Source organism: Prosopis cineraria, unplaced genomic scaffold (assembly GCF_029017545.1).
Source record: "Prosopis cineraria cultivar Desert tree isolate PC_DT_omini unplaced genomic scaffold, ASM2901754v1 PC5, whole genome shotgun sequence".
NCBI lineage: Eukaryota > Viridiplantae > Streptophyta > Magnoliopsida > Fabales > Fabaceae > Prosopis > Prosopis cineraria.
This window is the reverse complement of record NW_026555336.1, coordinates 26,842,242-26,914,330: the sequence shown is the minus strand read 5'-3', so window position 1 is coordinate 26,914,330 and position 72,089 is coordinate 26,842,242. Positions and strand designations below refer to the sequence as shown.

The 72,089-nt window shown below is 31.2% G+C and overlaps 1 long non-coding RNA gene across 5 annotated transcripts; it reads left to right on the top strand.

Moving 5' to 3' along the window:
• The first annotated feature begins 44,549 nt into the window (after positions 1 to 44,549).
• Positions 44,550 to 60,887, top strand: LOC129311570 (uncharacterized). 5 transcript variants are annotated; one of them, XR_008593318.1, is made up of 4 exons: positions 44,550 to 44,765; positions 44,887 to 48,221; positions 59,850 to 59,936; positions 60,522 to 60,886. It is a non-coding gene; the product is annotated as an uncharacterized LOC129311570 (long non-coding RNA). The 5 variants fall into 5 exon arrangements; XR_008593320.1 differs by lacking the exon at positions 59,850 to 59,936 and adding an exon at positions 57,845 to 57,935; XR_008593316.1 differs by having other exon boundaries at positions 59,850 to 60,887.
• The last annotated feature ends 11,202 nt before the right edge of the window (positions 60,888 to 72,089 follow it).

Here is a 72,089-nt window from a genome sequence, read left to right as displayed (position 1 = left end):
TGCATAATTAAACTGAAGTTATGACCAATTATTTTTTTTTTAAATCAAAAAAGGGGCAAAGCCCAAACTCTTATTTAACTGAAAAGTAAACCAAGATCATTATGATCACTATTATCTCGATTCAACTGCCCAATGAGACCCCTAGGTTTAGAAATAATTCTACACTTAGTACATTGGTTCAAGCTAGATTTTGCAATCTAATTAGCAAACTTGTTTTCCTTGCACGCATAATTCACCTTTATTTGCCAATCCTCAGTTAGAAGCTTAACTTCATGCCATCCTTGCCATTGATGACTATCATTACCCTCAATTGCCTCTTGGACTTCATGAACTATAGAAATGGTGTCACTTTCAACAATAAGTTTAGTAAAATTAAGACTATGAGCCACCTGTACACCATGACAAAAGCTCCTAAATTCATCTTCTTTAGCTATCCAAATTCCCAAATTGCAAACGAAACCCCTCATCCATTGACCTCTAGCATTGCAAAAGACACCAACCACCACAGCTAGCTCCACCTTGATTGCCTCTTGCAGCACCATCAATATTAAGCTTGATCCAATGATTTATGGGAGGCTCCCAATTACTTTGGTCTATCTTAAAGCTCTTATAAATCTCATTCATAGAGCTTGACTGCACCTCTCTAGCAAGGTTGTAGATTCTTTCTTTGAGTCCTAATGATGAGGTGAAGACCTTATTGAGATTCTCTCAGTTCTTGATTTCCAAAGGTTCTAGATTGCGATTGCAAATAGAATGCCCAATCTAATCCATTATGTCACCCCCTGTGCAAGTTCCAAGCGAACCAATCTTTCTTGTTTAAAGAGAAAGAAAATACCTTCTTCATCAGATGAAAGGAAATCATTCCAGATGCTCCCAGCTTCTGTACAATTTTGAGCGATATGTAAACATCTTCCACTTCATTATGACAAATATCACAGCTATTAGGAGCCCCCAAAAAGCAAGTTTCTTCTTTGTGCCATCATAATTCTCTCATGTAAAGCCAACCACATAAAGGTTTGGATTCTTCTAAGACCTTTTCATTGCCAAATTAATTTCCAAATCGAATCATAGGTAACAATAGGCACTTCACTCAAAACATTATATATAGAGGAGATTGTAAATGTTTTGTTAGTTTTGAGTTCCCAACCAATCTTGTCATGGCCGTCATTTTTCCTTGGTGGGTGGTGACCTACAATTAACCTGATCTCATTATCATTAAGGTAATTGGACATCATAGGAAAATTCCACTCCCCTTGGTCATTCACTGCTTCTAAACTTTCATATCAATCATCTCCATAGGAATTCGCTACATGCAATGATCTATTAGTATACCGTTAAACCTAGCCATTTATCTTTCCAGAACAAAACCGCTTCTCCATCTTTTATATCTCATTGGAGAAATTTAATGACACTAGTCCACAAATAAACTAAATTCCTCCAAAACGTAGAATCATTCAATTTTGCAATAGCACCTTTAGTTAAATAAACTTTTCTCATATATTTACCTCACAGAATGGAAGCATACAAAGTGTCAAGCTTTGCTAAGATATTCCATACTACTTTGCAGAGAAGAGCTTCATTCCTAGTACTCATTCTTTTCATGCCATAGCCCCCATTCTCCTTAGGATCACAGAGTGTCTTCCAACTGAGTGCATGAACTCTTCTGTAGTCTTGGCTTGAATTCTAGATGAAGTTTCTTTGGTCTTTTTCAAATAGCAACCAGCACTTTACTATGCATCATGTTGTAATTTGGAATCTAAGAGAGTTAGTCTTCCTAAACTTAAGTTTTATTAATACCTAAACTTAAGTTCTAATCACTAAGCTTGAGGTGTTAATATAAAAAGCATACTTGTTATTAATTATGCTTCATAAACTAATAACTTTACAATCACTTTCGTTATTAATAATTTTAATTTAAATTTTAACAATTGTGCTACTTACTATCTTGCTTAGATAAGTTTTATTTTGTTATACTCTTTCTTCGATGAAATTTATTTATCATTCTCCCATTTGTTTTAAAAAATATATTTCTTTACAAAAGAAAATTGGAGTGGCATACTATGATTCGTACCAAACAAGTTTTTTTTTTAAATAAAACTAGTCAATCACAACTATTTGCAAGCAAATGATCCAAGAAAAATGGATTCAACAAGATTCTTTTTGTCTAGATTCTAAAAATTAAAAATGGAGATGCCAAATTCAATTCAATTTAAATTTTATAATTTTTTTTTATTTTGAAAGAGATAGATTAAAAAAATAGTCTATTCACTAAACCTGAAAAATAAAAAAATTAAACATAAATTAGACATCTAAATCTCATATCAAGATATTATGGTCCGCTATGAAATCAGAATCAAAACAAAACCCATGACATGGACGTATAGAGGGTAGAAGAAGAAGAAAAAAAAGGCTTACTTGGTGTCTTAAAAGCTTCAAGATACTCCTAAAAGCTTTAATGGCGAAACCCTAACTTGTCATCTCTCTCTCTCTCTCTCTCTCTCTCTATGCCAAACCACTCCAAAACCCTCAAAATATGAAAAATGATCGCGTCCTACAATCTTAAAAATTCTGGCACACTCACCATGTGAGTTGCCCTTGTTTGTCACGGCAAACAACCCAAAATGGGCAGCTTAACTTAAGGCCCAATTCACTTCAAAAGTCTCTAAAGCCCTAATCTAAGCCCTCCAGGGGGTCCAATCGGCCTCGATATGGCCATCCTAACCCAACAATTAACTCCTAATTAACCCAATTAAGTAATTAATTTAAATTTTTAAATTAAATTTAGGATGTTACAATGTCAAAAACCCAATAAGCCTACTAGCTACCTCTAACTATCCTCTAATCAATTAACATGTGAATTTTACATAAATAACCTCTATTAACTTGTTGATGTAAAACAAGAAGGGGGGAGGGAACAAAGAGAAGAGGAGGAGGGAGGGAGAGAGAAAGGACGGGGAAAGTCAAAACTCTCATAAACTCTTATTCAATAATACTTAAAAGTTACATATAAATGAAAAATCTAACTCTATTTATAGAGCTCTAATAATAAAAGTAATTTAAATTCAAATCCTAAATCTAAATATAACCTTAAAGATACTAATATCTAAGATAACAATAAAACAAATAATGGATTTTGATTCTAATGAATAAATATTCTTATTTAAATATCCCTAATGGATAATTTTAATATCTTAGATAAATTCTAATTATCCTAACTAACCACTATCTCATATTCCATCATTTCTCTCCCGCTTGAAGAACTTGTCTCCCGACAAGTTAAAATTGAGGCACAATTTAGTTAGGGGGGATGGATGGGATAAAATCTTAGCCAGGTGCACTGATCTAGAAATCCCAAGGTTTGCAAAATCACACTGGACCGGTCGGTCAAACTAAAAAATCAATGAACTAGCTGCGTGTTCGATCTGAGTTAGTAGTTTTTCTAGTTCCAACCAACTAAGGTTAACTTGGGTGACTCAAAATTAACCCGAATTAATCTGCCCAACCCCATAGGTTAGGGGGTTAGGTGAGCTACTTTAAAAAAAAATTCTAAACCATAAAAAAAGAGGAAGAAGCAGATGAAAAAAGAAGACAACCAAAGTAGATGAAGAATGAATAGTATGAGGCCAGATTTAGGATCACATATGATTTCATCCTTATAGGAAGCCATCAAAATAACTCTTCCTGAGATAGACCTTCAACCCTGATGAGACTACCGTAATGAGATTTGACGATGCTGTCAACGAATACTCTCTAGGCTCAAACAGCTTGTCCACCAAAAAAAATGAAGAAAGAAGAAGATAGAACATGAAGAAAGAAGGAAGAAAGATAAAGAGTTGAAGACCCAATGCATAAAAACTAAATCATGAAGAGTGAAGAGCCAATGTATGAAGGAAGGTTTAAAAGTTGAGGTGATTGATGTAGATGTCTGTTATACATTAAACAAGGCAAAAAGATGATCTTTGCTCTTAGGTCACAATGCCTAACTAGACTAGATAGCTTCTTTTTTTTTTTCTGTTTGCTATAAATGCACCTCTCATTCTTGACTTTCTTTTTTTTTTAGTTAATATTTCTCTCTCAAAATACTAATGCTAGCAAGTGTATTTCTTTGCTAAACAATATTTTACAGGCTACAAATAGATAGGCACATGTTAGTACTGGAGATAGGTACATGTTTAAGTAAAATTGAGTATTAATATATATATATATATATATATATATAAATTCAATATATTTGCATTACTTTTTAAAAAAATATTTATTATTTACTATATAATGAAAAAATATATTATTTTACTATAATTGGTTTGATTCCAATTTGACTTCCTATTCAACCCCGGCTGAACCCTTAACCTTTAACCCCTAACCTAGGACGGTTCATTGGCCGGTTTGGTTTTCAATACTTTAGGAAATCCTTTTTAGCAAGTGAGACAGCAACAGAGTAAGTCATATGAAAGATGACCTTGATTATAAGAAACTTCTAGGAACCCTTTCTAAATGACAAGATACTATTGAAGCTTCTCATTAAATTCCAGGACATTAATGATAGTGCAGCTTGTCAATGAAGTGATTTTGTATCAAGGCGAGATTGTTTTTGGCTGATCACAAATTGGAAAGGTGCCATTTGCACAGGAAGTAGATGAACTTTGAATGTAGCCTGTGGAGGTAAAGGTGCTAGGCTAGACAAACCATTTTCATAATTAGGCTTCATAAGAGTTATAGCAGACCCCTTTGATTCTAGTGTAGGAATTTCAACATCTATATTCTCCCTAGATAGATTTTGGTTACTTAGTGACTCCATAATCTATTGGAAACTCTTCTTTATTTTCTCAGTTAAACTCTTCTTTACTTTCTTAGTTAGACGTATAACTTCTTGAATTTAATGTTTCAATTCAGTGTTGGATTTAGCATTATGAAGTTTGACCTCAGCTATTCACTTTCTAATTTAGCATCAAAACTTTCATCCTCAACAATTTGTCATGCATATTTAACCCTACGACGTGCTTCATAACCATACCATTGGTCATATGCATGTCAATATTGTTGTAGTTCCTTAATTATTTTCCTCTGGTAGCTTTCATTATATTGTGGATGCCCAACACATCAAGGTGGGGTACTATAACAATTTTGGCACTTCCAACATGGGCATTCATGATAATATCCCATATAAAATTACTGGTGGAGCAAGAATCTTAAGTTAGGGGTGCGAAGTAATTTAATAAATTTTTTTAAAAAATAATAATAATTATGATGCGATTAAAATTATAATAATATAAATAAATTTATCATCATTTTTATTTTAAAAAATTATATTGAACAAGTTGATATGGTCTTTTATTATAAATATACTCTTCATATCTTATTTAACTTATTAAAATATTATATCTCTAATAATTTTTTGAACATAAATATTTTTTATTTAGTTCAAAGGAGGAAAAGTATCAAAAGTAGGAGGTGTAAAGTTGTAAACTTTACATGCCTCACTTGTAAGTTTTCCCGATGCACCCCCTCATCCAACATGGCTCCGCCATTGCACATAATCATGAATATATAGATTGAAAATTATCTTTCAAATATTTTACATGATGATATGTGGCTTTAGGGAAGGTTTGATTTATTTTGTGAATCTCAACTAGAAAAGCAACACAGGAAAGGAAGTAAAACTAGGCTCTGATACCAAATTGATATAAAATAAGAAGGGAAAAGGGAGCAAAGAGAAGAGGAGGGGGAGGGAGAAAGAAGGAGGAGGAAGGTCAAAACTCTTAGAAACTATTTCAATAATACTCAAAAACTGTATACAAATATAAAATCTAACTCTATTTATAGAGCTCTAATAATAAAATAATAATAATAATTTAAATTCAAATCTCAAATTTTAAGTCTAAATATAATCTTAAAGATGCTAATATATAAGACAACAATAAAATAAATAATAAATTCTGATTTTAATGGATCAATATCCTTGTTTAAATATCCCTAATGGATAATCCTAATATTTTAGATAAGTTTTAATTACCCTAACTAACCATTATCCCATATCCCATATTCTATCACTTGTTTAATTTGAAATTAAAAACTCAGGATATTAAATAAGATAGTAGCATTAATCATCTAATGCTAGACACTACCTTGGGTAAATCTCTTTATAACAAAGTCTTCACTTGATAACTTGATTTCCCATTTTCTCTTCAACTTGAGTTCCCTTCACCTTCAAAAACAATCTTTAAATTTTGGAATAATCAGAACTAGAAATATCAACTCACATATTTAAATTATATATTTATAATTTTTTGAATAAATTATACAAAATTCTTCAAATTTCTTAACCACAAGCAAACTTCATTGATTTATAAACTTTGACAAGGAACCTTCTAAAATTTTAAATTTTGTGTAGAAAGTCTTATTATCATTAGTTATTCTATTATTTTACTAATAGAGTATAATAAAATGTTATAAACCACATATCCCCCTTAAAGTTTAACTTTAAAACATGTTTAGATAAAGCCCCTATTATATTTTATTCTTTTAAAGAAATAATAGACAAATTAATGATAAAAAATTATTTGTATAAATGTAAAATTTAGAGGGTTTCTTCCTTACTTTAAAAAAAAATTAGATGAGTTGGATTTTAAAGCCTATTAGAACTAAGACAAAGCCCCAAAGTCTAAAAAAGAATATTTGCCAATGTATTTATAAATTATCCATAACAAGATTATGTCATTAATTAGAAATGGAATTTGAACTCACGTCCTTATTAAGTGGCATGAGTATGAGTTGCATTTTTTTTTGGTCCGTGAGACTAATTTTCATGATTGGCAAACATGGGGTAATTTCATTGTAAAGTTTTAATAGTAAGGGACTATTTGCACCTAATATAGATTCAAGGAATTACTCCATCCGTTAAAAAATGTAAAGCATTTTTTGAAGAATTGAATGTTCAAAAATGTAAGGCATTTTTAGTCTTTCAAAGTGTAATCATTACCTTTTTTTGTCAAAAGTATCCCTATTGATAATGACTTTATATTTATTGTAGGGTGTTTAATAGGGGTAACTATAGAAAGATAGGGTTAGTTGGAAAGTAGATAATAACTTTATTAAGGGGTAAAATTTAATTAAAAATATCTTATATTTTAAACAGATGGAGTATATTTTAGCCAAAAACATTTCATCTATCTTCAGCATTTTATTCAAAAAGCATCAAATAAGCTTAAGGCATGTAGCCAAGTTCACCGAGGTTGGAGAATAAGACACGTAGCCAAGTTACATCATTTTAAAAAAAAAAACAATGACAAAGCCATGCAAGGATTACAAGAGTCAGGATATGTTATAATCTATGATGGTCCTACATCTCATAGGTTGTTCATTATAGATAGGGAAGTCGTAGTTTTCATGAGAAGTTTCCCATGCGAGTAAGTCAGCACATTTATTTGCCTCTCTAAAAACATGATCAAAAGACTAAAAATGTATTGTATTTTTAAATATTCAATTCCATTGATGGAGGGAGTATTTATTAATTTCATTGACTTTGCTTCTTCAAGCAGATTTCTAGTCTCATTCCACCCAGGCTAATTAATCTTAGTCACACAAAAAATTCAAGTTCAGAGGATTTAACCTTGGAATAATTTGCTACAGTCGAATAAAGCTAGATTTATGTGTACTGACAACCTAACCCCAATCTATAGCCCCAATCTATAGCCATGATATGTAAAAGAGTAAATTTATTTCCTAATTATAAATTTGAGAACCTTTAAAACTTTAAACTTATTTTTGATATGATATTTTTTAAATTTTTAAAAATAACACAATTTAATCCCTATAATTAATAAAAATTAATTTTAATTATTAGTTAACTAAAAATAAAAAATTATAAAAAATGATCAAAAAATTATAATAAAAGAAACAAAAATTACAATAAGCCAAAAAATTAAAAAAAAACAAAGAAAAATTTATTAGTTTTTTTATGTAATCTTTGAGGTCTTTTTTTTTCATTCTTTAGTCAACTAATGGTATTCAAAGTTAACTTTTACTGAAGGTAGGGTTTATAAAGGCATTGTTTTCAAAAATTAAAGGAAAATATTGCAACAAAAATAAGGTTAGAGTTTCAAATGCTTTTAGATTTATAATTTAGGAGTCAGATTACTCTTTTACTCTAAGAAAATTAATATAACAACAACAACAATAAGCCTTTATCCTACTAGGTGGGGTTGGCTATATGGATTGTAAGACACCATTATGCTCTATCATTTATTAAACTTTTAAGAATATTATTAATTAAGAGATTACGTTCAACAATTTCTAACAGTATTCTCTTTGACCTTCCTCTACCTCTCTTAACAGGGCTCAAGGTTATATATTTCACTCTTCTCACCAGTGCCTCTCGCGGTCTTCTTTGTATATATGCCCAAACCATCTCAAATGATTTTCTACCATTTTTTCTCATATAGATGCTATCCTTACTTTTTTACGTACATACTCATTTTGAATTTTATCTTTACGTGTATGTCTGCACAACCATCGTAATATTCTCATCCCTACTATTCCAACTTTATGCTCTTGCTGTCCTATTAAAGCCCAGCATTCACTATTATATTACATAGCCGGTCTAATATCAGTATAATAAAACTTTCCTTTAAGTTATTAGACACCTTACGGTCGCAAATAACTCCTATAGCTTTTCTCCAATTAAACCACCTATCTTGAATCCTATGTGAAATATTCCCATTGATTTCGCCATCATTTTGAATAATGGCTCCTAGATATCTAAACTTTTTCACTTGAGGTATAATTTGATCTCTCAATTTCACTTTCAAATTATTATGGACTAGTCTCTTACCAAATTTATAATATAAATATTTTGTCTTACTCCTATTCAAATGAAAACTTTTCGACTTCAATATCCTCCTACACAATTCAAGTTTACAATTAATCTCTTCTCTTATCTCTTCTATAAAAACTATATCATCCATAAAGAGCATACATTTGAGGATTTTTCCTTAAATATGTTTCATCAAAATATTTAGGATTAAGTTAAATAGATAAGGACTCAAAGATGATTCCTAATGTAGTCCAATTTTTATAGGAAAGTCCTTTGTTGACTATTAGACGTTCTTATACTAGTTTTTACCCCCTCATACATATATTGTATAACTTTAATATAAGCAATCCGTACTCCTTTCTTTTTCAAGGCTTTTCAAAGCACTTTTCTTAGTATATAGTCATAAGCTTTTTTCAAATTAATAAAAATTATGTGTAAATTTTTATCTTTACAATGATACTTTTTTATTAATCCCTTAATAGATAAATTGTCTCTGTAGTCAATCTACCTAGAATAAAAACTAAACTAATTTTTAGAAATACTTGTCTCCAATCTCAACCTATGCTCAATTACTTTCTCCCATAATTTTATTATGTGACTCATGAGTTTAATCCCTCTATAGTTAGTATAAATATGAATATCCCCTTTATTTTTATAAATAGGAATTAATGTACTTCTCATCTAGTCGTCAGACATTTTCTTGGACCGTAAAATTATATTAAATAACTTAGTTAACCATCTCACCCCTTCTTCACCTAAACATTTCTACACTTCAATAGATATACAATCAGGTTTGTTGGCTCTACCATTTGTCATTTTCTTAAGAGCTTCATTTATCTCCTTATCACGTATTATTTGATAGAATGACAAATTTTGTTCTCCTTCACAAGTTACTAAATTCTCTAAGTTACTATACGAACTCTTTCCATCATTGAAAAGTTTGGAAAAGTAAGTCTCCCATCTGTTTTAATTTCATCATCTATAACTAAAATTCTTTTCTTTTCATCCTTTATACACCTTACCTGTTTTAGATCTCTTGATTTTCTTTCCCTACTTTTAGCAATCTTATAAATGTTTAGTTCTCCTTTCTTTATCTCAAGGCTCTTATAAAATTCTTCAAAAGCTTTAGAACGAGCTTCACTCACAGCTCTCTTAGTTTCTTTCTTAGCCATACGGTACCTTTTCTAATTTTTCTCATTATTACGCAAATGTATGGCTTTAAAACAATTCTTCTTATATTTGATTTTGTCCTATACACTATCATTCCACCATCAACACTCCTTATCTCTTGAATTAAAACCTTTTGAAATTCCTTTGTCTAAAAGATTTCACTTGAAAATATCTTGCTTCTCACTTTTTAATTGACACTATCTAATCTTTGATGCTATTACTTGTCAACGTTTTTGAGTTTTACTCATAATACACACATTAAAGATAAGGACCCTATGTTATGTTGTTACAGCATCCTCGAAAATTACCTTACAATTTTTACAGAGTCTTCTATCTGTGTTCCTAACCAAAAGAAAATCAACCTGTGACCTTGAGGCTCCACTTTTGTAAGTGATGAGATGCTCATCGCTCTTTTTAAAATAAGTGTTGGCAATTTTAAAATCATACGCCAACGAGAAATCAAGAAGAGTTTGTTCTTCATTGTTTAGCTCTCAAAAACTAAAACCACTATGCACCCTCGCATGCTGATCAGCCTCCTTCCTAACATGTCCATTAAAGTCTCCTTCAATAAAAAAACTTTTCACTCTATAGTATGTGTTGAATCAACCTCTCCAAATACTCCCAAAATAATTCCTTAAGACTGGCTTCTATCCCGACTTAAGGCGCATAAGTGCTAATAATATTAACAGTCTCATGTCCAACTATCCTTTTTAAGAGAATAATTTTGTCTCTAATTCTGCTAACTTTTACAACGTTCTTCTTTCACTCCTTATCAATAATAATGCCTACTCCATTGCGTGTGTTTACTTTTCCTGTATATCAAAATTTAAAACCTTGAATATACTTAACTTCTTCTCCACGCTATTTTGTTTCTTATAAGCATAGGATATTGATTTTCCTTTATATTATAACCCCTACAACCTCTATAGATTTATAATTCAATATCCTAATATTTTAAGTACCAAATCTAATATTGCTCTTATGGGCTAACTTCTTTAGCCGCGCACGTCCCAAATGACGCAGTAGCCCTTGCTCATTTAACACTATATCCGGACGTCGATACGGTGGCTCTAACTCACTTACCACTGTACTCAAGCCATGCAGCACATTACTTACGAGAAATGATATAGCATTAGCATTATAATGTCTATTGTTCATATTCATGATAGATTCAACAAAGTTTTACGTTAGTTGTTGATGGCCTAACACAACCCTCCTCTTTTACCTAAGTTTGGGACCGACTATAAATATAGATGGAGTTTATTAAATAAATAAGATGCATTATTCATAAAGTCATGAATAATACAACTCATTTGTTAAATTTTGTATAATACACGAAAAATATACAAATTAGAGGGGGGAAGTAGATATGCGTGGGAGCATTCATGCTAGTTGCCGCTACTTAATCAAAATTAGAGATAAAACCATTAAATAAAAAGAGCAGACACATGTTGAGGATAGGATAGGGTGCAATGAGAAGAAATTAAGGCTCTAAAGGCAAATATCAAATTCCGTGGCCTTCTATACCAAAAAAAAAAAAAAAAAAGGCAAAGATCAAGAGGTGTGAGAGAAAAGAAAAGGAAAAGGGCGGGGAATAAAGAGAAAAGATATAGATGACAAGTTAACATTGAAGAACAGTGCATACATGCATATACATACAAGATAAAATGAAACTGTGGCCCTTAAACTATATTCCTTTAACTCTATTTATAAAATAAAAAAATCTTAATTTTAATTTTATTTATAAGATACTTTATTATTCTTTATGTTTATCTTTTCTTTCCTGCCCTTATTAAATATTTAAAAAAATTATTGAAAATATTTCTTTTTACCTTTGTTATGAGATAAAAGTGAATGCTTATTAAATTTTATGACATAATTAATAAAATTTAAGGTTTTTTTATTCTAATGAAATATGTTGGAAATGATTTATAAAGAAAATAAGAAGGAATATTAAGTATATAGTATCTAAAACTCTAAACTCTTTTTTTCTCTTTTTGTATTTTCACCACTAAATATTTAAACTTGCAGCAATTTTCCATCTATTGTTAATTTTGATCATTAGTGGAGCAAAAAATAATAGAAAAATACCTTACAAATTATATAAAATGATCCAAAAACTATAGAAAAGTACCAAAAAGATAAATTTATAATTTTTTAATCTTTTCTATAATTTTTTAATAAATTAATAATTAAATTTAATGGCAAAAAAATTGCTATGATTTTTAATGTTCAAGGATAAAATGTAAAAAAAAAAAAGAGTTTCTAGTCCAAAATTTTCCTGTGCCTATAATTTTAGAGCCAAATCACCATTTTATTCTATATAAAATATTGGTAGCCACATTATTTAGATTTTAGAGTTGTGATTAGAGGTGTTCACGGGATAGGATGGGGTCGAAATACCCCCGTCTCGTGTCCCGTCCCAAAAAAGATCGGAACTAAATTTTGGTTTCGTGTCTCATCCTGTCCAAAAGTCATCTCGTCTCGTTAAGAGTTAGGATGGGACTAAGATAAGATCGGGACATCCCGTCATCCCCGATAAATCACAACAATTTGAAGTCAATTATTGAATTATTAAATGGGATAATATTGGAGAAAAATTTGGATAACAATGTTCATTAAAATTTTAAATCATATAATTTATTAAGTTTAAAATCAAAACAACATAAGTACATAAATCACAACAATTTGAAGTCAATTATTGAATTATATTAATCACAACTACATATTATAATCACAAATACAAGTGAACTTTATGCTATAAGAGTAGCAACAACAGTCAAATCAAACACAATATCAAATCATTATTCTTCTATTTTAGTGGAGATGTACTAAGTTAATTACTTTTCTAAAATAAAGTAAGAAATAGGTTATAAATAAAAGTTATTAAATAGATAGATATAAGAATAAATTATATTAATATAATTAATATATTATAAAAAAAGATATCATCATGTTTACTCCATGTCATTAAAATTATCAATATAAAAAAACTTTAGTTTTAAATAAGAATTGCAAGTATTGAAATTATAATTGATATAATTAATATAAGTATAAATTATATTAATATAATTAATATATTTAAAATAAAAATAATATATATAATATTCAAGACAGGATGGACATCTCGATGGTAATCCCGTGACCCGTCCCGTCCCGAACCCCTTTCCTATCCCGTCTCGATTATTTTCAAGCAAGGACAAGGTCCGTCTCAATATGATTGGAATGATATTGGGTTAATCAGGATAAGTTCAAGCTGAACATTCCTAATTGTGATATGAACTTCATTATATTCAGACTCGATGTAACACATTTTTTATTGAAAAAAGTTGTTATTCCCCTGCTTGCGTTCCATTGATTTCACATATGAAAGAGAAATACGTGGAGACGCACATGAAAAGACAGCAGTAATGCTTTCCATGTATAAGTACTAGAACGTGATTTTCGTATAAAATCCAGAAAATGAGCCTTAATAAGTGGTCCAGATTATAACGAACCAAAAGATAATCCCAGAAATGTTCAGATTAAAGTAAAAAGAAGTGTATTATTACAACAACAACGACAAATATAATACCTAACTGTGTCGTCTCTCAGAATTATTAGGAAGTATAAATTTCATATTTAAGAATGAGTCACAGTTTGTTTTGCCACATATAGTATATAGATTTCATTCCAGCAGGTGGTTGAATAATATTCAATTCTATGAGTTAGGTCAGTGAAATTACATATAATATGCATAAAGGCCTAAAGCAAAGCACGTGAGCACCAAGAATTCCACACCCACCATCTCCCATGACAAAAGTAGAATGAATATATATAAAACCTATATATGATGCTCTCATTTTTTCAAGAGCATTGTGTGTACTGTGTAGAGCCGATCGGGCCTGGCCCAAAAGCTTTGTTTTCTTAAATTCAATTGTTTTTTAAGCTTGGTTTTTAAATACACATTAGCCTATTTTATTAATTTTTAAAATTTAATTTTTACATTAAAATATTATATATTCATTATAATGTTAAAAAATTAAAAATATAATTAAAAATATAAATTCTAATTTTAAAGTATAAATGCATATTTTGAAGTCTAAATTTAATTTAAAAATAAAAATATATCATTTTTTACGGGTAAAACTATTAATATAGATTTAAATAAGTAGCTTTTAGTTTGAGTTTGAACCTTTTTTTTTTGCGTTTAAAAAGGTCAAGTTAATTTTTTTTATAAAAATATCTCAATTTTTAAGCCTTAAGTTCTAAAAAAATGAGTTTAAACAGATAGTCTAACAAATTGTATGCCAGACTTTCATTGTGTGCTCATGAGTCATGGCTACAGCTGGTTTAAGTGAGTTTTCTTGCGTAAAGTCTCGGATTAAACTTTCGTGAATGAAAAACAATGATGATTTGGAGAATTTTAGACCAATATTGTTAGATTTGATTCAAAACCAATTAGTTGGAATTCAATATGCTTTCTCAAAACCAATTTGAGTGTGTGAAAAGATTCTTTCTGGTGGAGGTTACTTTGATCATAAGGAAAGGCCCAGGGAGGGAAAGAAACGAGGGAGCGTTTGACGTTGCGACTTGGGAGCGCTCGAATTTATTTTGGAAAAATAATAAATAAATCACATTAAAATATACACATGACAAAATAGTAGTATGAAATAAGGAGAAATACTTAGATAAACTGGATACATAACATCATTTCTAGTTTGTTCAATAAAAATATGAAATTTAGATGTCATTAAATATAAATTAATTCTGTTAATAATAATAGTAAAGAGAAAAGATACGAAATCAAATGTGCATTGTAACATCCCAGAAAATTTAACTTAAGGATAGTTAGATAATTAAAAATAAATTAGACAATTGAGAGTTAACTTGGATTAAAAAGTAATGTACAAATGGCTAATGGGTATACTGAATCTTAATTAGGGCTTAAAATTCAACCCTAGGTGGTATTGGGCTACATTTAGACTCAATTAGATGGACAGTGTTTAAAATTTAAAATTTTGATATTTGGCTATAGCCAAAAATCAATTTTTAAGCCTCCAGATTCACATTTCAACTCAAAAAAATAGAGTTTTGAGTAGGAGTCTGAAGGTGAAAGAAGAGGGCTCTACTAGGGTTTGTTGTGGACATCCAATTGAGTCTATTTGAAACTTCTAATCACTTGGATTAGTACTTATAACCTCTCCTCTTTCTCTCTTATGCATTTTCATCATAGTTTTTAGGTAGTTCTTTAGGAATCCGAAAAAGGATTGTGAGTTTGCCAAAAATTTAAATTTCAATGAGATTAATGAGAGTTTATTTAAGTGTCTAACCTTTGAGTTATGATGCTATTAATGTTTTAGGAATTTAAAGTAGGGTTTGGAGTAAACCCTAAAGCTAATTAGTTGAGCTAGGGAGGTTACAAGTTATTAGTAGTGCTGATTAAACTAATGAGAGTTTAAGGAAACTAATGGAACCTAAAAATGAATTTAGTTATGAGTAGATGACCACAATAGGATTTTTGGGCTTAGGCTTTGATTAGAGTTAATTAAAGATCATTAGTCATTAATGACTATTGGTGTATTTGATTGTAGATTGACCATTTTTGGTACTATTGAGCTTATTAAGAGGCTCCATTTAATATTCATGGATATTCTTAGTTGGTAAACCAAGAGTTGAGATAATTGAGAATTTTAATTATTACATATCATAGTGTCTGTAACTATAAGTTTTGCTAAGTTATCATTAGCTTGAGATGGGTAATATGGACATGTTGGTTAATATGTTGACTTTGAGTTAATGTTATGTGATAAACATGCATAATAGTGATAACAATGCGTTATGGCTATGTGATAGCCTGCAAGTATTATTCATGAATGTGTTGAGTTATTGAGATATGTATGAATATATATTTGCATATGTTGACTGAACTTGTATTATTATGATGGGTGAGAGTTCACTCTAGAATAGTAGAAGATTAGAATGGTAAATCCATATGGTGTGGCCTCCACTAAGTTTGCACACAATGTTGGCATATTTCATTATTATATGTGCATAGTATTGCCAACAACCTATGAGTATGGTATGGGTCGAGCATGATGCTTAGTATCACTGATCTTGAATTAGACTGTGTGGGTCAGGTACTTATGATACCTTAAAATTTGATTAAGGAGAAGCTATAGTCCGAGAGTGAGTACAGGAGTCTTTGGCTGGGTGACCTCTCACAATTGGAGAGTGAGGCTAATCCAATCACAAGGACTAGACCTATACAAGTTGTTTGCCTATGGGTTTAGTTAGAAGATATAAGGAGGGATATAAGGTGATTGCATTGATCATGCTACATACTATCTTGTGTTATAATGTGATTAATATGTGATTGATTTATGTAATATAAATTTCTATCCATTTATATGTGCCACACTTTAATGTGCTTTAATTAAGTTTCTTGATTATTGAGATTGTTTAATCTCACTCCTCTTTGTTGATATCATTATAGGAGGAGATAAGGCTAAGGAAAGGGGAAAGGCATTAACACCAAAGAACTAGAGCTTATCTTGTAAAGTTTCTAGTTAATTTATGTGTAATTGAGATTATTTTGCCAACACTAAGGGCTTTTCATATTGACTTATGTTTATTTAAAGTTCACTTGCAATGGTAGCCTTAAACTTTAATTTTAGGCATTTTTGGATTGTCTTGACCATTGTAGGGTCCCAACCCCTAATCTGACTATAGTAGTGGATCAAAATATTTTGAACAAGTATATTTTAACAAGTTAAATGAGTTTACATGTTTTGGGTGATTATTTAGCTTGAATGTAAAAAATTACATTTTCACCCCCTTATTATGTGTTTTATAGAGGTTGAGTAGTAAATTCTTGTATTAAGAGTTATTTGATGCTTGTGACTATTTGGACAAGTATATTAGAACTTATTGAGTGTGATTCAAGCCCTTATGTGAACTAATAGTTTATGATTTGAGATTTAGATACTTAGTTAATGGTTTAGAGGCAAAAAAATGTAAAATTTTAGTTCTAGGTGTTCAAATTCTTCGTCTGATATTGAATTGATATTAAACTAAAACCATTAGTTAGATTATGAAAATTTTAATGTATGGACACTTGAATCACTTCAATCAAAGGTCTGAGTCAAAAGCTATGCACGTTGAGAGTTCATAGTCGGGAGTTGTTATGACCTATGCTGTTATGAAGTTTTGGCCATGGCTTAAAAATTGTTGGTCGTAGCCAAAGAAGTGGTTGAGAGCTTTGGCCATAGCCAAAAGAGAATTGGTTGTAGCCAAATCTTCATTGGAAGTGTTGCCACGGTTTATTATGTTCTGGTTGTAGTCAAGTACCTTTGTTAAGTGAAAATGGCCCCTTTTACCTCATTTTGACTTGTTTTTAACTCTAATTAATATTCATGCTTTCTAAATACTTTTTACTCTAATTTATAATGTTTAAATAATATTTTAAACTTGCTTTTGAGATTAAAAAAAATTTATGGAATCACTCTCTATAGAATTTTTCTTACTTAACCTATTGAGTATTTATATTGTCAAGGTTAATCCTTTTCTTTTGATGATATCTTTTATTATTGATTAAATTAGTTAGAATTATCATAAAAACTTTACCTTTTAATTTAATTCCGTGTAAATTATGTGTTCAATTATTAGAGGTATTACATGCATTCTGCTATAAAAATAAAATTAATTAAAGAATATCAAACTAGATTTTATTTAGATTACTTAAAATATTTTAATTAGACAGATTACAAATGACATAATATACTCGATCTACTAAAGTATTTTTTTGAAATGAAATTAATTATTAAACCTACTTGACATAATTTTTTTACAAAATTATGCTTTACATATAGGTATATTTATTTAAACATAAACAGAAATTATTGATGAAGATAAAGTTGTTAGTATAGAAATTATAATTGTTATTGTATAGTTAAATTGAAGTTATGATCCGTTGTTTTGTTAATACCTAAACTTAAGTTTTAATCACTAAGTTTGAGGTGTTAATATAAAAAGTGTACTTATTATTGTATAACTAAATTAATAATTTCGCTACATATATTAATAACTTTACCTTCACATTCGTTATTAATAACTCTAATTTAAATTTCAACAATTGTGCTTCTTATTATCTTGCTCAGATAAGTTTCATTTTGTTGTACTGTTTTCTCATTTTTGTTCTTCCATGAGATTTATTTGTTATTCTCCCATTTGTTTTAATGGGCATTTTTTTTAAAGAAAAAATTGGAGTAGCATAATACGATTCGCACCGAGCAATTTTTTTTCTTTTAAAAAACATATTTACACTAGTCAAACACTGGAAAAGAAAAAAAGAAAAAAAAACTAGCCGATCACAACTATTTCCAAGCAACTGATCCAAGAAAAATGGATTCAACAAGATTCGTTTTGTCTATATTTTGAAAATTAAAAATTGATGAGCCAAATTCAATTCAATTTAAATTTTATAATATTTTTTATTTTGAAAGAGACGGATTAGAAAAAAAAACGGTCGATTTACTGTAACCTAAAAAATAAAAAAAATTAAACATAAATTAGACATCCAAATCTCATATTAAGATATCATGGTCTGCTGTGAAATCAGAATCAAAACATGAAACTGAGCAAGAGTATAGGGATTTGAATTTGGGAGAATAATAATTAAGTCTTAGAACAGTGAATTAGTGATAGTTACATTCTGAATTTTTTAAAAAAAAAAATTGGTTGAAAATATCTATTTAGATAATTACAAATATAAAAATTTTAATTGTAAATAATTATTTAAATATCAAATGTAGCTCTTAGATTATAACAAAAATTTCTATTTGTAACTATCTACATTGGTATTTATAATTTATTTTATAAAAATTTTTATTAAGAACCTAACTGTCATTTTTCCTTTGAAATTTGAGATGACCCACTAAGAAATAAAATACCAAAAGAAATTGATGTCATGCAAGTTAGTTCATATTAGCAATACACATGAAATTAGGTTTTACCATTTGTTTTTTCACAATAGACAAACAAAAATAGCTATAATCAACACGATGTGAAGAGATCAATGCAGTGCAAGGCTCACAAGGGAAAGTAGGGAAGGAGAGAAAATAAAAAGAAGAAAAAAGTGGAGGAATATAATTTTTTCTCCCAATGCTACCGAGAGCAAGAAAAAACAAGAGGAAGAAATAATTGTTAATTTCATATAAATAATACTAATTTTATTATTTGCAGAAAAATATTTATATATTATAAAGTTTAATATTTTAACATATTATTTATATAATTTTTATTCTATATTGCTCAATGAATAAAAATATAATTGTAAATTATTTTACCCGACCAGTTTTAGTTTTTTAATTATTAAATGTATAATAATCTAAATTTTAAAGTGGAGGAAAAATTAAGATAAAAATGAAAGAGGCAACCGACAGGAAATGAAAAAATTTAAATATAAATTTAAAAATTAAGTTTTCTCCAAAATCTCTTCATTTTGAAGAGAAAAAGTTGGAGGTAAATCATGTAGATCCCATATGTTATTATTATTTTTTTTTCAATTTTTCTCTCTCTAGTCAAGTAGGGAAAATTAATTTTCCTCCACTTTTTTTTCTAACTTTTCTTTTTTTCCTACTTTTCTATCCTACCAAGCACAACATAAGGTCTACTACTAAACAATAAGCAAAAGAGGGCCCAAAAAAAGGCTAACTTTAACGTCCACAATTCCTTGTCAATGATAGAGATATATGGGCCGTTAATTATAGTATGGCCCAGCCTATAGTCTTAATAATTTTATGTTTTAAATGGCGCAGCCCATATTCTTCTAAGCAAACCAATTTGTCTGTTGGTAACTTTTTGGAATGGAAACTAAATTACAGATCTTAAACAAAGACAACAAAATACATCAGGAACAAAAGAGTCAAAAAAGCCTATCCTTTTTCATAATATTCCATACCAAAATTAGAACATGGATGATGATCAAAGAGATAAAAATTAACTTCTAAAGTATGAGATATTCTAGCTAGATAATCAGCATCTCTGTTATCATCCATAAGCACATGATTTAGCTCAACTTGATCTTTCATAGAGAAAAAAACAAAGATCTAGCTTGCTCCACAGTATCCTTAAAAGGATAATTGACATTACATCCTTAGATAATCAGGTTGATTGTTTTAATGCAGTTTGAGTAGATATCCACCTTGAAAAAATTCCTTTCCTTGCATAAGTAGAGCCCCTATATAATATCAATCATTTCCGCCACCACCTGGGGAACAAAAATCAATTCAAAACTAAAACCACATATCCAATTATTAAAATGATCTCGTACAACCCCTCCACAGTCACTAGTCCCATCACTCCTAACAGAATCATCAAAACATAACTTGATAAAGTCCTCTCTACTTTTGGTTCCTTGTACTTGTATCTTCTTTGGAGATTTAAATAGAAGGAGGTTGTTCATAAGATCTCTATCCATACAAGCCCTAAAGAGACTAGAAAAGCTGTTAGTGACCCTTTCTTGACCTCCAGACCCAAAAGCATAATTACAACAGTTAACCCATATATCCCAACATAGATAGCCAAAAGGCATTAGCCAAGGTAGTTTCTTTGTGCGCTCATTCCCTAGTTTGTTCCTCAAGTTCCATTTCTCCCATTTCACTCCTTAAAGTGAATAGAAAGTGCTCAGCTGATTTGAGCTAATCATTGATTGCCATCTATACTTAGCGTTCTTTCAATCTAGCAGGAGGTGCACTGAATCCTTCTTAGAACTACAACCCATTGGACATGCATCTTCACTCTAAATCCCACATCTACATCTTAGATCCATCGTGTGCACTCTTTTGTGTGTAAATAAACACATAAAAGACTTGAACTTCTTTGGCACTGAACATCTCTATAAGAGTTCCCAAACATTGTCTGGATTCTATTGGGTACCTGTAAAAAGAAACTTATAGGCAAGTTAATAGTAAAAGATCCATTTGAAGATGGTTTCCAAAAGTGTTTATCCTCTCCTCTCTACTCACAAGGTGGATGTACTCGAGCCAGGCATGCTACTACATGAGGTTTAAACTAGAGATTCAAAGTTTCAACATCCTATTCATTGCTCTCCTTTACAAAATCAACAACCCTATCATCTATAAAAATAAAGCCTTCATATCCAAGAATTAAATCAATCAAAGGTGTATTTATCTCTGACCAGTTTTTAAACCAAAAGGAAGTGTTCCTACCATTACCAATCTTTTTCCCAATACCTCCCTTAAAGGCCTTTTATACCTCACAAATAATTCTCTAAGTCAAGGATGAGTTATGTGGCTTCCTCAAATTTAGAATTGGCCTATTACCACATTTATATTTACTCTGTAAGATTTTAAACTAAAGGCTATCCTTGTTTGTTAGAATATTTTAGTGAAGCTTCATAAGAAAAGCTTCATTCTATTTCCTTAAATTTAAATTCCCAAGCCCCTTTCCAATTTATCTTTTGATATTTGGTCTCATGAAATTAAATGGAGACTACAACTCTCTCCAGACTGACCCTAGGAGAAATCTTACTAAGCTTCTCAATTTCATTCAATATCCTCTTAGATAGGAGCATAGTTTACATATGATAGGATGACAAGGCAAAAATTATTATCGTAATGAGTGTAGCATACTATCTTTGTTTAGAAACCTTCCTTTCCAACCATTAAGTCTCTTCCATCTCTTATCCTTAATATTAGCAAAAAAGGAATACAAGGAATGCCTATGAATGAAAGGGATTCCCAAGTATTTCCCTAAGTCACTAGTCAAAGAAGCCCCATTTTCCTACTTAAATTTAAATTGATTGATATAGAAATATGAACATTGGCTAAACATTGCATCTTGGTTTTGGATTTATTCATACTCTACCCTGAAGCACCACAAAACCAGTTCAAGCAATCAATCATAACCTCTACCTAGCTAGTAGATGCTTCCTTGAAGAGAATCAGATCATCAATAAAGAATAAATGTGAGATTGAAGTTCCCTCTACACAAAGCTTAATTAGGGTCCATTATTCATCTTCCATTGCATCATGAATAATATGACTAAATTGTTCCATGCATAAAGTAAAGGATGAAACTCATCCGTAGGCTCCCCATTTTATAACACTTGAACTATGGTGGAACTTATACATGTCATGATCAAGTAGCACATTTCTTCCTGTAGCCTGACTTGCTTAAGTGTGTCAAGGATGAAAGCTCACTCAAGCTTATCATGAGTCTTCTCCAAATCAAATTTGATTGCCATCAAACAATTAGCCCTTCTCTTCCTTCTCATAAAGTAGATGACCTCTTAGGCAATGATTGTATTATCATTACTTTGTCACCTTGCAATAAAATTGCATTGATGCTGTCCTACCATTTTCCCTATCACCTTCTTTAGTCTTCTACTAAGGACTTTGGAAAGAATCTTGTAGCTAACATTACAAAGAGAGATGGCCTCAAATCTTTCATTTGCTCTAGATAATTAATTTTAGGAACTAACTAGATGGGTTTGATTGATGGATTTAATATGGCTAAGGTCTCTAAAAATATCCTTAACCAAATTACAAATAGTGTCTGAGATTAGGTGCCAGTAGTCTTGGAAAAAAGAAAGCCTAAATGCCATTTGGACCCAATGCCTTAAAAGCTCCCATGTCAAAAATTTCCTCCTTAATTTCCTCATTACTAACTTCTGCCATAAGCATCAAGTAATTTTGGTCGTTAAGTCTTAGGAAATTGATCCTTGTAGAGATTGATATAAAATGGCTTTAAGTACTAGAAAACAAAATTTGATAGTAATTTATGGCAAGAATCTTGAGTTCTTCCTAATTGTAAATCCAAACATCATTTAGATCTTTCAAACTATCAATACAATTTCTTTTTTTACGAGCAACCATCATGTTGTGAAAGAATTTGCTATGTTTGCCCCCTATTTAAGCCAGTCACATCTAGGTTTTTAAAACCAAATTAACTCTTCATACACTAAAGTTTTATTATATTCTTGCCAAAGCTCTTTCTTAGCTTACACTAGCCATTGATTTTAGCATTTATTTCAAGACCATTCAATGCCTACTAATCTATTTAAGAGGGAATGTTTTTTTGTAACATTGCCCACCCTCTGTTTGTTCTAAGAGGACATAGCTTGAGTGAATGAGCTTACATTTGCATTCTAATCATTTATTATCCATGATTGCTTTATAATATCTATGAAATCTTCTTCTAACAACCAGCAACTTGACATCTGAAGGGTGGATTGTGCTTATGAATAAATATGTCTTTTTCACATTTAACCAAAAGAAGACAGTGGTCTAAGCCAAACTTACAAAGATGGTAAATCTTTGTAAAAGGAAAAGTAGTCTCCCATTAAGAATTTGAGAAGGCCCAATCAATTTTTTCTTTAACCTAGTTTTTTTTATACATATTTTTCACCAGTAAAATCTAGCTCCATCAAATTGGCTGATGAAATGTAATTTGTAAACTATCTTATTAATAAGAAATTGTGAGTTAAACTACCTTTTTTTGCCTTCCATCGATAAATAGGCATTGAAATCCCCAACAATTAGCCAAGGATTATGTATGTTACTGGATAGAGAAACTAGATTAGCTTATAAGGTTTTACATAAATGCATGAAAGCTAAAAGGATTGGTTAGATCTTTTAATATACACTACATAGAATAGTTAGGTAGTAGACTAGGAATAATTAATTTGTACATTATCCCCTTGCCATAGCAACCAAATGCCCTTTTTATATCTCATTAACTCCACTCTAATCCAATTACTGAAGCTTAATTTACATACCATAGTGTCTGCCTTTATCCCACTAGTTCTAGTCTTAGTAAGGATTAACACATTTACATCCTTCCCTTTAGGCAAGTCTTTGACGATACCATGAAAAATTTTTGAGGTTATGCCTCTACAATTCCATGCAATAAGATTCATAAATAACAACATGGGAAAGACAAAGGTTGAGTTACCTTGCTCGTCTAACCATTTTACCTTGACCTTCTTCCATCAACATGCCATTTCTAACTTCTTTATTTGTCTCAAACCATTGATCATTCACTTTATGCAACATAGGATCAAGACATAGGTCTCCATACAATTGCGATAGGTCAGGGGGCTTTTTTGATGTATCAACTAACTCCTCTTCTAGAGCTATATTTTAGGTTGTGTTACTTGTTGATGATTTATCCACTTTATCGTGTTGATTAAGGCTTTATAATCCCCTTATGAATTTTTGATCCATGTTGTTAACATTGCCTTAGTAGAAGTCTAGTGGTCCAATATTTGCTAAAGACCCAATAACTAAATTATGGGCTTGACAAATATTTCTTTTCCAAGATTGGAGAAACAATTTTAGGTCTTGTTAATTGTGTCCTCTTAAGCCCACGTTCCTTCTTTTCATATCGTTGCTAGCCCATATTATGAGTTGGCCCATTTGCATACTTCTTTTTTTGACTTTGATCATTTTATCTTTCCCTTAAATTTCTTGCCAGTGCACCTCTCTCTTTATTCTACCTAAATGAAAATAAATAATTATGACTTTGATTGCTTGTTTTCCCTTTTTCAAAGCTCCTACCACCCTTCACTCTTGGCTATGGCTTATGGTATTCTAATTTAGCGAAGCCTTTCTTCTCTACTTAATGGCAAAGGCCTTCCCTTTATTTCTAGTTAGTTTGCCCTTTAGTTGGTCATTTTCAAGCTAATTTGTGAGTACATCAAACCTAGTTCCAGGGGATACTTTCTTCTCCTTACTATTTGAATTGATAGGTTTAGATCTCGAGAAGTGGTTTATTCTTTCAACGAAAAAAGGAGGGAAATGCTATTTGAAAGTTTTCTTATACAATATCCAAATGTTGTACTTATCCTCAATTGTCATGCCTTGAACAAAGAACAGAGGGTGTTTCTATGGTTAGTTCATCTCCTCTGTCTCTATAGCTTTCGATGCTGTGCTCATTAATGGTTTTGAGTTCTAAGGAGTTTCATTTAGCAGGCATTTTTCTTGTTAGTGTCTAAACTTTCCACATTTGAAACACATAACATCTAGTCCTTCGTATTCAATAATAAACACCTTTTTCCTGATTACAAATAAGGATTATAGAGTTTTATTAAGGTTTACTTTAACACTAACACTTGCAAACTTGCCTCTCTTGACTCTGTTGTTATTGTGTGATTATGGGCTAGAGTATTAAGATCCACCTTTAGTGCTTTTCTAATTTTAATTCCTAGTTTAAACATGAAATCTTTAGAGAAGTAGTGGATTAGAAGTCTCGGACCCTAACCCAGATTGCTAATTTCCTCACCTTGTTGCAATATGGGTTAAAATTTAGACTCCATTGCTAGCCAGCTAAGTAATGTCCTTATATCATCTAAGGACTATTGAACAATAATCTTCTACAAAGCTCCTTGTCCTCAGACTTGAAAACAAAATATTTATTTTTGAAGTTAATGAGTTGCCAATTATAGGTTTTCAATATCCAGGAGAGCTTATCTTTCATCTTGCTTAGAGTCATTGGCATGCCCAAAATCATAGTAATAGGAGCATCTTTCTAAGGGAGACAAAGCTTTCTTAGTCTGTCATCAAGCATATTAATCTTAGGAAGTGAGTCAAAAATTTTCCTTTGTTCCTCAATTAATACTAGAGCTATGTCTTCCTCCTCCTTGAGCCATTCTTTCATTTGTTCCTCAAAATCCTGCTTATATTTTTGTTGTTCTTGACCCATAAGTTTATCATTATAGGAGATTGGCATTTTAAAGTTGTTTTGAAACTATTTCTCATTCCCTTTTGTATCCCCTTTAGAGTGACTTTAGTGAGCTTTATTTGATTGGTTTTTTGCTTCCTTCATGACCTCGTCAAACTCGGAGTTACTTGAATTTAACTTGGCTAAATCTGTTTCCATCTTCTTAATATTCTTGGCAACAACATCTTCATCCTCCTTTGACATTTCCCTGTCCTCATCTCCAGCAACAACTTCAGTTGTAGCCTCTTGACTCCAATTCCCATTCTCTCTCACTAGTTTTGTCTCTCATCTCTTTCATCTACTGTTGTTGGTAACTTTGTGTGATAAATGGCCCAGCCTTTAATTCATGTATGATTTTTCTTTTTTATATGTTGCATTTTATGTGGTAGTTATGTTTTAAGATACTTACAAGAATTTTGATTCAACAAATGGCCTAAGTTTACTTATTCAATGAGTACCTCAAGGAGCACGATAACAACAGTTTGATTTAATTGAATGGCTGTTAGAAATTTTATCATATAATGCTTAGAAAGTATCATATCTAATGATGATGACTATTTTGAAATTTTAAGGTGAAAAATGAAATACATGTTGATAATTTTTAAGTACTGATAAAATTTAATAGTTATAATTGAGATATTCATTGAGTGGGTGAATTTAAACTACTTACCAAATCCAAATGCTAGTTAACAACATATTAATGATATATGGCAAATAGTTATTTGTGGAGTCATTTTAAATATCACATTTTTTTGGGGTGACTTTGACATGGTAGTCAAGTTTGTTGAATATTTTTATGAGAATATAAAATGAATATAAAAATGAAAGTAGGAAATGAAAAATATTTGTTGGAATGAGATAAACATGTTTAGAATGATGTAAAAAGGAACAATATTTATATTTAGTTGAATAGAAATACCCTTAATATAAAGTATGTTGAAATATTTTTTTATTAAAAATCTTCATTTTGTACATATGTTTAATAGAAATAGTAAGACATTGAATTTTAACTTCATTAATTTGTAAAAATATACAATTCATGAAAATTTTCTCATTTTTATTTGGAAAAGTTGTAAAAATGATTTATTTGCGTGAGAATTTGTGAAGTTGTTTTTTTGAGCATTATATTTGTAATATTTTTTATTAGGATATTTTTAAACAAATATTAAAAATTCATGGTACATATTCCTTATTTTTTATTACTATATTTACTTGTCCATGAGATGTAGAATGAATTAATGTTAGGACTTATATGCTAAAAGACCTAACTCTTCATTGTAAGCTCTTGTATCTCTCTCATCCATCCATAGATAAATCCATTAGATTATAGGAATTGTTGGGTATAAATTTTCATCCTAGTTTCTTGAGAATTGGGTATTTATGTGATGTTGACCCTACACAAGCCTTTCATATCTTATTAGGCTATCCATGGAAACATTCAAGAAGAGTCAGGCATGATAGGCATATGAATTGTTATTTTATTGCATTCAATAGGAAAACTATTATATTTAAACTTCTTGAGCCTATGCAGGTTTATGATGATCAAGTTAAAATTTTGAAAGCATACAGAGTGAGAGAACAAGATCAAGAAAAAAAAAGATCTTGAAAGGGAAAAAGAAAATATTGAAAAAGAAGAATAAAAGGAGATTGAAAATGCTGAGAATAAAAATGAGAATGTTGAGTTGAGTGTGCAAAAAGAAAAGAGAGAAAAGAATAGTCAAAAGATTTGTTAGAAAAGTGATATTGAGAGTGATTGTAAGGATCTTTGTTTGATTACTAACCTTCCTAATCATTCCTTATCTTATGTTTCTAGTAAGTTGTAGGTCTTTTGAGAATATTATCCTAAAGAGCCATCAATTGAATTCTTGTCCTCAAGAATCATTGGGCATTTACCTTCTTCAAGTGGTGTTGAGAAATATTTTGATAGTACTCAAGGGATTAAATTTTTTATTTATATTTGGGTAAACGTGAGAAAGAAAGATTTTTAATTCAAAGCACATTGAAAAATATTACTAAAGTGGAGATTCGAGGACATATTTTTTCAAAGAGGGAGGGAATGATATAGTACGAGTTTTGCATGTCTAACAAGCCCAAGAGACCCACAATGTAAAAGTGTGAAACAAGACCAAGGGGCCAACAATCAACTAATGGCCTAAAAACATAAAAGGATCACATGGATGATTGCATATATGATGACATATCTCTTTATTGCTCTAAATTGATTTGCTTAATAATTTAGATATTAATTTAATATTTTATTTAAGTTTTGTTTCCTATTTCTAGATTAGGATTTTATTTAATAAAGTAATCTCATGATTTTAGAAGATATAATCTCTAGATTAGATGGCTAATTTTTATTAGTATTTTTGTCAAACTAAGATTTTTGAATTAGGGTTTTTGAGTCTTGAGTAAGCCTATATATAGTCAAGAACTTCTTCATTGTATGGCAAGTTGAATTTGAATAATAAGAGTATTCTTATTGTTTAGAGTTTATAACTCTTGTGAGCCATGATGGCATCTCGTGGTGAATATAGACATGATAAAGAGCTTGATCAACTCTAAAGGCAGGTGCTCTAAAACATCTTTTGTCCTTGATCTCTATCTTTCCTTTATTACTTCATTTCCTTAATTTGTTCTTCTTCCTCCATATTTTCTTTTCTTTCCTTTGTGTTTCTTGTGTTTGCTTTGTGTTTCAGGATTCTATTCCTAACTAGCATGGTTCTACTTCCATGTTCCCTATCAGACAAGTTTCTCTATTGCTACCAAGGTTCTCTACTTCTACACTTTCATGTCCTCTAGCAATCTTCGAAGGTTAAGATTGCTAGAGGTAGGGGCTCTATTCTCTCTTTGATCTCTATCTTTCATTTGTGACTTTATTTCCTTCATTTATTCTTCTTCCTTCATATTTGCATTCCTTTCCTGTGTGTTTCTTGTGTTTGCTTTGTGTTTTATGATTCTGTTTCTTAACTAGCATGATTTTGCTTCCGTGTCCCCTTTCAAACAGGGTTCTCTACTGTTGCCAAGGTTCATTGGATGCCTAAGAATAGAGAGACAACTAATGCCAATACCTAATTGCTTGCCACCAATGTTGAAACACTATTACTTTAGCATTAGCGTTAAAAAAAGTGGCCATTAAATGAAATGTACTATCACTATAAAGATCTCTTGATAAAGACAAATCAACCATTTTGTTTTCATGTTTAACTTAAGTTTGTTTATCTTTTATTTTGATTATCATTTGACAACAAATTATTTTGACATCTAATATATGAACCTTTGTATTATACAACAATTTTATGCTTCCTCACCAATGACAAATGCTGTTAATGATTTTACTAGTAATTTTAATGCTATTTGAACTTAATTTGAAATAGAACTACATGTACTTATATTATGCCTATACCACATTGATATAATTGCTTTTTGCAACATTGTGAGTTGTAATGTTTGTACATGTGTAGAAATAACCTTTGTCTAAACTATATGCTTTATGCTTGATGATATAACCATAAAGTAATGCCTCAGGAGCTCAATGGCAAGGATAGCTAATTTCTTCATCATCTTACTACTTTCCACATATTCATTTATATACACCTAATCTACATGCACTTCTAGTCATCACTATAACAAAATAGCACTTCTCTCTCTGACATTTTCTGAGAGAAAGGTGAAGATATCTGAGAGAAAATATGTTCTCTCAAATAAAAGAGATTATAATTTGGCAAGAAAAATTATTTTCTTTTGGAATATCTTGAGATAAAAATATTCTCTCAAAATTTTCTAAGAGAAATATGTTCTCTCAGAACTATTCAAGAGAACTTCTTTCAATTTAATTTGAGAGAACTTTTTCTCAAAAAATTCTCTCAAAATTTTGCTAAGGGAACATATTTTTTTTTGGTATAATCTGAGAGAACATCACATATGACATGATTTACATTGGTCATTTTCTCTTAGGAAATTCTGTGAGAAAGTTTTTCTTTTAAAACATTTTGAGAGAAATCCATGAGAACCTTACATTATATATTGATATTAAAATTGTTCCCTTTTAACCCCCTTTCTTGTGACATTAATATTTCAACATTTCATAACTATACCTATGCAACGACACTATTTTTTGATAGCTAATTTAAATAGATATTTTTATAACTCTTTACAAGTCAACCAAAAATTATAACATATAACAAAATTACTAAAAATTCTAAGCATCTACATATCACTAGAATTATCATCTGAGCCATCATCAATAGTAGACATCTTATCTTATTGGGCATCGATTATAGGAACACTATGACTAGTGGTGGCCTTAAATTGAGCTATCATTTTCTTCAAAAAACTTTTGATGTTGTGATAACTTATTTCTAAATTGTTTTTCTCGAGCTTCATGTGTGGGTCTCATTTCTCTCCTTTCTTCTTATTGGGCTTCCATTATAGCTATAACATTAGCCAAACTTTCTTTATATTTTTTGATTTTTTTTCATCTAACTTTTGTTGAAATATGTCCTCCATGTAATGCCTCAACTGTGTAAGCTCTCCATAATTAGATGTAGCTGAGCCATATGAGTTGAGAAGACCAACTTGCTCTCCTAACCAAAAACAATGCCCTTTTTTACTCTTGCCACCCACAACTTTAATCCATAATGTAGAATCAAACTCAGATGATGCAAGGTCTTGACTATCATAGAGTTGTTCAAAGTGTTTCTGCATTAATCAAGAATATAAAATTATTAATTGTCAAAATTTGCAATATTTTTAAACAAAAATATGTAAATAAAAATAAAATAACTCATATATGTTTCTGCAGCTCTCTCAAAAATCCAACCCCCTTTATTTTCATCATATTGTAAACACCTCAGAAAGTAGATCTCATAGCACCACCCATCTTCCTGAAAAGCACAAACAATGGAAATTCATAAAAAAATTTAAAAAAAATTAAAGAGCATGTGGTAAATTCTTACTATCTTTCTTTTATAATTTAAAAGTGATACTTGGCCACCTCGATGTTTGCAGCTTTTTGGATCTTTTGCATGATTTTCCTTGTTGGTAGCAACTTTTTTCTTGAACTCCTCACTGTTCCAATACATTTCTAAATCCTTTCTTGGTTTTTCAAACATCTAACCACCTTTACATTTTCCACTATGAATATCTCATAATGATGAATGAAAGATTGAACTAAATCTCTTCTTCGATATTTGATAAATTGCCCCATTAAAAGTAGTATTCCAAGCAAATGTTAGCTGTATGAAAATTTAAAAATCATTGGATAAATAAGATAAATTAGGATTGAATATAAATCTAACAATATCACATTGAATTCATCAAACCATAACTTCTTGATATCAGGAAGAACTTTTTTGAACTCAGGCCATCCATGTTCATATTTACTTTTGATTATTTCAAAAATTCTTGACATAGTTAGAGGATGAGGAAAGAATATGTGAAATAGATAATAATTATCAAAAGTAATGGTAGTGGCCTAATAACTAATAATATAACTAATTTATTTAAAAAATACTTACTCATTAGAACCATGCAGCGTAATAACTAAACGACTATCATTTGTTCTTGACCCACCATTAGGAAGCATAAAATTATTAGATGAGTCTGCCCTTAATTCATTACATTTGATGAATTCCTATTAGAAAGTATATCAGTGAGAAGGGAAGGACTAAGAGTCGTATGAATGTGCTGAAGTAAGGAAGAGGGTGATGATATATGCTTATGTTATATAATAGGTAGGGAGCATGTGCCTTGTAATGATGATGGGCACCTAATAGCTAAGGGTAGAGGTGGTCTCTCTTTGGCTAGACCTTTCCCCTTTTTGTCCTTATTCTTTCGTGAATCTGACATCTAAAACATGAGAAAAACACAAGTTAAAGATAGTTAACACAAATAAAGACTACATTAAATATAAGTAATATAAATAATACTAAGTTAAATAACATGACTAACTAACATTTTTTCAATCATTAAACAAATAAAAATCACTTAGAGGTTCCTGTTTAGTTTCAGATGAGCCAGTGTGAATTAGGTTCTCATTAGAATTTTCATTCATTGCTTCAATCTCACTAGCAATTTTCCTTACACTTACACCATTCACTTCTTCAGTATGATTGATATTATCTTTGAGGTTTTTCTCAACTTCAAATGGCATATCATAATCCTCAATTAATTGAGGAGGATTATGGGCTTCATCTTGAAATGGCACATCATCACAATAATCAGGGGCATTAACTCTATTCCTTACTTTTATTTTTACCATAACAAGCCAGTCTTTTTTTAGGAGTTGATTTGAGATATTCTATAAAATATACTTGTTTGGCTTATTGGGCAAAGATAAAATCATCATTCCTAGCATATCTTTTTTTTTTTGAATGAACCTTTAAAATGCCATGTTTAGGGTGAACTTAAGTCCTATGACTTATAAGATCATATCACATGCATTTGAAGACTGTCGCAATTTATCTAACTACTACCAAGAGGCTATGGTAAATACACATGCATTTCAAAAGAAAAAAGGCAAAGTGGATGACATCACTTAAATTTGATGTTTTTTTTAAATAAGATAGCTATTATAAAAGGGTTCCACAATTGCAAAAATTATAGATATAATTTAAATGTATGTAATACATGTATCAAATGATTAATGACAAAAGCAAAAGTCGTTTGTCAAAAATAGGTTTTAGTGTGTAGACCATATATAGAATCTGTAGTACTTATTTTAAGCAAAAAAAGAGATTATGTTGAAATGAGGTTTGTTTCTTTGCATTCCTATCCGGTTAGTGGGCTCTCCCCTTACAATCATTAGCTTCTATCTACTTCTTGGTTTCCATTTATTAAGAATTCAATTCATTACAGTAGCTTTATATTTTCGTTACTTGTCTTGTTAGTGTTTGTGAAATTTGAGATTCAAGTCATCTCTAAGAGTAGCAAATTTCAAAAGCCCAACGTGCCAATTAAGATTTAGACCCTAGTAACTAGTATTGATTAGAGTATAAAGGCTTGTTTGTAAATGTGCTTTTAATTTAATATAATATAAATCTACTATAAATTAAATATGATAGAATGCAATTGGAAGGGGAAAATGAATGTGACAGGATGACAAATAAGAGGAATTTTAAGGGAAGAGTCTAAACAAATAGATTTAATTAATATAGCCACATGGGTCCTACCACTCCTAACAATCATGATGTAACATCCTAAGTTTTCAATCTAGGGATTTTAAGTATTTAAAAGTATAGAATGATAATTTCAAGTGAATTTTTGATTAATGACATTTATGGGAGATTAATATAGTTTTTGAATTATTGGACAGCCTTAGAAGAGGGCTAGATCAAAGATCGAGGGGGTCATAGTATGAAGAGAGAGAACTCAATGTGTTTGAAGTTCTTTGTGCCATGCATCACAGCACGTGTGCAAAATTCTACACTTATCATTTCGTGAATCAAAATGAAAATCAGAAAGGGGAAAGATATAATATGAGAGAAGTGATTGAGGGAGCTTGTGTTTTACTAAGGTTGGATGTCTGGATCAATTTTGAAGTAGTTGGGGCAAGATTTATCCTTGGGTAAGCTTCCTACACCTCTCCCTCTCCCCATATTCGAATTTTCTAATAATCGGGGCATTTCGGCACTTGATTTCAGTTGTTCTTATAAAGTGACCGAACCCATTAACTTATTTAAGGTCTTGAATAGTTAAATCAAGCCTCTAACCCTAGGTTTATAGGTTTCGTAACATCGTAAGCTTCCATTCTTGGAATTATTAATGGTTCTAAAGGTAATTTGTTCAAAGTAGATAAATTATTGCTTGATAGTATTTTTAGGAGACTAATATAGTTTTTAGATCCTTAGACAACCTTAAAAAAAGGCTAAGTCGATGTTCAAGCAGGCTATGGCATAGAGGGAAGTTTAAATTATGGTGGGGCTCTCTGTGCCATGTGTTGTGGCGGACGTGTCGATGCACTGTGGCGCACATACAAAATTAGCTTTTATCAATTCACAAAATTAGACTGAAAATTAAAAGAAGGATAAGAGAAATTGTGAGGAGGCGACGGGAAGCGATTGGTGACTATCAGGCACGACCTGTGGACCATTTTGAATGCATTTAGAGCTTGAATCTTTATTAGGTAAGTTTCATATTCCCTTTCCTCTCCTCTTTATGTGAATTTTTTGACTTTTGGGGAAATGAGGGCTTTGGTCTCAATTTTCTTAGGTTTAGACCAAACCTATTTACTTATTTAAGGTCTTGGAGAGTTAAATCAAGCCTTTAACCTTAGGTTTATGAGTTTTATAGTGATTTAAAATTTTTGTTGAGGGTTTAGACAAACATAGGCATAATTTGAGAGTTTTTGGATAATGTGGATGGTTGGATGATGATTTTAATATATTTAGATGTTAAATAGGAATGTTAGAGTATTTTAAAATGGTTGATGTTGTTAGATAAGGGATTTGAGAGTTATGGGTACTTGGAACCTAATGAATTTGGGATTTATTGGAGTGATAATTGATAATTGTCACTTAATTGTGTAGATTAAGGATTGTTTGTGTTATTGTGTGAGTGGAAACATGTAGATCTAACGTTAAATCATGGAAATCCTTTTTTAATAAAGGGTTGAGGTAACAAAATAATTTATACTATTTGATTATATTGCTTAACTGTATGTGAATAGATATTTTAATTTGTTACTTGAGATTTGATAACCTTATATATTGTGAAATGTAATTTTATACATGTAAGTCTATTTGCAAATGATGAGAATGGTGAAAGTTTTATATGAACTGGTTGAGGATTTTGAAATGTATATATGTTTTATATGATGAGTGTGAGCATGATCATGTTAGGGGTGGGAGTTCACTTGTAGGAAGAAGTAGTAGAAGTTTATATGGCATGTATCTTCTTAGTGTCTATTGAGGCATGATGTTGGAGGTTATCTTCTTAGTATCCATGTAGGAGACGGTGTTGGACAGTGATGCTCCTTATCATTAGTGATGTGGTATTAGAGTAATGACACCCTAATTCATGTGCTATAGGGAAAGATCATAGCTTGAAAGTGGGATAAGACACCTTTAGCTAGGTGATCCTTCCACTAAAGGTGAGCTCAAGCCATTGTGAATGTGTACTTGATCCAAGAGTCTATAATTTTAGTTGGGGTGATATGGAGGCTCCGATGGTAGAATGATCATGCTAGTAGTAAATGACTTATATTTATAAAAAGGATATGTTGAATATGCTAAAAGAGTATTTTAAAAGTATATAAGCTTTACTTACTTTTAGTTGTACATATTAATTGATAGTAGTGAATTATATTATTACTGAGATATTTATCTCACCTTATGGTTATATTTTATAAGTGAGGACTCTAATAGGGGCAAGGGAAAGGAAGGGGCAACTGAAAAGTGAAGAGCTCGTTTGTATAGCTCGTCTCCTTGTCATTATGGTTTGTAAAAAATATGCCAACTTAGGAGCATTTCATTTGTTTTGGTAATTACTTGTATGTGAATATGTAAATGTGTGCGTATCTCGGTCTAAGCTTGTATTTTTTGCGATCAAATGTAAGTTAGAGGTCAAGATACTAATACAAGTGATATAATTGTGATGATTTATATGTGAAAATGACCAAAACAATATTTGTATTAAGTTTTATCCACCCTTTTTGGTTGTTATGAATTGCGGCTTTGGTGGTTAATTTGAGTATGTTTGGTTAATTGTGTGATATGATTGGCTTGATATGTTGTGTATGGTCAATTTGAAGTGGTCAAAGTAATTTCGAAGCTAATGATAATTGGTATTATGAGTTAGACATCTTTGAATATGTTTTGAGGTGAAAATTAACCATTTTGGGTTTGGGTGTTCGTCTTTTTAATAGATAATTATTTGAGTGTAAGATTAGTGCCATTAGCTAGAGGACCTAAGAGCTTCATGTGGACACTTAAATTGCTCAAATCGAATATCGGATGGGAAAATGGTGCACTATAAAAATTAGTTTGGGGTGCTATCATGACAGCAATTGTGCACTGTAGCATATGGCAATCACACCATGGCACATAAACCAACGAGGGCATGGCTCTCTATGCCATCTGTCATGATAGATGAGGTCTACACTATGGTGGACGATGCAAATTCTAGATTTTTCAATTTTGCTCCAAGTGTGCTTTAAAATGCAAATTATTTTTCCTCACTTTTGTTATCATATTTGATTCATTTTAAACTTTGGTTTGAGCTCAAACAATATTTTAAAAAGGGTTCTTCTTGGGATCCCAATGTTTTAAACTAATTACGTTTAAACCTTTAGGTTGTGATAAGTTTTTCTTAGGATTTTAATTAATACTAGTTATCACAACACATGTTAGTGTGTTGTTTTAATAATGTCAAGGTGGACATCATAAGTTTTATAATGATTTAGAATTTTTGACTCGGGTTTAAATGAACCCTATGTGAGAATTAGTGGTTTTGGGACAATGTGGGTGGATGGTTGGTTATGTTAGAATATTTAGATGTTAAAGATTGTTGGAGTATTTTAGATGGGTGGATGTTGTCAAATGTGGATTTTAGGTGTTATGAATACTTAGAATCTAGTAATTTTGTGCTTTAATCATAGTGTTAATTGATAATTATCAGTTAGCTATGTAGATTAAGTGCGCTTGAGTGTTATTGTGTAAGTGGGAATGTGTGGGACTAATGTTGAACCACGGTAACCCTTTTTGTGACAAAAAGGTTAAGGTAATAAAATAATTTACACTATTTGATTATATTGCTTAACTGTTTGTGAGTAGATATGTAAACTTTTTACTTGTGATTTGAAAGCATTGCATATTGCGAAATATAATTTTGTGTATGTGAAATGATTTCTAAAAGATGAAGGTTGCAAAAATCTTATATGAACTTAATGCAAATTGGATATGAATGTTGTTATGTATGAGATACATGAGCATAATCACGACAGGAGGTGGAGTTTACCTGTAAGAAGGAGTAATAGAAGTCCATATGGCATCTATCTCCTTAGTGCTTAGTGAGGCACAGTATTGGAGATTATTCCTTAGTATCTAAGTAGGATATGATGTTGGAGATTGATGCTCCTTATCATTAGTGATGTAGTATTGGAGTAAGGACACCTTGATTCATGTGTGATAGGGGGAAACTATAGTCTGGAAGTAAGATAGGACACCTTTGGTTGGGTGATCCTACCAATGAAGGTGAGTGCAGGCCATTATAAATGTGCACTTAGTCTAAAGGTTTATAGTTTTAGTCGAGGTGATATGGAGGCTCAAATGGTAAAATGATCATGCTAGAGTGGAAATGAATCATGATGATTGAAAAGATTATGTTGATTATGTTAAATGCATTTTTTTTGTGTATTAGCTTTACTCTCTTATAGTTGTACATGTTAATTGATAGTAGTGAATTATTTTATCATTGAGATGTTTATCTCACCCTGTGGTTATATTTTATAGATGAGAGCTTCGATAGGGGTAAGGGGAAGGAAGGGACGACTGAAGAGAGAAGAGCTCATTTGTATAGCTCTTCTCCCTCGTCATTTTGGTTTTGTAAAAAATATTTTAAATATTGTGATAACTTAGGAGCATTTCATTGTTTTGGTTAGCATTTGTATGAAAATATGAGAATGTGAGCATATCTCGACCTAAGCTTGTAGTGATTGTAATTACATGTGTGTTAACGGTCAAGATACTAGTACAAGTGATTTAATTGAATTACCTATGTGTTGGAATGACCAAAACAATATTGATGTTGAATTTTATATTAACCTTTATGTTGTTTATAGTTATTTTGGTGGTTATTTTGTGAATGGAAACCTATTCGTGTGGTATGATTAGCTTGATATGTCATGTGTGGTCTATTTGAATTGGTCATAGTAATTTTGGAGCTAATGGCACTAGGTTGTGGGTTTTGGACACCATTAAGTGTGTTTTAAAGTGAAAACAGACTATTTTAGATTTAGGTGTACATCTTTCTAATGGATAATTATTTGGGTATGTGACTAGTACTATTAGTTTAAGGGCTCAAAGAGCTTTATGTGGACACTTAAATCTCTCAAAACAGACATCGGATGATGAAATGACATGCTCTAAAATTTTAGAGTGCTGTCATGATAACAGGTGCCATGGCACATGTTGTCATGCTTATTTCCTTATACCTTCCTCTTTTTCTCTAACTAAATTTATGGGCTAACAAATTTGATAAAACTAAGTTCATGTGATTGGATTGGCTCAAGCTCACCAATCATGGGAGGCAGCCCCAACCAAAGGCGCCTTCACCTATTATAGACCATAAATTTTCCCTTTTCTCAAATACCTAGGGTATCATATGCCTAATCTATCTCAAATAGTATTAAGACTTCCAAATAAAAATAGGACTGTGCACTAGGGTCTCCATGGTACCAGTAATACTATATGAATTTCATATAATGTTTCCTAACAACTCCAGAGTGAACTCTTACTCTCTCATAATAATCATGCTCAAACATTATGTTCAAATATTTCCACACATAGCCATCTCTACATGTAATTTATTACTGAACAATCATTTCCATAATGAATCATACATTTTCGCAAGTATATACACATATACATAGGATTTAGCATATATCTTTCAAAACCCATTTATGCAAACATATAAGCACATTCCACTTCACATAAGGTTTGTAAATTTCTATCATTTTATATTAATAGTATACTAGTTCGAATAATAATGGAGTAATTTTCATAATTCTATACAACCATCTAAACACACAAATAATAAGTTTAGATAATTCGGTTACCTTAATCATTTTATCACTAAAAAAGTTACCGTGGTCAAATATTAGCTCCACAAATGTCCATTAGCATAACAACACCTGATCAATATTTAATTTACAAGAGTAAACATTATGTCACACTCGAAAATGTGACGCGGATGGTACGAGAGCAGAGGTTCCGGCCTTAGGAAGAAAGACCGAAAAAATGGGAGTCGCCACCAAAATTTTGAGAAAAATCTTGGGAAACCGTTTAAAGGAGGATAAGAAAGGTCTGTGAAATCAAAGAATAGGTTTAGGAGTAGATTGAGTATAGGGAAGGTGTTAGGCACCCCACAACACACGTTCGTAAGAACGGTTACCTAAAGTTTGTTATGCTAAATTAATATGGTTTTAAAGTTATTTTAATTATCCCTTTCTTATTCATGTATTTGATATAAAAATAATAATAATTAAGTGAAAAATATTTATTTATTTACGAGGGAGGAGTTGACTCAAAATCTAGTTCTAAGGCCTACGTACCTTGTGATGGGAATCAAAGTCCATGTAGTTCGGACTTGGTAATTGTTGGTGAAAATATTTTTGAAGAGAAATTAATCAGCAATAATTCACCATTTTGAAAATAAAATAATTTTCAAAAATTTTGATGTGTGTGTTTTAAATTGCAAAAAGTGATTTAATTTCAATTATTTTCTCAATTTTTGAATTTTTGGAAAAGAAAAGGATTTAAAATTATTTTTTTATTTTTTATATTTTATGATCAAGAATTTAATTGTTTTACCTGTAGAGTCTTATTGGCTCATACGCTAATACAATTATCCTTTATATCTGCAGAGAATCCAAACTCTCGCACGATAAAAGAGTTTAACAACTTAGTTTATTTACTTAAGTTTTTTAATTATTATTTTTTTAGTGCATTCATATATACTTCTCTTTTTTTTAAGACTCTTAATCATCATACCTGCAAAGCCTTATTAACTTTTACGGTAATACGATTATTATAAATATCTGTGGAGATTCAAAATCCTCACACCATAAAGGATTAAATATTATATATTTTAAAAATATTTTAATACGTAATTATATAATTTTCATTTACCTACGAAATCTTTTGACTTTCACAGTAAGATGATTATTCTAGAGGTCTATAGATATTCAAAAATCTCACATGACCAAAAGATCTAATTAGACAACATGATTATAATTTAAATTTATTAATTTAATTAATTAATAGTATAAGAAATTTTTATTATTTTTTTACAAAATTTGTTCATTTATTTACCATATAAATTGTGAATCACGATATCTACGTAAATTTATTATCCTACACGATAAGGTGATTAATTTAACTTTTTACGAAGATTCTTGAAATTTCATACGGGACTTAAATATTTAGTATAAAGAGAGAATTAATTTTAGTAATGGGCTTTATAACCCCATATAAATACCAACAAATTGATCTTCATACTTGAGAAATCTTATTAATTTTCACGGTATGAGATCATTTTAAATACCTATGGAGATTTTGAATTTCACACAATAAAATAGATAATCAAGATATTTGCGTTTGCAATCAGTTCATAATATGAATTTAGCATTCGAAGAAACAAAGAAAAAAAACTATTCTGACACTTCACTCCTCTTTTGACTTGGGGTTGTGTTCTTCAAGATTTATTTTTTAAAGTGGCTCAATGCTCAAATATGGTTTTCAAAAGAAAATAGAGAGTAGTGATGATGGTATCCAATAATTACCATAAACACGATTCACTTGTCATCTATACTATCAACATCAAATTTATTTTTCATGAATTTTCCATATCATATAAATATCATGATTTCATGGCAGACCCAAAAAGATGTTAGACCCAAAAGGATGTTAAACTCTCACTATTATTCATAACTAAAAGTATAATCTATTTGAGGCTCAAGAAGAACAAGTCCTTCTTGCACTAGATTTCTCCATGAATGCAAATAATACTAACAAGGACAAAACCTTTTCATCCAACCAAATAAATAACCGAAATAACACCCAATGATAATAAATAAAGAGAAAGAAGAAATACCTTCAGGGTCTAACTGCAAGACCAACGAGAAACAGAGAATATGCATATTAACACTCAGACTGCGATGGCCAATTATGTCCAGGCTATAGGGATTCAGTCCTCTTGCATGGTTCAAAGGGTACTTCTTTACCATGCTCCCGCTCTTTTTGAACACACGGCAAACTACCCCTTCATCTTGCTTGTTGGATTTAGAGTGAATGCTGCATTCATACATGAACAACTGGTTTTCTCACCTCTTGGAGCTAGCTCTCTCCTCCTTGGTTTTCCTCATTCTCAGTCTCCTTCTCTCTCTTCTCCGCGTCTCTGTTTCCGCCCTCCTTCTCGATCACTCTCGCTCTTTCATGCTCTCTCTTTTTTCTTTTCTCTTCGTCTCTGGTTTTTCCCCCTCTGCTCTCTTCTGCTTCTCTTTTTTGTCCTCATCTTTTTTTGTTCTGATGTCTCCCTGCATGGCTGTGTTTCTGCATTTCCATCCGTCTCGTACTCTATTTTTCTTTCTACCACAAGCCTCTTTCCCTCTCTCTCTGTCTCTCTTTTCTACTCTCTTTTTATGCTCTGTTTTTTCAGTTTTTTTCATCGGTTTCTCGTGTATTTTTTCGCTAAAACTCTCCTCCTCTTTGTTCAGGCTTCTTCTGTGCTTTATTGCTCTCTCCGTCCTCCATTTTCTGCTCTCATTCTTGTGCTCTATATTTTTTTTTTTTGCATTTTTTTTCTCTGCTCGTATGCTCTGTTTTTCTTCCATTTTCACGTCCATCTCTTCTCTAGTTTTCTGTCCTTCTCCCGTGTCTCCCCCACTCAGTCTTTTTGCATTTGTTTTAAAGCAGAAATAGGGAGAGTTGCGTGTGAAACGCTTACATGCTGTGCGTGTGTTTCATGTGTTCACTATGTACGCTTTGTCTCGTGTGCGTGTGTTCTATGCGTCCCCTCTATCTCGCGTGTGTGTGTTCTCTGCATCTGCTATTTCTGTGCTGTTTTCATGCTGCTGTGTTTGGTAGGTTCTTTTCTTCTGTTGCGTGCATCGTCTTTGTTTCTCCATGTTTCTGCGTGTGTACTTGCATGCGTCTGTGCTTCTGCTTCTTTTTCTGCGTTTCATGTGTGCTGTTTTTATGTGTACATGCTGCTGTGTGAAGCTTCCTTTCTGCTCGTCCGGTGTTTCTAGAACGAAGGACCAGAATGCATGGTTAAACGCTGGAACCTTCGGTTTTTACACACACACACATTCATTTAACCACAGTTGTTTTTTATTTTATTTTATTTTTTTGAAAAATAATTTTTAAAGGATTGAATTTTTATTTTTTTATATTTACTATATTTTTAATTCTTTTAATGAGCTAAAGAAATAAAATCCTAATCAGTAGATTATAATATTAAACTATATTAATTAAAATGTTTTTTTAATTTTGAAAATATAATCCTAAAAAGGATTAAATTTTATTTTTATATATTTTTGGTTATTTATCATTAAATTTAAAAAATGCCTGGAGAAAATATGGTGTTCACACATTAGTAATCAATTCTTTCTAAATAACCCCTTTTTAATCAAATTTTAGGTACCAATTATATTCAAATTCCCATTTTAACACCATTAACAATTCCAACACATTACATTATTTTCATTTAGTACCCAAATACTTAGATAAACACAAATTCCTCCCATATTGCTCCCAAACTCTTAAATTTCACTTAAGGTTTGTCCAAACCTTAATCAAAAATTTCAAATCACTACAAAATCTATAAACCTAAGTTTTAAAACTTAATTTAACTTTCCAAGACTTTAATTAAGCCAATGGATTTGGTCAAAACCCAAGGGAAACAAAATCAATCCTCAATCATACCCAAAACTATAGAAAATTTGCATAGAAGAGAGGGAGGATGTTTGGAAAGCTTGCCACTGAGGATTTCAAGCTCAAAATGCCTCCAAAATGCTCCCTCAATGAAGCCCTAGTAGAGCCAAGATAACCTTTGTTCGTTTCTCCTTCCTTTCCTTCATTATTTTTTGTTTTACGCATACCCTATTTAACAAAATTCGGGCACATTTGCCTCAGTAGATAGCACAAAAAGGCTCAACACATTACATGCCTTTCTCTGTGCCTTGGTTTGCTCGAATGTCAACTTAGCTCTATTTTAAGGCTATCAAATAACCTGTAAACCTCATTAGTCATCCAAAAATATCATTAATTCATAAATCACTTATTTTAACCAATTTACCCTTTAAACACTTAAAATTTTAAGGTTGAAAACTCAGGATATTACATATTGCCACTACCATTATATATCACTTCTCTTGAATATCTTTAGTTTGATTGTTCTGTCATTATCCTTTTGATATGTCCTGCAAAACAACCTTTCAAAGGGGTTTGTTGTAATCATAACAATTGATCCAACAAACACTTCCCGTAGTTTTCTATTCTTGTTCCTTGATTTGCAATTCTTTAATTTCACAAATAATTTCAGTGTTAAGGACTATTTTTCTTCCAAACTTTTTTTTTGAGAAGTGTTGGGCACTCTATACTAAAAGATGGGGCAATATTCCATCTAAACAATTTTTTCATGAGAAAAATCACCCTTTCATCAAAGACTTGTTATTTTCTTCATTATTTACTGACACAAAATAGTTGTGGGGCTTGTGCATAGTGATAATAAGGCATTTTGACCTATTTTGCCATCGTTTCACCACTAAAATCAATCTTAGTTCTTGCCACTGCTATGACCACTATCACATCGAGCCCCTTTTGCTCATGTTAGATAGTTAAAATGGGTTAGAATGCCTTATTATCACTGTGCATGGCCCTACAACTATTTCACTTTGACATATAAATGATGAGAAGATGGTGGGTTTTTGATGGAAGAGCAATTTTACTCCTAAAAAAATTATTTAGGGGGGATATCACCACATCCTTTAGTATAGGACATCTAACATTTCTTTAAAAAAATTTAGGAGAAAATGGTTTTCTATGACAACCATTAAACTTATGGAGTTTTTTTTAACTGTAATTAAGTTTGACAATTTTAAAAATAACCATCAAGCTTATTATGAAACAAGTTCCTTAGTTACCACTATAACCCTTAAATTTGTGTATGTCTGTCCTTTACTTCTATTTCTTCAACATTTTGTCTTTTAGCTGTCAAATATTTAACTTTTTACAGTGGTGGGTGTAGTATCATCCTTACCATTAATAAATGTTAACTTTGACCATTAGCGGATAAAAAATTATATAAAAGGATATTAAAAATTATGGGAAAAGACCAAGAAAATTACAAAAAAAACTAATATATTTTCTTGATCATTTTCTATAATTTTTAAGGTTCTTCTCTAATTTTTTTAGTCAACTAATGGTCCAAGTTAACATTTGTTCCCAAGTTAACATTTGTTAAAATGTTGAAAGAAAACATTGTATAAAAAATAAGTTTAGGATCTTAAACACCCTTGAACCAATAGTTTCAAGTCAATTTTTTCCATAAACCCTTGAAATAATATCAATGCACGTTATATGGTTTACCAGTATAGCTCGTATTTAAAGTCTCAATCTAAATAAAAAGAGGACATACATAACATATTGTAATCAATACATTTCACTATTAGATTTAAATTTAGTTTTATACATAAAACAGGATATTTCTAATTTTGTTAACAAATATGGATTTGTTTGCTATCAAAGGTTGATTTAGTTTATAAGGATGTGAAATGAAGGGGATTTTAATCTTGTTATTAATACGAATGCCTTGTTGGTGGATCTATAGGCACATCCAAAAATACAGATTAAATTGTGAGCTCAACTTTGGCCTTGACAAATATTGGGAAACTAATTCATCACTAAATTGTTTCATTAAAGGGGGAAAAAAAACAGAACGGTCCAATTAAAATTTGCAGTACTAGTAAATAATAAGAGGGATGGTAGGTAGGAGATCGTGTGGGGTTGTTTAACACACATGTACACTTGCTAGAGGATAAAAATCTAATTCAACTCTTATCAGCATTTCAGATCACACACGAGCACATCTAACCTCTCTCCTTTCCTCTTATCTCTACAATCCCCCCCCCTCTCTAGTTCAAATCTATAGGTTATATATTATTGGAAGAGTGAGTTGTACATGCGTGTGTTTCACCCGCAAGTCAAAACTTCAAACACTACCTATTTTTATCTCCTCCTCCTCCTCCTCAAGTTATAAAGTACAGAGTCTGGGCCATCAGAGTCATGCTTCACAAGGCAAAGCAATCAGAGAAGCTCTCAGGCGGAGCCTCAGATTTCTTGAGGTTCTTTCTTTAATCTCCTTTGCTTGATTTCGTTCTTCACTCCTTTTATTCATTAGTTGTTCATCGCCACTCATTTCCTTTATGTCCTTTTGTGATCTTTTCTATGGCCTTCACTTTTCAGATTAATTGGCTTTTAAATTAAAGCTCATCGCTGCTCAGAATTATTAATCTCTTCTAGCAGCTAGCAGGGGTGAGTGGATTCCATGCCGCTCTTGTCAAGTGAGAAGTTTTCTTGTGGACTTCCCTTTCCTTCGTTGTCTGTTCGACCTTGAAACCCTGACAATAACCTCTTTAATTATCAGCATGATGGTAGATACTAAATAGATTAAACCATATTTATTCTTTATTTCTATATGCTTTTATATATTCACCTTATTATATCCTCTCAGTTTATCATCCTAATCGGATAATTTTCTCAGATTAAAAGACTGAAATCAATTTGAGTGTTAACAGTAGTAACTAATTCGATCTTCATTTAATGCTTTGATGATGGGTTCTTTTTGCATGGGAATCATCTTCCTTGGCACCCATCTATATGTTTTGTGCTTACCTTGTAGGTGCGACTAGAGATCAAAAGTATGTTAGTGGATTTTATATTAGTACCTTGGGGACCAAATGCTTTGATTTCCATATTATAATACATACATTGTATGTGCGTGTATATTTCAACGTACTATATACGTATAGGGAGTAAAATTTCATCTTCATTGTAAAAATATATATATATATATATATGCATATGGGATAGATAGTTTCTTCAACTATATAATAGATTTTATTTAGACTAAAGTTGTTGGTGAAATTCGAGTCAAAGAACATTATATAAATATAAATATGAAATTATGTTGATTAAGGATACATTCAAATTCTGGTCCTTGTTTGGATTGTAGATGATAATCAAGCTTTCTGGATTACCTGATTCTTTTGGATGATTACGAAACGTTTCATTTCTCCTTTTTATTACCCAAAGAAGAAATATGAAAGGAAAAATAAAAATCAAGAGAGCGGTTTGGACGAAGTTAATTAAATTTGTTTCCTTTGAACGTGTGAATACTCAGAGGATACATAAATTATTGGGATTCAAACTCTTCGTACAGAGGTGGTCACGGACTTCACCAAAGATTATGATTACAGTTGGGCTAACATCGATATATTTCTCTCTACTTAATTTCCTTGGCTCCTGGCATGTCATTTAGTACTATTTATTCTTAGATCAGCAAAATTTAGTACTATTTATTCTGTTTGAAAAATGATTTTATGTTTGAAAAAAAATTGTGTTTTCTATTTTTCCGGTGTGTTAATTACAGAATAGTTGGGCAATAAATAGATAACTAATTACGATGGATATTTTGGTAAATATATTATTAAATTAAATATTCATTGATTGATGTTTGTAATATTGCTTATATTTTATTACAAATTTTTTCTTTTTTCCTATTTTATTGCTTATCTCAGTGTTCTGTAATTATGACCATTTAATAGATAAATAGTAATTATTGAAATTATGACGAAGTAGTATGGACGTTGAGAGAACGACGGGGATCAAAGATAAAGTATGCTTTTTAAAATTTTTTACTGTTTATAACCTGTCCAATCAAATCAAATCAATTCATTACTTTTTATCTGTTTAATGCATGCACATTTCTCTTCTGATTGAAGATTAATTTTTCCCCCCTCATATAATTGTCATTAGAGAAATTATTTAAATGACATGAAACTCTTGGCAAGAATTGAAACAATTTTCCAGACAAGCAATGAAACAATTTAGCAACCAAAAAAATATATATATATATATACACACGCACCCACCCACCCACCTTCAAACTAAATATATAATATCAACTTAAATTGAGTTTTGAGCCGCACGAAGTTAAATCTTGACTACTTCGAAGGCGGAAAAGGAAACACAAATTATAGTACAATGTACAGATTGGATCTAGACCTTTCTTTTATCTGTTTTATATGTAAAAATTATCTAGGAGTAAATTTAAGGTAAGATTTGCTGGTATCATTGTGCTGTCATACACTGTGAAAATATCAAGCTGGTGTGAAAATTAGGTTAATAGAGACAAGGGAAAAGACAGGTCAGAAGCATATGTAACCAAATAGTAAATTACAAGAGCTAGCTAGGTGGGTATATTATAAGTACGAAGAACTTAAAAGTTGTAATAAATGAAGCTATTACTGCTATAGGAGCATATATTAACAATAGGCTCATATGCAGTGTCACTAACTAGCTAGATTGTGTGTGTTGTGCGTACAGTAAGAGTTGGTTCGGATAGTGAAATATATTTGTGCGTAGGTTATTCATTTAAGGATGAGACGAATTGATATTTCAGTACTAGAGAAAAAGGTTTTTGTGACTTAACTGGAAGAAAAGGACTAGTCACTCTAGGAAGGTGTCGCTTTAACTTTCTTTTAAGCCATATACTTTCTTGGGTAGGGACCCATTGTATTTACTTCCATTGTTAACTAACATTGTCCTCTGCTTTATCGATCACAATCAACTAACTTTCATTTCCATTTCACATGTTGTTTGGAAACTTCCCTTAGCTTCCCACATGTAGGGTTAAAAGTCATTTCAAGTTATTTAACTTTTAAACTTAAAACTATTCACTTTGAAATATTTAATATCTCAAACTTTTATGCATTACAATTTAATTTTTTGCTTTAACTTTTGAAAATAAGGCATAGAACACTCTCTTGTTAAAAGATTTAATTTTGACAGTTAGTTGACTCTAAAATTGCAATATATTATTTTAAAAATTACAGAAAAGGACTTATAAAATTATACACAAGTTCATTATAAGAAAAATTAATATTAATTAATTCTCCTAAATTACATATAACTAACAGGATATAAATATTATTTTTGATCTACATAAAAGACTAAAATACAATTTTGACTAACCATCTTTTGCAATTTTATAACCCATTTTTTATAATTTTTTAGGCTTTTTTTATAATTTTTTATCAATTAATGATTAAAGTTAACTTTTTAATGATATGAAATTTCATGCACCATGTTTAAAAATTGAATAGAAAAACTGGACCACATAAAACTTTAGGATACCAGATACTTTTGAGTGAATAGTATAAGGACAAAAATATCCTTCATTGTAACCTTTAACTTTTATTATGCCCGGATCGGAATAATTGAATTGGTGAAATAGACACTAATGTATAATAATTTTTGATTTAGAGGAAATGCGGTTCAGTTATTAGTTCCTTTAAGTCTAAAACGTAATTAATGAGTGTATTAAATTCGTTGACGTGAATAAGAGTTTCAGTAGGTGTGAGGAATTTTTTAAGGTCGAATAGATAACGAAAGCAAGGTATGACCAAGGGACTCCTCACTTGACAAGAGTTCTGCATGGAGTACAACACCCTCCTTCAACTTTTAAAAGGTTACTATCCAATTGATTCTCACCACTCTTTGGACATTAACATTACCAGGTACAAGATCTCTCCCCCTCCCCTTTCTACACACACACACACACACACACAATTTTATCACTAGCTAGTAGTGTAGTTGTAGTTAATTGCTATTTTGTCTTTAATATGTGTACGGAGCACATGGGAGATCCATTTCCAATTATTTTGGCTTTCGTCGTCTAGGTTCGTGTTTGGTGAGTTGCTCACACCCTAATGGAATCCCTTAAATTTCACCGGTGAGTCAACGCTGTTGAAATTCGCATGTTTACACAAAACAAGCATTTAACTTGAATTTCGGCTCAAACCCTATATACAACGCCCAATGTTTTGCAAATTGGACTGAATGTTAAGTTAGAGAAGTTAGCGGTTCTTGATTTCCCGTATCTACATCACTATTTTGAAAAGTGAAGTAGAATGTTAATGTTTTTTTATTAATATATATTTTATAATTTTTTCATGGCCAAAATTAAACCTACAAGGTTTAACACACACACACACACACACACACACAAAGCAACCTAGCAGCACAACAAAATATACTAGGCATATCAATGGAACTCCAGATATCATGAATCATATTTTTTATTCTATCATTCAAATTATTCACAACTTGCTTATTTTGGGAAATAGAGGTTGTTCCCACTTCACCATGCTATAACCATCTTGTATTGCATTTATTCTATCACAAAGTAAATACTCTTTTATTTCAGCAATATACAGTAGATTCTTATTTAAACAATTGACACAAGGACAAAAATACTTCTTATTTTTACCAAGAACATTTTTTTCTAGCAAATTCAACAAACCAATCCACACCATTCTTATATTCTTTCTTTCTCAATTTCTTAACATTTATCCAATTATGATCCATTTTAATACTACCTAGTCAATTATAACAAAATCTATCAAATTAGCAATTTTTTCTGGCTTATTTATTTTCACTTTAATTTGTTAAGGTTAGAAGCGTAAGGTATACTTTTGCTTAAAAAAAAATTGACAATGGATTCCCTTAAAATAAGACATCCTAAAATTTCAACAACTTAAACCTATAGAAGCAGAAATCAATTAAACCGATATTTACATATTAAAATCAAGAAATGTCAACATTTAGCATAACCAAGCTTAATTTTATATTTTTTGAGCTTGCACAAATATGTTAATATTAGACAAAAATTTGGCAGAGTTTTTCCTTAAAAATTGAAACCTCCAAAATTCCAACAACATTAAATTAACCAATTTAACTAGCTCAGATAATCAAATATCAAATTTAAGCATAAATAGCAACAACTAATATATCAATATTAAACTATCCATTCATGAGAGATAACATTTTTCAAAGCTAATCAAACTTAATTTTGTCAAAATGAATTTGCAATATAAAACTTTTCAAAGCTAAGCAAATATGTACCTTAATTTTGTCACAACCTCAACATGAAAAAGCAAATAATCGTAAGCTCCCCACAACACAAACAACGATTCTGAAAATAAAAAGGCTAATTGATTAGAATTCGGAAAAGTTTTTGTCAATGCCACCTTATTTTATTTCCCTCCTCTTCTCAGAAGTTTAGATATTTTAAGTTTGTTTTAGTTAATTGACTAAATCCACTCAATACCTTTCTTGGAAAGTTATGTTCACATATCCTTGTCAATGCCTTCTCGTACGGCTTCAACACAACTGTGCAGTGTGTACTACATATTTATTTTAACTTTGAAAGCACAAATGGATGAACATACCGGATTTCAACCAATTTATTTCCTACCAACACTTTCCTCAATACAATATCTTTGTTCAATTAAAAATTTAATCCATTTGTACGTATTGCCAGCATAATGAATAAATTAAACCCATTTTACTCAAAAAATGAAAGGAAGAAGAACCAACCCAGATGCCGAGGCAATGGAAGCAATGCCCAGGGCTTTTATTCAAAATACAACCTGTGGTGTATGAAGAGGGAGGAGGGGTGTGGACTACATATTATATTTGTTTTCTGTAATTTAGATGATTTATTTGATATTAATTGTACATTTCTATAATTTTCAGGTGGTTCTTTTTCTATAACTTTTATGGTCTTTTTAGCTAATTTTTATGGTCAACTAACAATCAAAGTTAGCTTTTTAACAAGGTGATCAATTCTCCATTTTCAAATGTTAAAGGGAAAAATTGCACGGTTTGTAAGCTGTAACATCTTAATTTTTAAGTTAGGAATTAATTGTGGAGATTGTGGATGAATTGAGGATTCAAATTAGAATTTGTGTTATTTTGAGGTGTAATTGGAGAATTGATTTGTGATTTAGTTTTAATTGATTAAGGTTAATCATAGATTTAGGCACTTAATTATGGATTAAATTTGGCCTAGAATCATAGGAGGGTTTATTGGGGTCTAAAACGTGTATTGGGTTGGATATGGCCCAACAATTGTGGGCTTAAGTAAGAAGTTTGAATTTGTGACATGTGTTGCGGCACATAATGTGTTTGATATGATGCACAGTTAAAAATTTAAACTCTTCATTCTATCACTTGACAAAACAAAAAAGAGAGAGGAGTTGGGAGGGTTTGGTGCTAAATTTATGAGGCTCTACTAGGGCATTAATTTCCTAGAGCTTGAGGCTTGATTTGTGAGTTTTAAAGGCTTAAGGTACCTTCCTAATCTTTCTTCTACCTTCTACTCTCCATTTCTAGCTAGATTATGCAATGGGTTAGTTAGGTTTTCACTTTTTGGGTAGGCAACCAATGGGTTCGAATTTAAAGGCTTGCTTGAGGTTAAATAAGCATGGCTTGATTTTTTTTTAATGGTGTTTATCACAATGGATAGCTTAAATTCAAAACCTTAGGCTTGATAGATGAACTTTGGTGATGATTTTTGGGCTGTGGGGATTAAATTTGTGACTAAGAGGTATAATGTTGATTAATAGGACTAAGTTTGATGATTAAAGTGTATGGGAAGTGTTTAGGTTAATGAGATTAATTAATCTAATCCTAGGATTAGGAAGTGATTAATGTACATATAAGCACCTTGGTAACTATAATTACTATTGTATTGACGATAATTAATATTACATTGAATATAGATTGCGGTATTGCCACCATTGGAGGTGATAATTCTTTTGTTCCATAGTACAAGTTACAATTTTAATGACATGCTTTTCACTGAAGCTTCCAATATAATTGTGGTAATAATAGATTCAATGGTAACTATGTAAATAAGTTAAAAAATTTAGATTATATGGTGACAGACAAAATAACCAACTTTCACCGCAATTCATTAAAAATAACTAAATTAAATTAAAATTTAATTAATAAATGAATATAAATTAATTATTTCTAGTGAATTAAACTAACTTTTAATTGTGTTCAAATTTAGTTATATTAAATGTGTTTGAATTGTGATATATTTTTGGCGATGGGCACCTATTATGTCTAGTGACTTAATCTAACTTTTAATTGTGTTTTAATTTAGTTATATTAAATGTGTTTGGATTATGATATACTTTTGGCAATAGGTCCCAGGGGTGCTTATCGCCATCAATGAGCAATTTATATGTCGTCATGTTGCTAATTTTGTTTTTCAAAATTTCATGATATTGATTTTTTAAATTTTAGTATAATTTATTTGTTGGAGTTAAATCATTGAGATTTGTTAAAATGTATTGAAATTGGTATTTTAATAAGGTGAAATAGAATAATGTAATTTAATTATCCTTTTAGCTCCAAAAAATTAAATTTTTTTGATAATTTTTTATTGTTTTTTGGTTCTTTTCTTACTATTTTTTTAATTTTTTTTAGTTTGTTTGTTGGGATAATTTTTCAACACCCATTGTCATAGATTAGATTGTTGTTTGATAGTTATATGCGATAGCTTTTATGTGATAGTAGTTTGAATTAGTTGTTAATTAGGGTTGATAATTATTGGTAGTTTAATTGAGATGTGCTTAAATTGATCAAATTGAAAGGTTTTGTGCCCGGGAAAACTTGCTTTATAAGTCATTATACTACCGATTTTTTTTTCTAAATTTCCATGATATTGATTTGTTAAATTTAGTATAATTTATTTGTTGGAGTTGAATTATTGAGATTTGATAAAATTAATGTTTTATTAAGGTTAAATAGAGGGTTTATTTCTTGAGGAATATCAATTTATAAATTGTTATGCCATCAATTTTTTTTAAAACTTTCAAATTATAAATTATTTGTTGATATTTGAATTAAGTAATGATAAAATGTAGTTGGATAGATGCTTTACCAACAAGTGATAAATATGATATGGGGAGATAGATCTATTTTTAGAATTTGCAAAGAATAATGTTCTTAATAATAAAGGTTTGTTTTATTGCCTTATGTTAAATGTTTTAAATGGGTTGTGATGAAGTCTTATGAAGATTAAAGATCACCTAATTTGTTTGGGTTCTACAAAGCATGCAGATAGTAGGTGTTGTATGGTAAATCTAGAATTGTATGGTAAATCTAGAAAGCAGAATGTTATAGGATGAGGATGATGATATGAATTTTGTTGATTAGATAGAGCACATGTTATGTGATATTAGTGTTAAAGTCATTGAGAAGGTGCATAAATATAATAGTTTGTGCAATGATTTAAAGAAGCTTTTTGTATCTAGGTTGCACAAAATATACATGACTAATAATGATGTTAAAGTTGTTGAATTTGAAAGCAAGATATGAATGGAGCAATAAGAGTTTCACAAAGTTGCTCAAATTGTTGAAAGAGATACTTCCAAGGGTAATACACTTCCAAGTAGTTACTGTGAGGAAAAAAAATATTGTGCCTAATGAGTTTAGGATACCAAAAGATATATGCTTGCCCTCACTGCTGTAGATTTTATAGAAATGATTTTGAAGAGATGGATGCATATTCGGCATGTAGGTTATCATGCTACAAAGTGAAATGTATTGTCTACCTTGACATTACTATTAATCACCACACAATCACAACATACAATGGTAATTAAGAGCTATAAATCACTCCTAAACTTACTGTAAACATGAAAATGTTAAAATAATTAAACATTCAAAAATAATGTGAAATATTTAAAATCTCAAGAAAAACCTTCAAATATAAAGTTTGAACTCAAACTTAATAATTTTTAAATATATAGGAAGAATGAAAAAGTTTGAGAAGCAAAACATTTAAAAACAGGGTCGAAAATATCATTTTTGCACATTCTAGCACTTATGCAATGGCATGTGGTCCATATGCCATGGATGTGACACAAAGAGCTCAATTTCATTACCACAACACACGTGCCAATTCATGATAGCATGACAGCTTTTCAAGGTAAATTTTTGACGTGATCCATTTTTGGATCTAACATTTGATTGGAGTAATTCAAGTGCTCATGTGAAGTTTATTCAATAGGCTAACTAATGGTACAAGTTTGATTATGATCTGATGTCATGTGTGAAATTTGAACATCCAGATGCAAAAGTTAGATTTTAAAATGATTTTCAAACATCCAGGTATTCAAAACTTAAAACTTATACCATTACCCCATTTTGAGGCTTGAACCAAGTCCGATGAACTAAATTACACCTGATTGACCATTTAAACAACCAATAACACTTCAAAACTAATATTTGGCCACTCTATGCCCTATTATCACCTAATACGACTAGTTACCATATTTCTACATATAATTGCTATTTAACCAAATCATCACCATAATTCACATCTATTGTAATAGTATTTTAGCCTACTCTCATAATATTTCACCAAACATTCCCTTTAGGCTAAAATATTACAAATTCACTATACAAGTAATTTAACATATCACAACACATTTTACAATGTACCTGTACTTGTACTAGTATGTTAGCCTATCACCATACTTATTACCACATATATCATCACATCATATAATTCACGAGCCAAAATACATCATAACACATTACCATGCAAGTGCAACTCAACAAGTTTATGCATTTTTAGTTGGCAACCTAAAATATTATACATTCATGGTTATATACATACTTAGAATATAAAATGGGCATTATAATGGATAGCTGAGTAGCTATTCCTTACCTAGCTCTTTCCCTTGTACCCTATTCATCTTAGAACCTATAAAAATGTAAATTCATAGGTGAGACAATGTCTTAATAATTAAATATTCTACATTACTGATTAACAGGCAAAGCAATAACAAGTAATTATATAACAACTATCACTATGCACAAGCAACATATTATAATTCACCACTAATATATGGCATGCATAACTAAGAAATTCCATCTGATCCTCCATTGCTCCCTGACTAAATTCGTGGGCATTTATATTGTGCCAACCCCTATAGGATTAGTGCTTGCTCACCTTACATGGGAATAACTAATTGGCCAAGGTGATATCCTACTTTTGACCAATAAATTTCCCCTTACTACAAGTATCTAGGGTTTTGTTGACTCCAACTCCATACCTTTATAAGTACTAAGGAGTGCCTAAGGTGACTACCCAAACTACTCATAGTAGCAATCTCAAATATGTGCCACACCTGACATCCCAAGTTGTTAGCAGTAGCATATAGATTTTCACCACTTTTCTCCTCAATGTATCTCCCTTATACTATTAATCACCACATATGCATAAATAATTCATCATAATGCCATGCATGCACATTACTATATAAAAAGGGATTAATCACCACTTTCTTTTATGTACTTTTCATACACATACACATGTACTTTGCAAATGTCTACTAATGTACAACTATGTCTTATCTCAATTATGTTTATAGTTCTATAAAACATATTTATATGAATATAATGCATATTATGCACATGAAACTACTTATACTTGCTTAAACCAATTAATAAATGCTGTAGATTATACAGTTACCTTAACCCTTTTGTCTTTAAAAGGATTTCCCATCATCTACATGTGCTCTTATTGCTTCCTTAACCCTAAAGGGGTCTCAACTACTAAAATCTACAATATATGCACTACATGTTAGCTTTCAAGCCTAATATGAGTATGTCTTAGCTGAATTTAGTTAAATTTAACTACTCAAAAATTCATAACTTCTATCATAGAGCTATTCAAAGCTATAGCTACTCATAACATCTTCATTTAGCAATGACAAACTAATTTGTACCAATACATAGCTCCTACAGCTTTAAAAATATTAAATTATGGCTAGAGTTCATTCAACCCTTTCAATCCACTACCCAAATCTTCATATTAATACTTATTCAACTCAAAAAAGATTAAATCAAACTCCCACAATCACATGTAAGACCTAGGGTTCAAGTATAATACCCCTCTAACTCAAAATCCAACCAACCTGTCTTTAAAATCTAAGAAAATTAAGGTAGATAGGTAGAGAAGATTGTTACTAAGCTTACTTAGATAATTAGATGTCCAAACAAACCTCTAACCTTGACCAAATTTAAGCCCTAGTAGAGCCTTTATCCTTCTCCTTCGTGCCCTAGCTTTCCTCAAGTTTTCATCTATTTTTCTATTGATTTTCACAACTTAAATTCACACAATTATGCATTATGCCACAACATAATGTGCTTATGCCATGACATAAGACATAGTGAGCTCAATCTCACTTGTATCATGTTGTCCTGTCCCAAATCTAACCCAACTTTGACCCTAGCCCTTCCTTATAGCTATCTAATGATCCAAAATGTCAATTAGCAACTTGAAAACATGATTAACTTAATTAATCCATTAATTTACTAATTCACCCTTAATTAGCCATTAATTTCTAGATTTAAAACTCAAGATGTTACATAAAAGAGATGGATGGTGTTGATAATTCCATCACTAAGAGATATTCGACAAAGGTATTGTGGTATCTTTCATTAATACTAAGGTTTAAATGTTTATTTGCTAATCTAAATGAGGTAAATAATTTGAGATGGCATACTAATGAATGAAAAATTGATTGTATGCTTTAGCATCTAGGTGATTCTCTATAATGGAAAGGAATTGATCAATTATTTCATGAATTTGTCAATGAGCCTAAAAATCTTAGGCTTAAATTGTGTATAGATGGAATGAATCCTTACAGCAATCTTAGCGGTCAACATAGCTCATGGCCTGTTATTTTATTTATAATCTTCCTCCATGGTTGTGTATGAAACACAAATATATCATGCTATCTTTGATGAATTTAGGCCCTAAACAACCAGGAGATGATATAGATATTTATTTGGCACTATTGATTGAAGATTTAAAGATGATATGGGAGGTAGGTATGGATATGTTTGATTTATATTAAAATGAGTCTTTCAAGTTCTAAGCTATGATTTTTTGCTTGATAAATAATTTTCTTGCATATGAAGACTTGTTTGGATATAGTATGAAAGGCCATAAACCATGCCTTAACTATAAAGAGAACATAAAGCATCAATAACTAACACATAGGAAGAAGACAGTCTATCTTATTCATCTAATATTCTTGAGATGAGACACCCTTATCATAGATAGAAGAAGTCATTTAATGGCTATCAAGAGTATGACAAAGCTCTAGAGCCATAGGCCTGGTATATCAATGAGTGAAAGACATATATGTGGTATTTGGTAAGATCCAAAAGAAAGATGTAACATCATGAATTTTTTACTTGAGATTTTATTAAAAATCATAAAGATAATGAGTAAATTAATAAAATGCTTTGTTTTATTGAGTTTTTGGGTCAATTATGGACCTATTAGACCTTTTAGACATCTTTGGAGTCGAGTTATAGTAATTATTGGGTCAACTAGGCCAAGAAGAAGGCCTAAAATCATTGATCCTAAATTTATGTCATTTGTCATGGCAAGCATCCTTATTTGCCATGGCAAATGGAGATAAATTCGCTAAAATTATCATGAGAAACTCATGACAGACATAGGAGAAGAATAATTAAAGTGAGTGGTAGAGAAGAAGGAAAGTCCTACTGGGGGTTTAAGCTAAGTAAGTCTTCTACTTTCCTCTCTTAACCCTTTTATGAAATTTTTTAGTGGGATTTTGAGGTTGGGTAGTTTTTATTTCTAATGTGGGAATGATTTGGTCAAATATATTAGCTTAGATAGAGTCATTGGGAGTTACTTTAAGCTTCTACATCTAGGTGTAGTGATTATGTATTATTTTAATTTGACAATCTTTACTAGTGAGGAGTAAAGGTAACCTCTATTAGTGTTTGGTGGTATGCGTTTTGTAATTGATTGTGTATTTTTGTTGTTAGAAATGTTGTTTCGAAAGTATATTTTTGTTTTGAAAGTTTATTGCCAAGTGAGATTATATTATATGTATAATTATGTTTGGTATGAAACATTATGTTTGGAAGTATGAGAAATGTTTAGATCTATATATAACTTGCATAATTTGTTGGGTTTTGAAATATGGCATTAGGATTTTTGTTTGAAGATTACCTACTACATGTTATGCTGTCATTGGACCCAATGAGTAGGAAATAGCTTAGACAAACTTACCTTTGGTTGGGTTAGTTAGATTTTGGGCAAGGTGTATGGAGGAAAATAAGGTGTAATTATGCATTTTCTTGTTTGATTGTTTGGTTAATTTGTGTTTGAAAACGTTTTGTATACTTCTCTTAGCAATCATATGATTAGTTGTATCATATATATCATTGCATATTAATATTGGTTATTAGGATCTTTGTGTCTCATTTCCCTTTGTTAACATTCTTACAGGAAAGGATCCAGCTAGAAAAGCACCTAAGGCATAGTTTGGTGTGTATAGACACCATTAGATTTAATTAGGCCTATATTTGCCAACTATAAGGTATAATTTATGTAAATGATGTGTGACTTCTCACTTTTGATTTAATTAGTAATTGTTTACTATGAGTTGGTTTTTAACATTCATGCCCATATTTTGATATTATTAAATGATTTATAATGTGTTTAAAGTAGAATATTTACTTATGACTATTTATGTTGCATTTAATTTTTAAATGTGTTGGGTGGCTGTAACCTAACCAAAGGATTTTAAGTTTAATGAGTAAGCTCATATGTTGGAATTGTTGTTTGGCATATGTATGATTTGGTCAAATGTTCGCCACATTAGCTTTTGGCTTTGGTTATAGTTTGGGAAGTTTAAAGTTGTTTGGAAGTTTTGTTTTGTTATATATTGAATTTCATGGATAAAATACCCATATAGAGGAATCCGTGTATCAAACAAAAGCCATTAGCTAGATTTTATAATATGCTTGATGTGGTTATTGGATATATGTGTGAAAAGTTATGCCTATTTGAATTAAAAATACTATTCATACTATCAAGAGTGCTATCAAGTGCTGTGTACCGGGCACATGTATTGTTGGCCGCAACACACGACATAAAAGGGTGAATATACTCTGTGTCATGCACTACCATGCATAGCACACATGCTGTGACACATGACACAGTTAGACAGGCTTGCCCTTTTTCATTTGTCTAATTACTACAATAGTCCTTTTTTCCTTTTAACCTTCTATGAACTTATTTTGGATAATTTAGCCCCTATGAACCATGCTTCACTCTTGTTTATGATTGCTAACAAAAATAGTGGATTTTAAATACTTCTTTTCAATGGAATTCCATTAGGCACATTTTCTTTAATTTAGATTCCTATTTAGTACACTTTTATTAACTTAGTAAATTCTAAATTATCATGATAGGTCTTCTTCATTATTTTTAATTCTTTTTACTATGATAGATCCTCTTCTGCCATGATAACTATAACATCCTAAATTTTTAAATTTTTAGTTTATGAATAAAGTGAGGGTAAATTAGTCAGTTAGTTTATTAATTAAGTTAATTACATTTTTGGATGACTAATGGACTTGTTAGAACATGGACAACTTTAAGATTGAGCTAGGATGGGCATTAGGCCAATTAGGCTAAAGATTAGGATTCAAATTTGAGTTGGGCTTATTAAGTCATTTGTCATAGCTGATTTACCTTGCACTATGGCAAATGGTGTAGATTTTTAATGAATCTATCCTGAGTCCATTAAAAAAATAGAGAAGAAAGGAAGAAACAAAGAGAATGAAGGTGGAAAGACAAGCTGTGATGAAATGTGCAAGCATTAGTGAGATTAACCTTACTATGTCACATGCTGTGGCTGGTGCTACATGTGGCACGACGCATTGCATAGAATTCACTTAAAGCTGACGTGATCAGCTTGTAGAATCAAAAGGGAAATTTAAGAAAAATGCATTAGGAGAGGTAAAGAAGCTTGTCTCTACTAGGGAAACCATTATCCGATAACTTGGAGTTTGCTTTGGCCAATAACTTGTCGAGTAAGTATCATATATCCTTAAGCTACATTTCTATCTAAATTTCTTTAAGTTTGGTTGGTAGAGATATTGAATTAGGAAGTTTCAAGGAATTAAAATCTAAAGAAAAGGTTTAAAAAGGGCTTTCGAGTATGAAACTAAAGTTTTATGACTAATATGAAGTTTAATGGTTGAATTCTGAGGATATGGGCATAATTAACCTAATTTGATTGGTCAAAAATGGAGGAAATTAGTAAATAAATGAGTTAGGAGGTATTTTGGTTGATTGAGTGGCCTTAGGGCAAGTGACTATAGAGAATGGTTATGTAAGCCTAAAAGGTGTTAAATGATTTGTTTTATATGATGAAGGATATGGTTTAGCCAAATTTATACTTGTGTAAATATTGAGAATTGAGCAAAGAATGTATATTATGTAGACCAAGCATTCAAGGATTTGCTCATAAAGGTTGAACTAACTTGAGGAGTCCAGTGTGATTAGTAACCCTTGATAACAAGGGTAAAAGGTAACCAGAGTAACCCTTTTACTTGTTAGTTTGTTTAATTATTTACAAGTACTTTGTAATTGTATACATTATGATTTATGAATTGATAGAATAGTAATATTGTGAAAGGAATATGCATGCGGGTGCGTGAATGATACATGAAATGTATGAAATGAGACATATGCATAGACATGTGCATTGCATCTACGAGTATACCCTAAACTAGGATAGGGGGTCGTAGTCCTACTCTGTGTAAGGTTAGGAAGTTTTAATAGTCCAAGTATTGAGAATGATCCGCTAGGTAAGACTTAAAGGATCACCCATATTGATGATTTCCAAATTGAGATAGTGGTTTGGTAAGCCTTATTTTATGTAAAGTTAGAGGTATTGGTTCAAGCGTAGAACTTGCTCTGCTAGGGGAAACTGGGAGTGCATGAGTATAAGCATGATGGATGGATGAGTATGAATTCATGTAAATGCATATTATACTATTTTTATTAAAATAATTCTACTTTATCTCTTGTAATGATTTTACTTACTAACTAATATTTAGGATTTATCCAAGTTATTGAGACGAATATCTCACTCTATTACCTTTGTACACAGGTGAGAGAGCACGAGAAGGCTGGGAAAGGAGATGAGGAAAGAGTAGCTTTAGTTGGTAGTGATATGACCACTTATGTGTAATGAATGTATAAAGTCGTAGGTAGAAATTTTAGTTGCCAATTAAGATACATAAGTATATGTGAATATGAATATGTAATTTTGTTGTTGAGAACTTTCTTGTATGTTTGTAAGCATCTCGTCGAGCATATCATAGTGATAGATACATGAGTAGGTCTAGATGTTATCTAAGCAAGTTTATATTATGCTGTATAACTTGTTCCACTTGTATTGAATATGAATGTGTTGAGAAAATGCATGTATATGTGAGGATCTTAACTAAATGGTGAGGCATGGTCCCATTCATGTGAGTCAATAATACTTATGATCCTTAACCATATAGCAAGGTTTAGCCCTATGTGTTGAAGTTAGATGATTAAAAGTTGAACAAGTATATGTGTATATGTGATTGTTTGTTTATGCCTTATATAAGTCCATAAGTGTGTAATATGGTGTTAAAAGGTCAAAATGAGTATTTGATGTAATATGTGTGATATATTGTGTTGATCAAGTGTATATAGTCCTTTTGGGCTTAGTTCAAGGCCCAAAGTAGTCTAATAGGACAAGGAATGATAATTAAACATTTATAGTGCAAGTTTTAAAAGAAAAAATAGCTTTTTACACCTGGGCATCTAATTATAGATTGGATTATTGGATCGTGTCCAAACTTTTTTCACTAGATAAAATATATTAAAAGCTTTATGTAGGCACTTGAATCACTCCAATCAGATATCAGATGTGAAATTAATGTGAGGCAAAAGTTAACCCTGTAAAATGTCATTTGATAGCCAAATTGCTGTCATATGCACCATGGCACATTGTGTATCACACCATAATGCATGACATAAAGAGAACAGAGCACGTTGCTCTATACCACATGTCTTTTATGAAGTCAAGATCCCATATTTTAAAAGCAAATTGAGGGCTGTTACTCTAATATTGTATTGTTATTGTATGTTGATATGTGTTTGGATTGGTGAAGTCTATGTTATATAAGCGACTTTACACACTGTGTTTTATGAACTGATAGAGTAGTAGTATTACAAAAGAATATGCATGTGGGTATATGAGTGATGTTTGAAATGTATGCAAAGAGGTATGTGCATTTGCATCCACGACTGTACTCTAGACTAGGGTAAGGGTATGCAGTCCTACTCTACGTAAAGCTAGGAAGTCCTGAAGGTCACTTGCTTTGCCAGAAGGAACTAGGAGAATTATCCAGGAGTATACTCTAGACTAAGGTAGGGGGTCATGGCCCTACTTTGTGCAAAGCTAGGAAGTCCTAACAATTCAAGCATTGAGTATGCTCTATTAGTGAGGACTCAAGAGACCACCTATATTAATGATACCTAGTTTAAGACAGTAGTTTGGTGGGCCCTATTTTATCTAAGGCTGAAAGTTTAAGCATTGAGCTTGCTTTGCTAATGGGAACTGAGAGTGCATGAGCATAGTGGATGATTGTGTATGATTTTGTGCATACACTATCTATACTTCTTTATTAAAAACTATGCTATTTTATCTCTTATTTATGTTTTTATATACTAATTGGTATTTAGGGTTTACCAAAGTTATTGAGACGTATGTCTCACATCATTATTTTTGTAGATAGGTGAAGAGAGTGCAAGAAGGCCAGAAAAGGAAGCAAGGAAGGATTAGATTCTTTTTTATAGTGGTATCACCACCTTAGTGTAATAAATGTATAAAAATATTGTTAAATGTTTAGGTTGCTAACTAAGATGCATAAGTATGTGAATGTGTATATATGATTATGTTATTGAGAACTTGCTTGTATACTCTATATTGCATCTTGCCAAGTACATCACAGTAGTGAATATGTGGGCAATCCTAGATACTATTCAAGCAAGTTTATATTAAGTTGTATAACTAGTTCCCTTGACATATATGTGAATTGTGATGATAAAATGTGTATGTATATGGATCTTGACTAAATGATAAGGCCTTGGACCCATTTGTATGAATCAAGTGTATTTGTAATTCCTGACTATGTGGTGAGGTTTAGCCTTATATGTGAAAGTCAGAGGTGTAAAAGTGGAATAATTATGGGTGTGTATATGTGGATACGTGTGATTCCACATATAAGATCACAAGTGCATAATATGGCACTGAGAGGTCAAAATGTGTATTTTATGTGGGGTATGTTGTTATATATGCTAATTAGGTGTATTTAGTCCTTTTGAATTTGGTTCAAGGCCTAAAGTAGTATAATAGGACATAGAATGAGAATTGAATACTTAGAATACTAAATTTTGAATGAACAAGTAACTTTTTGCTCCTGGGTGTCCAATTTAAGATTGGACCATTAGATTGTGTCTAAACTTGTTTCATTTGATAGATTGTGATATAAGCTTCATGTAGGCGCTTGAATCACCCAAATTGAACATCAGGTGTGAAAATGGTGCGCGATAAAAGTTCATATAAAAAATCTGCCATGATAATAGAATCTGATACATACACCATAGTGCATGGTGTTCAAGCCATGATGCATGACGCGAAACCAGGGCACAATGCTATGTGCCACATGCCATGATGCATGGCTTGTTTTTAGAGAAAATTGTTGATTCTTTAAGTCGCGGGATTATCATTTACACTTCCATTAGCCCTTTTATTTGAATATATTTTTTATGAAGTCAGGATCCTGCATTTTAAAAATAAATTAAGGGCTGTATCTCTAATATTTGTTGTAAGTTAAGAAATGGATGTGTAGATAGAGCTCAGGATGAAAATTAGGACTTTACACATGTGACCTTACTTTATGAAAGGCTACAAAGTCTTGGTCCAGAGTATTGACTGTGATCTATTAGTGGGACTTGACAGTGCATGAGCATTCATATATAGCTAGAGGTAGGAGTTCAACTTTAAAGTTATGTATACCCTGTTTTTTATTCAGTTACTGGGACTTTTGTGAAGTTTCATGTGGGTACTTAAATCACTCTAATCGAACGTTATATATAAAAATGGTGCATGCCTAAAATTCATATCAAATACACTATGATGATAGAAAAATATGCCAATGCACCATAGCGTATGGTGTGCAAGGCCCATAGCATGATCCTGTGGTTTTGTACCACATGTCACGGCGCATGTTGCACAAGTTGCAACATTGCTGTTTTTTTAGGCAAATTTTTTTTTTTACTTCCATTTCCAACGCTATTGTATTTATGCCTCCTTAAATGCTTCCTTTGCGCATATGTACTTATGTTTAGGTATTTTTAACTTCAGTCGATATCCTACATTTTAAAAATGAGTTAAGAGATTTATATATGATTGTTTAGGTTTTGTATTTATAGTTTTAACTGATGAGTGTAGATTTTGCATGTGTGCCATGATGTATGGCGTGTCTGCCATGGCATGACACATAGATGTACAGATATGTTTTGGGCCTCTCTTCATGCCACAGCCCACTCAAATTCCGATCTAGCCCTCTTATAAGACTGTCTAATGATCTATTAGCTATATTAGTCTCCTAAAAATATTATTAATTAAAAATTTACTTGAATTTTATCAAAATACCCTTCTAAACATTAAAATTTCCTAAAATTGAAATCTAGAATGTTACATGCCACATGAACAGATTCATCCTCTTCTCTTGGGACAAAATATTTTCCAACTAGCTTAAACTTTGTTTTGAAGAGTGCAGTATCTTTAAACTCTTCAAGCTCCATAACAATTCATTGAATATGATTAACTCTGATAAGAATTGTAGATATAATAATTAGAAAATAAAGATTTTTATCCCTCTTCTCCTTCTTCTTCTTGGTGTCCATCTTGGACACATGCAGAATTTTGGTTAATATGTAGCGACACATATTGATCTTCTACTTTTTGTTCAACCTTATCAACATCTTATCTTTAAACTCACTGCAAGTGTTGAAGGTTGTTCTCTTGTTTACAAAAAACCTTCCCACCACATATTCTAGCATCTGATGTTTGAAAGGGAAATTTATAGGCCTAAAAGAGAAATTAGCCTTCAAAACTTCTTTAGGGACATCCTTTCTCATCATGATGGTTTTGTACTGCTCTTCCACAAAGTGAAATTTTAGAGCATTCTTTTAGGTGGCTTAATCAAACTCTTGTAGTTCTACTCCTTTTGCTTTAATACCCAGAATGTGTCCTAAGCTTTTGGCCGTGAAGAATATAAGACATCCACTCACTTGAGTCTTGTATATCTTCTTTGATATGTCCCCAACCAAAACTTGCATAAAAGGCTTTGATAACTTTTGGAGAGTAATTGATGTTCAGCTCTAACAATCCCTTCTAATCACTTAAGTATTCATCAATATCAATGTTATGAACTTTTATAAATAAGTCATACTTAGTGAAATGCCTAGCTATTACAACTCTAGAGGAGAAAAACTTATTGAACGTTAATGTGTGTTTTGAGCTTAACAGCTTTCCTTCTCTCAAGCTTTCCTTAAACAAGTCACTAGGAGGCATACTATTGTCATCCTTAAACAATTTCCTTCCAAGTCTAGGCAGTTCATCTTCAAGCTAGCTTGTCTGTGGAATTTTTGCACAAGCTCCTTTCTAACTCTTAGAATTCTGCTCTTCTTTATTAGTTGATCTGGTGATTTTCTAGCCTCTTGAATCAAAGTTTATTAAAATTTCCTCTTCTTTGTTACTTTAATGCTTTACTTCTTTTTTGTCTCCTTGGTTCGTGCCATTTCTAGAAATGCAACAATAACAAGAAAAAGGAGGTAAGTTAAGGATTGAGAGGAGTTTGAAAGGAATAGAGATGAGAAATAGTATTTAAGAATAATAGGTAAAGAAATTCAAGCACTATAACAGTTAGAGAAAGATTAAGGAGGAAGTTAAGAATGAGAGAGAGAGAGAGAGAGAGAGCTATAATGGTCAAATTTTTGACATTAGAAAGCGTGTGGAATGAAGAATCTGACATATGGTGTGCATATATATAGCAATGAGCCATTCACATATGATAGAGAAATGATTTGCCTATTATTCATCATTTCATGCATGTAGACGTTTCATGCTTGAGACTAATGAGTTTCACGCCTTATTCGTCAATATAGTGAAGGTTATGAAATTTGACATTTTTGGTTAAACCTATTCATGTGTGATCACAAATCAATTTCATGGGTAAAATGTCCAGGATAAAAAGGGAAGGCTTTTAGAAGTACATTTCATGCTTAGAAAGCTTCGACCTTCATACTTGATTTGTCATGACTCAAAAGGATACCTCTCTGTAAGATGATTCACTATTTAAGACCAAGTGCTTTTACGAGTGATTTTTCATGACTCAAGGAAGGTGACTTTCTATGTGACATTTCATGAAACATTTGCCTTACTAAATACTATTAACTCGAATAATTAAGGTAATTAAGGGATTAACCTATAATGAGATTACCAAGTTTTTAATTTAAAATAATGGGATACCACATTTTCATAAGTTAAAATAAGTCAAAACCATTCATTAGACCTTTAATTAGAGGAAAATTATGTTACAAAAAGATGGGATATCTTAAAAGAGTGAAAGAAGTTGAAAACAGTTGAAAAATCTCAAGTTGCTAAAAATAGAGTAGTGCACCGCAGCTTATTACTCTCTGTGTGATGTGCCATAACGCAAGTGCCATACATCGTGGTGTGTTTCTCGCTCATGACAATAAAATTTTATTGTCATTTGACCTATTTTTTCACTCGACATATGAATGAGATGATCTAGGTATCTATAAAAAGCTATTTTCACAAACTAGTTAATAGTATGAGCTTTACTTCTAAATCAAGTCACACGAAGAAGTTGGACACCCAAACATATTTTCATACTTTCTTACAAACACTCACAACAAAAGGTGTCCAAACCTTATACAAATGCCAAATGCCATTTCTAACACCCAAACCATGTTTATTGGATGAAGGACTAATAGTACAACACACCACATGCACAAATACACCACTATATTAAAATTTCACTCCTCAACCCTTTTTAATACCTAAATACATAAGGGAAAGGTTTTAGCATTTCATTTCTTAAAATCATTCATATCATGTTTAAATCAACCTTACTACATTTGCACTAGTATTTTAGCCCTATCAACATTTACAACTTATCATAAACAACATCTCAGGACCCAAAATACAATCAGACATCACAAACAACTATATAGAACAAGTGTAAAAGAAATGCATTCTAATTGATAATATTCAATCTATTACACAAAATAAATAAATCTAAGAGGCATTACCCTAGGAATACTCAGATTCCTAATCCTCCAAAGCTTTTTCCTTTTTGCACTAGAGCTAAAGCTTGTAAAATGTTAAAGAAGAGAGGTGAGTCTAACTACTTAATAACCAAGGTAAGCCTACTCTATGTAGTTGCATATTAATTAAATAAACACATGAGATTGAAGTTGATTTTCTCAAAATAAATATTAACACATGTAACACAAATTAGTATTTCTCAATTAACTCATTCTCATCTCAATCACAAGGTACATTGCCATAAGACACACAGATATGTGACAATGACTTAATTTGTTATCTTGACTTGCCACAAACTTAAAAATCATATGACACGTCATATAATCACATATGCATGGTCAAACTATCCTTACACCTTTCTTATTTCTTCCAACTAAAAGTGTGGGCTATCATATCAAATAGGGCATTATCCATGTGATTGGACTATCTAAGTTCACTAATAATAAGGTATGACCTGATCAAAGATCATATAACTCACTCTTAAACCATGACTTTCCCTACTCTTAAATCTCTAGGGTGTCGTATATCCTAAGCTAACCTCCTCGATAAATTGGTGAAAATAGTTAGGTTCTAGTCCCTCAACAAACTATAGGATAAAGCTATACCTTTATGTATCGAAAAGCAGTCAAAATACCATATAAATTTTTAACTACTCTCTCTAAGCAAACTTATACCAACTAATCATGCAATGTATGATGCCCACTCATTTTTTCACAACTTCATTTTCAAAGTTAACACATTGGGCCCACAACCATGCACTATCCAAGTGAGCATCAAATCTCATTTTTTTATATATTACATATATTCACAACTTTCAAACTTAACACAATCATTCATATTCCATTATGCTTAACCATCATTTAAATCTTCATGCCAACCGTTAATTCCACATTTCCATACAAATTGTAGTTTGAAATATAATTCAAATACACCTTTGCATTTTGGTTCAAATCAAAACAAATGCATTAACACATATTGCATAACATGTTATCACATCAACACAATCAATTATTCACATACACAAACCCATTTTCACATTAACATACAATTAATAAACAACTAGTCAAGGTAGGGTTCCCACGGTTATCTCAAACCTTTAAGAGGTCAAAGGTTTACTCCTCAATAATTAGCTTTCAAGCTTGATTTCCTAAGCTAGAATGGTGCCTAAATTCTCAATCTACAATTAATCAATTTTAAACTCATCAATATTGTCAAGAACACAATTTCAACTCTCACACTTTCACTTCTACAATACCTAACATCCTTATTTCTCACCTTTGAGCTTACCCATTGGGTTTAATAACTCTCTTTAGTTTTGAATAGCATTATTAATCATTTCTAATGTTATTAATGTCCCAACAACCCCTATTAATCCTAATTAAATGCTCATTTTCAAGTACTAATGAGGCTGACTAACCAAAGATGTCAAAACTCATCATTTCTAAGTTCAAATACTCTAAACAACTCTCATTAACTCCATCTGAGTCAATGGGTTAAAATTCATAATCTATATAGACTAAAAATCATCTTTTGTTATCAAACCCTAACTAAAAACTTTAAGAAAAAGGAAGAGAATGGAAGATTAAGGTGTAGGGCACTTACTTAGGTGTCTTTTAACTCCAAAATACTCCCAAATCACTAATGTGACAAACCTTAACAAAGCAAAGATAAGCTCCTCCATTTTTCTCTTCTTTCTCTTATGTTTTATGTGTCAGTTCATGATTAGTTAATCAAAATTTTTGGTTGTATACATCAGCATATAGCATAGAGAGGTCCTTCTTTCTTTATTGTCATCTGTGCATCATGGCGGACGTGCTGCACATTGTGAAATATGGCATAGAGACACTTCCTTTGTGTTTTCTCCTCCTTTCGATACCTAGATGGCCTGACTTCATTTTAGAGCCATGATTAAGGTTGAAATCACAACTGATTACATATATTAGACCTCCCTAGCCACACGCCATATCAAATCACTCAATTACTATAATTAAAGTTGATTAATTTCTTAATAATCCAAGGATTAAAATTTAGAGTATTACATTTCATGCTTGAAAGCTTCTTGCTCTCACGTGTGATTTGTCATGCCTTATGAAAGCCACTTTGCTGTTAAGTGTTTCAAGTATGTAAGCTTCATGCAATCACATTTGAAATATCTTAAAACATTAAAAATGGGCTCTCTTAATTAAATATAACCTAATTACTAACTTTCTTCTTAAGTACTACCCCAAATCAATCAAGAAGACTAAGATTCATGAGATGAAACTTGCCAAACAATTTATAACCACTCCGAAGCTTAAGTTAATAAAGATTAAAGTATAATGACAAGTAAAATTAAAATTTAAAACTTATCATGGCTCAATAGGATTTACCATTCTTAATTCCCTTCTTATAAAGGTAAATTGTTCTTTAGCCAAAGGTTTGGTGATGATATCTGCCGGTTGCTCAGTTGTAAGAACAAATTCCAATATAATGTCCTTCTTTTTCATATGATCTCTTAAAAAATGATATCTTACATCAATGTGCTTAGTTCTTGAATGTTGGATAGGATTTTTTACAAGATTAATTGTTCTTGTGTTTTCACATCTAATTGAAATTTTCTTAAGATGAATTCCTAAATCTTTCAATTGTTTCTTTAACCATAAAATCTAAGCACAACAACTTCCAATAGCTAAAGACTCAGCTTCACATGAAGAGAGTGACGCACTATTCTGCTTCTTGCTGAACCATGAGATGAGTGAGCCTCCAAAGAATTGGCATGTTCTACTTATGCTCTTTTTATCAGTCTTATATCCAGCATGATCAACATTTGAGTAGGTGATTAGATCAGGCTCCCCACCTTTAGGAAACCATAGTCCCAGTTGTAGCTTTCCATTCAAGTACTTAAAGATCCTTTTTTCAGCTTTTAAATGAGACTCTCTTAGATTTGATTGAAATTTTGCACACAAACATACACTAAACATGATATCAAGTTTGCTAGTAGTGAGATATAGCAAAGATCTAATCATTTGTCTAAATCTGGCTTGATCCACCTTTTTCCTTTTTTCATATTTATCCATTTTGATTGTGGTGCTCATAGGGATATTTCTTGGATTGGAATTTTCAAATTTAAATTTCTTTAGTAGCTCATGTGTGTATTTGTCTGACTTATGAAGATCACATCTCTCATTTGGCTGATTTGAAACTCAAGAAGAAGTTTAGCTCCCCCATTATGGACATCTCAAATTCTTCTTACATAATCTCAGTAAATTTTTTACAAAGAACTTCATTAGTAGCTCTAAAAATAATATCATTAACATATATTTGAACTACTAAAATATCACTTTCTTCAATTTGAAAGAATAAGGTTTTATCAACTAAACCTCTTTTGAAGTTTTTACTAAGTAAGAAAGTACCTAACCTGTCATATTAAGCTCTAAGAGCTTATTTGAGTCAATACAAGGCCTTCTTCAGTTTGTAGACATGATTCAACAAGGATGGATCTTTAAATCCTGGAGGTTACTCTACATAAAATTCTTCATTGATTAGTCTATTCAAGAATAAACTTTTAACATCCATTTGAAAAAGTTTAAAAGCCTTTATGCAAGCAAAAGCAAGTAAAAGTCTAATACCCTCAAGTCTAGCAACAGGAGCAAAGGTTTCATCATAATCAATACTTTCTTCTTAATTATAACTTGTAGCCACTAGTCTAGCTTTATTTCTTATCACAATCTCAGTTTCATCAAGTTTATTTCTGAAGACCTATTTCATTCCAATTAGTGGATGATCACAGGTCTAGGCTCTAAATCCTAAACTTGACTTCTCTCAAATTGGCTTAACTCTTCTTACATTGCTATAAGTCAATGTTCATCAGATAAGGTTTCTTTATATTAGAAGGTTCAATATTAGAAAGAAATGCATTGAAATGACATATTTTTCTAAGTAAACATCTAGTTCTAACTTTGTCACCAACTTCTCTAATGACTTGATCAATAGGGTGAGACTTACTATATTTCTAACTCCTTAGAAGACCATTTTTTTGCCCATTTTGATCACTAGTCACAGAATCATTATTAGTTTGATTTTCCTCCTTGTCATCTAGTGAGAGATTATTAAGAGGAAGATTTATAGTTTCTTCTTCTTTATTCACATATGATAAGGACTCATTAAATATGACATTTATTGATTCCTTAACAGTTAAGGTTCTTTTGTTAAAGACTCTAAAAGCTTTGCTTTTATTGGAATGTCCTAAAAAAATAGTTTTATCACTTTTAAAGTCAAATTTATCTAGATTATCCTTACCATTGTTTAGAACAAAACACTTATAGCCAAATACATGTAAATGTGAGATATTGGGCTTCCTTCCTTTATAGAGCTCATACAGTGTCTTGTTCAGAATTGGTCTCACATAGGCTCTATTGGTGATATAGAATGCTATACTCATTGCCTCAGCCCAGAAGTACCTTGGCAACTTCTTTTCATTCAGCATAGCTCTTCCTATTTCCTCTAAAGTTCTATTCTTTCTCTCTACTACTTTATTTTACTGAGGAGTTCTTGGTGTTGAGACTTCATAACTTATTCCCTATTCTTCATAAAAATTAATAAAGTTGAAATCATTAAATCCTCTATCATGATCACTTCTTATCTTTACAATTTTCAAACGTTTTTCATTTTTAACTTTGGCTATAAATGCTACAAAATAATTAAAAGTTTGATCTTTATGAGACATAAAGATAGTCCATGTAGAGATTATCCTATAAGCTTTTTACCCTTACAGGAACAATTAAATTCAATTCAAGAGGTCTTGAAGTGGACACCATATTTTTGCTATGAAATGTAGTCTAAACTAACTTTCCCTATATACAAGTATCGCATAACTTGTCTTCTTCAAACTTTCTCTTTGCTAGACCAATGACAAGATCCTTTTTAACAAGCTTGTCAAGTTGCTTCATATTTACATGAGCTAATATTTTATACCACAGCTAGCTTTCATCATTCACAAATATTAAGCACTTTGTGTTGAAGGAATTATCATCACAAAGATTGATGGAATACACATTTTATAATTGATAATATGTGATTAAGCTTTTATAGTTTTCACATTGAATGCATAGTAAAGACTTATCCTATAATGCACAATAACGACTGATGAGCCTAAGATGATGCATTCACTTTATAATTGATAATTTGTGATTAAACTCTCATAGTTTTCACATTGAATCTAAGAGGAATAACTGATTTAAGCCTATAGATCTTCTTCTTCTCTTGATTCTTTAAGTTCTTGAAGGTTTTATCACAGCC